Source organism: Elaeis guineensis, chromosome 2, assembly GCF_000442705.2.
Source record: "Elaeis guineensis isolate ETL-2024a chromosome 2, EG11, whole genome shotgun sequence".
NCBI lineage: Eukaryota > Viridiplantae > Streptophyta > Magnoliopsida > Arecales > Arecaceae > Elaeis > Elaeis guineensis.
The window spans coordinates 95,069,833-95,130,780 of NC_025994.2; the positions used below are offsets into that span (position 1 = coordinate 95,069,833).

Below are 60,948 nucleotides of genomic sequence, written 5' to 3' on the forward strand. Positions count from 1 at the left end.
AAAATCAAGTAAAGAGGATGAGGATGCCAAAAAGATAAGGATAACATAAAATTTAATAATGTCACTCTCCAAGTGAAGATGACTGCTGATCGACAGTCTCCAACAGCAGTGTTATCAAAGCAGACGTCATCAAAATTAATCATCACGTAATCCTAGTTGTTGCTTTCGCTGCAATTGGAGTTTATCCTGAAAGAATGTTGGTGGCTCTCACGAAGATAACTATCATAGTAACGTACCAAGTAGCAATAGGCATCTCGCTTTTGTTCCAGCTCAAACACCTTGACATTTCTCGCTTTATTGAAGTGACATTCATGACATAATTGAGAGTTTTTCACCACTAAGAAATGCTGACCAAACTTATGTATGTGATGAATTCAAGTCTTAAGTGAACCTGCAAATGTAGTCCTTCAACTTAATCCTTGTTTTAGAATCTGTTAGTCAATCTAATTATATTTTACATGCCTAGCAATTACAATAAATTTTTACTTTGGCTGCCTTAAAACTCTTTTCAATAAGATTATGGCATGAAGGAGATGGATGAAGTTGAAGCTAATACTAGCTAGATTTAAGATGGATAGAATATGGGTTTTATATGGGGATAATGTTTCATAACGTTTAAAAGCAATAGAAAACATCACCATATTTAATGTATGACCACTTGTTGATATCATTATGATGAAAAAACTTATGTTGAATATATTGTTTGTTCTATATTTGTTATTTATATATTTTTTATGGATTTACACAATGAGTACTTTTTATTGAAATCTTCATGGCCTAAAGTTCTCACCGTCATTAAATTTCTTTTTCTAGCATAGCTGCTTAACATTGTTGAGTTAACGATGATTAAAATTATCAGCTCAGCCCAAGTAATTGGAGGGTGTGACCACTAAGCAACTCTCTATTCATAATTATATTCATATATATTCTCATAATATTTATAGATATAAGTATAAGATTGATGTCCCATTGTTTTTTTCCTCCAAAAAGGACTGGTTGCGTTGTTAAACAATAATATTGCCGATATTTATGATAATACAAAATAATAACTTATTATCTTTGGTGATTAACTTAAAAACTAATATGCATTAGATGATATAATAAATTTTCTGTTGTTACATAAAGTTGAAGTTGGTGAATTATATATACAACTCTCTGTTTAGGTGTCTATTAAATATAAACCTTTTGCCAGCCAATCAATTTGAAGGACAGGAAATTTTTCCTGGGACCTGTCTTGCCAGTGATGCTTAACACCAAATACACGGAACCGTACTGCGGTGCTCCCAAATGCAACCCTGTTTTCAAAAAATAGTATTAATTAAAAGTTAATTAATAGCACAATTAACTAAAACCCCAATAAATAATAAAGGTCATCACGGGGGGGCGCGCACGGCACGTGAGCGGAGGAGCAAACCCGTGGGGGGCCGAAAGATTCCTTCCGAGAACCGCGTTCACACCCGTCCAACGACAACCCGACGCAAAAGATTCCCTTGCGAACCGCGTTCACACGACGTCGGCGCGCCAACCCGGCCGGGACCCGCGCGTCACCCTCCCTCGTTTCTGTGGTCTCCTCGAAACCGCACCCTTTCGGTGTGCGGAGACTCACGTCAGGGGGCCCAAAGGGTGGGGGGTGGTGCTGACTTGTTCTCCCTCTTGGACGCCACGTGGACGAAGCGTTTCATCTGACGTGGCATGAAGAGAGATCTGACCCTTTCTTTGCGTCTGGAGGGAGGGAGAGAGAGAGAGAAGGGAGCCCACCGCTCCTTCCTCGCACTTATCCGTCATCAAAAGTCTCCTAACGCGCTCCTTCCCCCTTTATATATGTATGCGGGTTGCCATCCCAGGGACTGGATCCTCTTATTATTATTCCCTTGCATTCTGACACAAAGGAAACCCAAGAAAAAGAAAGATAAAGGAAAGGAGAAAAGATCTTAGCTGCTGGGTTGTTCGATCTTTTTTTTCTGAGAAGAAATTAAGGAGAAGAGAGAGATGGGGAATTGCATCGACCGGCAGAAGGAGACGACGTGGGTGGACGACGATGACTGGGAGTCGGAAGAGAGACCCATGCAATATTGTCCAAGGAAGGAGCTGAAGGCTGGAGAAGCGGCAGATGAGAGGGAGAAGGGAGGGGTGGGTTCGACCACCGAGGTGAAGGTGAAAATTACCAAGAAGCAGCTAGAGGAGCTGCTGCAGAGAGTTGAGGGCAGAGGGTTGCCGATCCAACAAGTCCTGAAAGATCTATTGAGCATGGATGAAGTTTCTCTTCAAGAGCGTGCACGGCACTGGAGACCAGCCCTGCAAAGTATACCAGAGTTCCCTGAGTAGAGAAGATGGCCATGCATGATAGGCTAGCTACATGATGATGATGATGATGATGATGAATGGTTATTTTCTTTTGCTTTTTCTTATTCTTTTTCCTTTTTCTTTTTTGGGGGTTGTGGTGGCATCCATTTAACTCCATTTCTCCTTGAAGGGTTAGTTTGTAGATTTTAGGCCAGGTAATGTAAATTGTGGAGGAGGAATGGATCTAGCTAGAAGGATTAATTTCCATTTAGTTTTTTGGCCCTCTTGATTGTACACATATCAGTTGAGTACATATATTATGACATAATATTTATTAGGTCCTCTCTCTCTCTCTCTCTCTATCTCTATCTCTATCTCTATCGTGATGAAGCCAAACGAAAGACACCTATTGTTGCTAGGGTAGCAAAGAGAATGGTGGATAAGGGGCCGCTCCACTCTGGAGAGATAGGGTAGTGGACTGCCACCACTAAAGCCAATAGCAAGGTTATCAAATGGTGACATTATTACGGCCCGCACCTGGCATCAGCCACTGGTAACATTTGTTAGACCAGCAGCTCAACTCTCTGCAAAACGGGAAATATATATATTTTGATGGACAAATTAGAGTTCATGTTTCTTTGTTCAGAACAAAACAACAAATTTTTCTCTGAAGGCTTTTATTTTCCCAAGAAAAGAAGAAAAAAAGATCGAAGGCCAAATTTTGGGAGCATCTCTCTCCAAATAAAACCAATTCCAAACTGAGTTTTAATCTCAAGTTAGATTCTTTTATCAGATCTTGAAATAATATATATCATCAAAATATGAGCTCCGACCAGCTGCAGATCTACCTAATTGTTATATCTAATTATTTGAAGAGGTTATCAAGGGGCGCAGTTGGTGGTTCCCAGAATGCCCGAACCCTTCAATTCATCAAAGACATTCCCTTTCCGCGAAGGTCGGTTGGTCGCCAATGAGTTGCATGGGTGTGAACTTACCATTAATCAACAAATCAAAAGCTGCCACCTGTCTCTTTCCTATTTTGATCAGTTCCTAGGGATTGTGACGTAGAACAAGTGTAGCTTATTCCCCTACCAGAAAGTTGGTACATTTGTGCTTTATCAACTAATTGTTAATGTATTCCTCCACAGGTGAGGCTACTTACTCTCAAATAAATAAGGAGACAATAAACTGGTTATTTAACCTATCTTTTTGGAATGGATGGGTCTATGAATTAGATGCAATGGGACTATAGCTAATGACTGTTTTCTGTCTTCTTCTGGTAGGAGATTCCAGGTTCATAAACATTGCTCTTCCAGATATGTTTCTCCAAGAATTTGACATAATCTACTAGTTTTTTTTTGTTATGACTTGGCTCAAAATATACTTGTAAGTACGCCAAATATATATATACACACACACGTATCCGATATAGTGTCCATTAATTTAGTTTTTTTTTTTCTGAAAAGGACAGAGCACCGATACTGGTCCCAACTTAATTTATACGCCAACATGAAATGTATATTTAGTTAATATCTGTAAGTCTCCATATCATTTTCCATAATGTAAAGATCTCCAATGTGTAACAAAGGTAGCAAACTGCCAACTGCCTGAAATTAATGTGGGAATGGCTGCCTGCATGGCTTGTTGGGTACCGCCAACGCAGTCTTCTCTCTTTTAATACCTTCCACCTATAAAGAGCTATAAGACGTGGGGGCAATAAATTTGGTGGCCTCAACAGATAAGAAAGTGCATGGCTCCCTTTCTCTTGTAGAAAGAAATTGAATAATGACAAGGAAAAATTTATGGTGTTGCACCAACTCAGTCTGTTGGCCTCCTATGTAAACTAGGCCATATTAATTTGAAGAAAAGGATAAAGAACGAAGGAGAGGTTATGGTTCTTTTGTTATAGTATTTATAATACATGGAGGGAAAGATATCTGGATTTAAGAGGAGATTCTTTCGAGACAAGTATTGGCAACTTGCACATTTGGAAATTAAGTCGGCAAATATGGCCTTTGGCATCAAGAAGAGCCTAAACCCTGAAGAACTTTTTTTATTTTCTAAAGATGTTTAATACTTAGTTTGTTGTTTGGCTTCATTTGATGATCAATTCTTACACACCATATCCATTTTATGTTCAATATTTTATATATACAAGTAGGCGTGTTTCGATAAAGATATAGAACTAAACATAATCAAAAATGGTCATTCGAATCAATGATCGGAAGAGAAATAGCTGTTTATGTAATACTATAATGCACATTTAATAAAAGCTGGTGGAAGAATCAATGATCAATTCTTATATATTATATCCATTTTATGTTCAATATTTTATGTACAAGTTGGCATGTTCCGATAAAGAAATAGGACTAAATGGTCAAACATGGTCATTTGAATCAAGGTTTGGAAAAGAAATACTCATTTATTAGGGACTAAGCATAATTGATATTAAATCCACAGATGCGAGTCTAAATTTTTCTGTTCTCTTCTAATAAGTTCGATTGTAAAAAAGTGGGGAGGTCATCCATTGTGAAGAATTTTTTTGAGGAAAAAAAAAAAAAGAAGAAGAGGAAAGTGAAGTGCTTTCAGTCCGGAGTATATATGTATTACTCCAACAAGTTTTGAATGTAAGAAAACGATTTAAATGCATGCACAAAAATGGTACCCACCAGACTTGGTTAGATGAAACATGTTGGACCAATATGTGCAGTATGTAAGATGAGACTAATTAATTGAACTTTGTAAAATTACTGAACTTGTAATTTCATTTAAGAAGAAATTTTGAGTAAAAAAAAGATAAATGCCCCTAGTGTTTTTTTCTTTTTTTAAAAAAAAAAATTGGAGGAAAGGAAGGGAGACGGATCTAAAAAAATCATTTAGATCCAATACTTGGGGAAAAGCCTTTCTCAAGTATAAAACCCAGAACCGTCTCCATTTTGATCTAAAAATTCAACAATACTTAATTGCTTGTTAGGATGCTCTTGTGCCGAGAGGAGGTGATATGCTTTTAGCGCTGGAGAAATTAGGAAAAGTTGTTTTAGTTATCAAAGCACATCTAAATGATACATTGATTTTGTGTATGGATGGGTAGGATCTAGCTAGTATATTTATACCAAGGGAAGTCTCTTCCAACAATAATACACTTGTATGCCATTCTTACATTCAAGAAAACTACGAGGTACAAATTTGATAAAATTAAAAGTGTCAATGCACAATAACTAGGTGACTAGAAGAATAAAATGGGCATGCACTTGGAAAACCTATTTCAGACGGATGCCCGTTACAAGACCCAGAGAGAAGGTGTCTCTTGGTTGAATATTTGATCTTTTCGGAAAATGAAGGTAAAAAGGGAATCAATATATAAAAGCAGGCTCATTTAGATGTGGTGAGGCAGAGCTATGGATAATTATGATAAAGCTTATCTATGATATATCTGATTGCATCAAGGGAAAGGAATTCTGGTTTGTCCATGCATACATGGTCTATTTCTTAGATCATCACAGTTGATAGAATTCTGTGAAGACTTCTAGCTATAGGAATACTTGAAACATGGGCCACCTAGCTGTCAACCTACTATTTGAACTAAGAGAAAATATGAGTGCGTAATAGGTGCATGACCAACAGATTGTAGAAGCTGGTAGAGTCGTGATTATAATATCCTTATTATAAATCTATAATTATGTGGAACATATATATATATATATATATATATATATGACTGATGTGCTGATAAAGTCAACTTAAAAATATAGTTACTGTTGCAATCTTCAAATTTACTTGCATTATATTCTTCCATCATGCTCCGAAAAGAAATCTACTGCATGAAACTCGCAGGATTGACAAGGTCATGCATGAAAGTAAAGCCCATTCCTCGAATCAAATGCAGTGCATACCAAATCCCTTTTCTTAATCTTTTTGTGTTAGTTTCAGTAACAATCACGAGGACCAAATACAACGGCCATCAACTTGGTCGTGCATTGATTGGTCGTATAGAAGTCATGAAAGATATTGCGAACATCAACTAGGAAAATTTTATTATTAAAAAAAAAAAAAAAGCCTGGATATTTTTGCATATGGGATAGAACAGCAGTTTCATAGGTAATGTTCGGATGCTCTTCATATCCACAAGATGTCGTGTCTGAGTATAGAAGATAACCTTCCAAGTTCTATTGAAAGCATGAGTACCGTACTCTTAACGCCTTTTGAGTTGGAACCGGATACAGCAATCCATTGAAAAACAAAAATGTCAATATTCCAAAACTCTCCAAATCATAGACTTCAAAACTGTCTTTTGTCCATGTACAGAATGCGTTGTGGATGAGGTAGTTTTGTATTGAACACCCGTTTCCTAACTACCATAGGCAATTGCAACAGGCAATATAGCAGGTGATTTTATGACTAGAAGACGGGTTCGTAAAATAACAGCATATATATATAATAGAAAGTTTGACCTGAATACAGCACATTAATTAATTGAAGATTATAGGAAAGAATCATGCTACGCTAGCTGCTCCTACAAATTAAATAATCCTCTTGCCAGGTTGAGGGAAAATCAGTACAACGCATGGATTTGTTGTCAAACGTGGTAGATTGGTTGATTGGTGAAGTTGCTGAGTCAGTGATTGTGGGTTTAATAAACCTTTGCGAGCACCCCAAAGCATCTCCGTAAGAAATTTGGTCTACCAAGTAATGAGCTCACAACATATCCAAAGAAGATAACTATGAATCATTAGCTTATATTTCTAGGCCATGATGTAGTGAACATCGAACTCACATATTTCAAAGATCATTGCTTATGAAACTTGAAAAATGATGCGAACCTGATAGCAACCGGCCCAAAGTCCAATTGTTATCCCCCAGCTTAACCACACACGCAATATCAAATCAAATGTTAAACAACATACCACTTAGTCACGAGAGGAACAAGGCAGGTAATCGGAAACTCTGGACTCCATCAACATGGCAGGCTTCAATAGTTGGGTTGTTGATAAGAGGTCAGGCATGGCGCAACCTAGCCAGAAACCAAGTCCAGAATCCAGATTATAGGCCGAGAAAAATTGGCAATCTTATTTGTTAACCCAAAATCACTTTCACATGTAAAATGCCAATGTGGTGATCAAAAGCTACATGCATGGTTGAGCCTTGGGCAAGGACAACCTAAGCTTCATGATCGAACGGGCCGGAGAAAGACAAAGTTACAAGCTATCCTCTGTGAAGATTCCCAAAGCCTATGTAGAATGGAATCGTTCTCTCAGTCGTCAACCTGTTCAAAATTTTTGACTGCTCATTTTCAGCTGCCATTCCGTCCGACTACTTTTGTTCTTCCTGGGAAGACGTCATGGGGATTGAATTCACCTGATATGCAACATGGTTTCTAGAAAACAGATTTCCCCTTCAACTCAAATTCGTAAGAAACACTCGTGTACGTCCTTCTCAGCTTTCTAATTTACAAGTAACACATGAAAAACATGATCGAATTCCTGCAAAACCTAGCAAGAGTATTTCTTCCTATTTGTTATTATAAGATTATTAGAGAAACTAGCGAAAACCGCTTCGATTTGTAGCTTAATATGCGGCTATATAAATCTTCCTTTTTGAAGATAATTTACTATAGAAATGCAATTGCTCATCGCCACGTAGCATTTGACAAGTAGGATTTTATAATATTCCTTTACGCTAAGTTCCCTTCGTAAAGACTGTGGAACGTTGCGACTTCTAAGAAGCCGCACAAGGATATCAAACATTTGTTCAAAAAATAAATAAAACTACTTTATCTAACCTGTGAATCAAATACGCTTACTGATCACACAAAATATCCCTGTAAATAACAAAAATTTGAAAATAATATGAAAATATTAAAGAATTATATTAAAATAATAATGTTTGTTAGTTTCTTTTTTAGTTTTAGCTCTACTAGCAAAGTCTCTCAACATCAACCCAAAGAGCCCCCGGTCAACATTCTTCACGTGCAACCGATCCGTGAGCTTGGGCAAGGAACAGGCTATGATATTTATGAATTTTAGGCTTCCACCACAGCCATACAATCGGATTGGCATCCATGCAGACACTCCAACAGTAACTGGAGTACTCCACACCAACACCTCCCGCCCCCACCTCAAGAAAAAAAAAAAAAAAAAAAGGTGGACACCGAGAGATGAGATGATAGTATTGATTGACCTAAATTTACATTCAATTGCTGACAAAAGTTTCTTGGAAAAGTTTCTATGAAGGAGCTCCAAATGGGATTACAGATCTCAAAATATTTACATAGTTCCCCCCTCTGGATTTCCCCCTCCCTTTACAAGGCATTATTATATTGCTTGCAAGAATTATGGTTGCTAGAACTTCAATAAAAAACCTGTATCACAGAATGCTGTTACTGTGTTGGGAAAACCCTTTGGTTAAATCCTTTGTCAATGATGTGATGACCAATAAGATCATGCCTATCCATAATCATCAAGCCTTGTCCCAAACTATCTGGTAGCAGCATCCTATCAAATATAATAATGATTGAAACTGATGCCCACTGCAGGATCATGAAAGCATTTGAAGGACCACCAGCAAAGCAATGAGCAACGGAAGCTTCATGTCTTTTTCATTTTCAGCTGAAAGAAAAGAAACATAAGTAAAATAGAAAGTTAACTTCATCGAGAAATAAATAACCTAACATTTTAACTTCCCAAACAGCATTGGACAAAATTGCACCCAACAGAATAAGAAACTAGGAGTTTGATTGGCAAAATCAATATCCCAACAGTTCAAATATGTTAAAATTGTAACAACATAGGACTTTACTGGAAAAGGCTAGTCAGAAGATACCATATAGATTTCACGAACCTATATAAATATCTAGGATCTCTCTAATGCACAACCAATATGGGACTAAACATACATCCACACAGATCCTCATATTCTCCCCCTGTTTAAATCCTATAATCCTCATCGGAAGTCCAAATCCAATCATCCAATCACAAACACTACCATCCAGCCATGGTAGTCCTAAATGAGTCCATGCTATTGCATCCCCTACTCAAACAAAGGCCGTAGACCGAGTTAGCAATGTCATTGGTAACAATTTAGGACCACATCCAAAAAAACTAGCCAAAAGATATCCTTTGGGTTCTTTGGCTCTATATCGATACTCAACATATACGCAGCATATAAGCATTGTGTGACTTAACACACATCCCCGTACAGGTCCCCACAAAAACTGCACTCGCATAACATATTTATCCAAACTACACCAAATAAAACTTAAAATTGGCATCCTATAATTAGGGTTCCACGAAAACTGCACACACATAATATATTTATCCAAACTACACCAAATAAAACTTAAAATTGGCATCCAGTAATTAGGGTTCAGTCTAGGTCCAATGGTCATCAGACCACTTGACAGTCTAATGATGTGGACACCGTTGGAGATTTACTCGAACACAATGAGATCGATGTAATACGATAAAAAGAGAAACATTATCCAGTCCCCCTCCCTCTCTCAACCTACGTCCTAACCCCAATGATGAAGCTCATCATTTTCATCCGATCTGCCTCATCACTGAGGATGAGAAATGCTTCATTTCCAAAGGCCTCAACGTTGCATGAACCAATGTTATTAAAGATGCACCTCAGATGCAAAAGGCACTAGGTGCAAAGGTCGTCGCCTCTGTACCCCCTAGGCGAGGCGACAGCCTAGGTGCCTCAAGCGCACGCCTCTGCACTGTTCAGAGGCGCAATAAGCCGCCTCTTGGACGTCCACGGAGTGCAGGATTCCAGCAAGTATTAATTTTTAGTTTCTAAGAAATAGAAAAGATCAGTTATAGTATATAGAAAAGATCAATTATAGTAAATAGAGATTGAAAAGACATCATTGAAAGTCAAATAAGTTTTAAAAACCTACATGAAGCTCTTGGAATCGTCTAAAAGAATCAAAAGACAGAAGCAGAAGCGTCTCCATTAGACTCCATCTCATCTCACCACCCAAGAAGCACCTCTATCTCATTTCATCGCCTAACACCATCCCAAGTGCAACTTGTAGATGAATCAGAAGAGGAGACAGATGATAAGTATAAGAAAGATATTGAAGAAGAACAAGAAGAAAATAATGAAACTGATTTGCTTGATGATGAGGGGAAGAGGATTAGCCAATTAGGAATTTAGAAAGTACTTATTTGACTATTTTTGGATTAGAGCTAATTTTTACATGCTAGACTTCTTGTCTATAGCTAGATCTTTTTCTGTTTTTACTTTTTAATAACAGAATGCTAGTTTTTACTTGCTGAAATCTTTGTCTATAGCTAGTTCTTTGATTATTTTTGGGTTAATTAGAGCTAGTTTTTACATGCTAGACTTCTTGTCTATAGCTAGATCTTTTTCTGTTTTTACTTTTTAATAACAGGATGCTAGTTTTTACTTGTTGAAATTTTTGTCTATAACCAGTTCCCTATTTTTCTATTTTTGGTGCCTGACTTCTCTCAGATGCGCGCCTGCGCCTAGGCTCCTAGCACTTAGGTGCACCTAGGGTCTTTAACAACACTGGCATGAACCCAGCAATAGTGGCAATGGCAAAGGCGAAGAAGAGGATCATGGATTGAGTGCACAGTGGCACTGTCAAGATGGTAGAGTTGGCTGTGAGGACGAGCATGCAAGGAGAGGTGAGGAGCAGGAAGGAGTGCGGGCAAGATAGAAATCTGAGAAGATTAGAAAGAGGAGGAGATGGAATGAGGGTGAAAAGGAGAGACAGAATCAAAGTTGATCTGACTAATGGGCATTTTTCTGCCATTCACCATCCAAACAATCTCATCATATCTGAGTAATCCAATGGCATCTGCCATCCTTGGACCATCAAGTGGTCTGAGGACAGCCGGACCTAACCTGAACCTCTATAATGAAAGCATCAAGACAGGTAAAGTGCCATCATAACTGAAAGGTAAGAAGAGGATTGTCAAGGTGTTCCATATCAATTGATAGGGCCATCAGAGAGAATTCAAAAAGATTAACTGCTTCCACGAGGAACAGCATCGATGCATGACAAATCAGGAAACCATAACCATAGCAAACAAGCTTCATTCCATCTACAGGATACTCTGGGGATTTGTTCTCTTCCTACCAAGAGCTACAACATCCAGCAAGTGCCAAACTTTCTAGCATTTTCTCACCACAACACTACCTTCATCTAGTATTCTCCAAGGTCTTGTTTGATTACATCCATTCCACAACAAAATAAGCTCCTCTTGACTTCAGGAACTTTGTTCTGCACTAGGCAAGAAACATGTCAACCCACTCCATTCAATTACCCAATATATTAATTTCCAGCAATATCTTGTTTCTTGTACTAAATGTCAACCTTTCCACATTCACATTTATACAATGCTTATCAGCCTAGGACCACTTTATGACCACATTAACTAAATATACAACATCTCCAACTCCAAGAACCATAATTCTCCAAGTCTTACCAGAAATGATCACATACCACCGCAAAGGTACCTTTCAGTTTGAGTTGCTTTTTCACAAGTTCATTAAGTTTTATTCATCAATTAATTCACTCTTCGTAATAATCATTTCAAGATAACAAAAAGTAATCACAAGTGGCCCTCACTTTGCCACTAATCATCAGCCTCTTTCAGTTTAAACTTCATCCAAAGTTGCATTTAGTATTATCTATTTAATGTGGAGGTTCTTACACCCTGAAACTCAATTGGAAACTCATCCAACATGATTAGTCCTTGCACTTGCTCTCCTGCCTTGTTCATGACTTCCATAGGCTCAACCATATATCTCTGTCATGTTTATGCAGGGTCAATTTAAATGTGTAAATCTTTTCTTCTTCAAAATCTTCAAGCAATTGCAAAAGAAATCAATCACCTCAACAGTATGAAGCCAAATTGTTGACCAATTGAACCAGGTGACCTGCTATGGCATATTATCCAGTTGAAAGATTAGGAATGGAGCTTTTTTAAAGGTAGCATAATGATGATTAGTATCTGAGTAAGATTATACTAATGAATGACAATAATTGTGCAGAAAATTCTTCAATTTGATTCCAGATAGCTGGAAGGTGATTAAGTTTCAGATCTGTCACATGCCTTTTTTCCACCCCAAAGGTCTGAAGGAAAAACTGGATTTGATAACCAAAGGACAGAAGGGTGAAAGAATGCTGCTTAACATCTCACTGGCTTCAAAAAAGGAGTTGAGAACATCACACTACAAATGGTAGGTCGTCAACATCTCACCTATGCTATGAGATTTCCAACATCTTATCTGCTCCAAGAAGAAAAGTAACCATCAAATTTGTTAATTATATAAAAATATGACTTCAAGAAGAAAACATTACCAATCGCTGACCTTCCAAAACTTCCTGGCATAACAAAATATCTTCCCATACTCATAAGAAATTTGTCAGATAAGCAAGCTATATCTTATTATATGTTAAAATGGTTCAACATGCATAATTCCTCATCCTTAACCCCCTAGCTATCTCTCCTGTCCACTTCCTAGGTCCTCAATCCCAACCTCTCCTCTTTTTTTTTCTTTGGGCGGTGGGGGGGGGGTTACAAGTGGGTGCTCACACCAATCTAACCTGAGTACATCCTAAAAGATCAAAAAACAAAATATCTTGCAAGGCTCGTGGGCAAGTCTAATCCTGACATCAGTTCCAATCACCAGTGTGCTCAGCCACATAGGAGGTGACCTAATTAGCCACGTTGTTCGTCTCTCGAAAGACGTGCTAAGCAGACACCACAACGAAGTCACGAAGATAGATCCGGATATCATGAAGGAGCGGATAGGCCTCCAACTACCTCATATCATCCCGAATCCAACCTATCACGATGGCAGTCTCCCTCAATGATGATCCTCTCACCCGCAGCTCCTGTCGGGCACAGATAATATCATCCTAGACGGTGCGAAGCTCAGCTCCTAGGACGGAAGGCTTAAAGAGATGTGAACCCCCTGCCATCAGTAATTTGACATCCAGTCTCCGGATGACAAAGCCAGCACCACCATCTCTGACACTACCGTCAAAATTTCTCTTGACAAACCCCAAAAGAAGAGACCTCCAAGAAATGAAAATAACCTTCCGAGTCGCTGCAGGAGCAGCATAGGAGCCCCAGAAAATAGAGGTGTCAAGGAGAGGGCTGACAGCGTCCAAGTGGCTGTAGTCCATGACCAAGTAGAAGGCTCTCCAACACCCGATGAGCGGATACCACCTCTACTTCGAAGACCAAGCTACTCTTAGAGAACAAGATTTGGTAGGCAACATACACTATCCTTCCCCCTAGGCATAGGTCAACTCCTCAGTAGTACAACAGATCGCATCCAGAAAGAGATATAGCCAAGGACCACTACTCGTCTCCCACGACTGACCACCCGCCCTCCTCCAAATCAGCCTTGCTCTCGGACATCGCAGGAGAGCATGCTCCATCGACTCATCCTCCAATCCACAGACTGGATAGAAAACCATAAGCTCCATACCCCTATCCCTGAGTATCATATGCATCGAAAGTCGGTCCCAGGCAATCTTCTAGAAAAAAAATCTCATCCTGAGATAAGCAGCCACTCTCTAGATCCAGACAACCTCAATCCTGGTACTCACCGCAAACCTATATATCTCAGACAGATCTCTCGTGGGAGCTCTAGGGCAGAAATAATGACCCCACATCCTCAAGTCCTGGCTATGATGCATAGAGATCAAGATGGTGAGAATCCAATCAACGAATGGGCCATTGAAAAGATGGATGATGTCCTGTACTCTTCAACCCCTATCATCGATAGTGAGCAGGTCACAGACTCGAAGCTGGTCATCCACTTCCATGCTGACGTAGGTCGGCCACTAATCGAAAAGTCAACTAAAAATCCAAGCATCCTGGCTCACATACACCGACCTTCGATCCCCAATCAACCATCTAATCTGGGCCAAAGCTGCTGGGATGCGGGCACAAATCTCCTTCTAGATGAAAGAGCAGCTCCAACAATCTGGATCTTGGACCCCTAACTCCACGCCCCATATCGAGCCCTCATCATCCTGCTCCATTAACAATCCGACTGGATAAAAAATCTGATAGCATGTCTGGTGATCGAAACCTCCCTCATGACGAAAAAAGACAGAATCCTAAGGCCTCCATTCTCCACAAACTAGCAAACTACCTCCCAGGATAGCAAGTGGAGTTCATAACTATCGTTCCTTGAGCCCCATAGAAATTCTGAAATAGTTGCTCCAACCATCTGAGACAAAAGCTTGGCACAATCATGTTCGCCAAGAGATAGACTGGTATGGAGCTCAAGACCGATCGCATAAGCATTGTCTTGCCTTTCATGAAGAGGACGAACCTCTCTTTCCATCTATTATCTTTGGCATTACTTTGACTACAACAACACCAGCCATCATCAAAATGCCATAGGAATGCCGGTTTTCCTCGACTTTAATTGTCCCCCATCCTCCTTATTCTTAGTGAATCATTAGTCCTCATCCCCTCTTTTCCCTACCGATCCTTGCCACCCCTAGTCCTCAATCCTGCACCTTGGTCGCCCAATGACCCATCAGTCCTCAGGCTACACTCTCCCCTCTCCTTTCACAGCCAGTTGGGAAGCCACTCCAACCCCACCACTTCCTCTTGCCCCACCCAAGTCTAATTTTTGCCTGAATTATGCACTAGTTGTTATGTTTGTTAAATTGAAGATCTTATTTTTATTCAGAACCAAATATAGATCATGTTTCTTTCAAGCATGATCACATTTAGTAATGTTATAATGGTCACTGCAACTAATGACCCTCTGTTGGTAATATGTCATGCATGATTGTACCTAACTCAATAATCGATCATTTGTTTCTCTGTTGTTCTTTCTCTTTTTTAAAAGGTTGCTCTTCTTCATTATTCAACCAAGAGAAAGGTCACTGACTAAAACATAGTGGCTGAAAAAAAATATCAAGCAATGAATGCCATGGTTCAGTATTCATCCCCAAATTACTGAAAGCAGTAGAAAGAAATTGCATGTTGTTTTCATCATAACAACCTTAAAATATACCACTCTTTTAGGGTCATAGGGAGGCATGGTTGCAAGGGAAGAGCTCTAAAAGAAGCCCAGTCTTAAGATAGTTTGACACACTGCATTTCTTTGTTTCGCATGTTGATGTTATCAGCAGATCAGTCTCATTATTTATTAACTTGTCACATGAATATCTTATGTTCCCAACCGATTGTTAAATAGTTGATTATTAGATGAGTCTTGTAACAATGTTTGTTCAGTATAAGAGCATTAACTGGTAAATTACATTCGGCAAAAGTTTCACATTGACTATATGTTAGGTAAAACTTTCCCCCTTTTTTTAAAGAAAAGGTAAAACAATTTGATTCAATTGAAATTAAGTCTACTGACATTTATAAATTTTAAAAAAAATTGTCAAACAAATGTCATGGGAGTAACAATTTTAATATAAAGTTTCAATAAGTCATACACTCTCTTCCTCCCTTCAACCCTCTTCAATGGCATTATGATGTGTCAACACATTAAACTATCATTCAAAATTTCAGCTGCAGTTGACCCTCATTTAAAGGTACCAGTTCTTGTCACCAAACCCCTAGAACCCACTGAAAATCCCCTAAAAAAAGGGGCTGCACAAGTTTCCTCATTTCACTATTTTCATTTCTTTTAATTGTATTTCTAAGAAAGTTGCCAACCTCACTCTGAAGCTAAGATCATGACAGATTTGAGAGTTTAAGCATATTAAAGAAGATAAAAGTATGGTGCTCAGCACAACTATGGAAATTGGAGAAATACATTCTCAATTTATTGGGAAAGATATGTGTTTCTTTTTTTCCTTCAGTTTTTCAATACAACTCTTGGGAAAAAAGGATGTCAGTATAACACGGCACAATTTTCACCAATTAGGGTATTTCAGGGAAGCCTCAACATGCAGGAAAGGTTATCCTGATTTATTTAAAAATATACCATTGATTTTATTGCTTTTCTTTTAAAACTAAAAAATTTTGTTACAAAAAGGACATTCATGTTAAGATGCAGGTTGTTCATATAGGACTTGGTGTCCGATTATTCAGTTTTAAGTATCAAAATTAAAAGGACTTCTAAAACAAGAAAGTAAGGATTTTCATGAAATAAATCTAATACTCATGAATCAAAAATACACATAAATATGAAAATAATATTGTTCTTTCAATTCATACCTCATGGCTTGCAAAATTGCTTTTTGCAATTATACTTTTAAATAGTTCATTAAATTAGAATGAAGTTACAAAGATTTCTCGATAGTGAGAGCTCTTATTGATCTAGACATTTCTTAGTTAGATCCTAATGTGCGTGTGAGCTAGAGCATTTTCTTTTAGCTTTATAATTTGAATATAGTAAATTTATTGCAAGTGACTAATTGATTATTTTGCATTTTTTATTTTATTTCATCACAGGTCCATGATATCCAGTGCCAGCAACACCACATAGCAGCTAGCAGCACTGCAGGATGGTAGAGATGATGTTATTGCAGGGAGGGACTTCAAAGGTGTCTTATGACTGAAATTCCACTTAACATGCATTATTGCATCTGTAGCACCATGTCTGCAGGTGCGCTTTGCAAAAATGGGGGAAAACCACATCCTGACTCCTAAGAAAGGTGGGACCATCTTGACCTTCAAAAACTCAAAATGGAGATACTTTTGTAGTCATGCTATTTATTTTCAAATGTGCATCATCATTCAAATATGAAAATTCAAGCAAAGAAGAACCTCATGATAATCCCTTCGGAAATCAATGGAAGGGTAAGCTGTATGAAGGTGGGTGAAGAAAAGCATTTAGAATAGCAATCATGATACTAACCAATGTGTGCAGATGTTGCAGCTGGAAGTTCAGGCAAGTTGACAGCTGCACAAATCAAAGAACGTGCCAAAGATTAAACATCTAACACAAAATGGAAAGGAAAAGAAGATTTTTAAATCAAGAGTTTATCACCAATGCAATGAGTTGTATGCAAAAAAAGAAGTATTTGTGGCTTCAAGAACTCACTTATTCAACTAGTTTTATTAAATGTAAAGGATTGACTTAATATTAGAGCAAATTCTGCTGAACTAAATATCAATTCCTGAAAACATTACATGCATGTGCAAATATTGCAACATTATCTTCTATCATATGATTTACATTAGAAAAGGTACAAATCTGACAGCAATTAAAAGGGCAAAAAGAATAAAGAATCAAAGATCATATTCTTAAAATAGAAAACATACATAACTGTGAGATTTCACTTCTATGACAAAGCCAATCTTTACAGTTTCATTCCAAAAGCAATGTTTGACAGTTAGATCTAAATGATTCATTTTGTTTAACCTAACTGTGGAGATATTTCAAAAAAAAATAAAAAATAGTAACACATGGTTTTGGCATATCTTGCATAGACAAACAATCTATACATGTATTCAAGTGGAAGGGATTGCTAAAGATTACTGTCAAATTATTGCGATATGGTATGTAGAGAAGAAAGTTTCAAATAAAACTTAAACAAACAGTGCTCCAGCTGCAGATAGCAATGCATCACAGCGAGCACAAAAGGATGCTGGCCCTTTGCACTCACCAGTGAAAATTAATAAAGCTATTAAATAACAGATCTAGGTAAAATGTTAAGTTTTTATATTTACCTTTTTGGGTCTACAATAGAATAAAGCAACTTGACTTTTCATATGACACGTATATAACTCATATACATGTACAGATTATTGACCAAAAAAAAAATGTTTATCCACATATACATATATATGACCATGCCTTCTATCTTATCTAGTTTAGCAAAGTCATTGCTGGATCCCATATTTGTCGCCCATGTCAACCGCATCATAGCTCCATTCTTTAATTCAAGAAGATGCATGTTGAAATTTTTTTTTCCCATTACAGGTTCCAAGAATTTCATAAAATCATAGGGGTATCAGCAGTATTTTAGGAGCATATAGCATGGTCATTTAATATTTTAAAGTTGCATCTCATGTTGCTAAATAAACTCATGTCGCTTACTATCCCAAATGAAACTGAAACGGATAAATATGCCCGTGAAATCTTTTCCGGAATAAAACTGCATAATTTGGTGCACATTCACAACTCAAAGCAAAGATGGCAGGGAAAAGAAGAAGAAGCAAGTAGAACAGACATCTATGTGGATCATGGACATACACTTGTTGCAGGAAGATTTTGGATGTTCAGATGCTGAGTGCTGAAAATGTATGATACTTAAAGAAGACAACTTCATACAAAACTTAAACAAACAGTGCTCCAGCTACTATTAGCAAGGCATCACAGCGAGCACATAAGGATGCTGGCCCTATTGCGCTCACAAGTGAAAATTCATAAACCTATTAAAAAACATGATTTAGGTAAAAGATAAGTTTTTATATTTGTCTTTTCCATCTACAATAGAAAAACCAGCTTGACGTGTTATCTAACCCATAATTAACTAATATACACGTACAGATCACAGATTAAAAATTAAAAAAAAAAAAAAAAAGCATAGATGTATGTTCATATATATGACCAAGCTGGCTGTCATATCTAGATTTTAGGAATGTCATGTCGGATTCCCGTGTATGTGCAACCACGTGACAACCGACGTAAACTGCATCATAGTTCCACACTTTAATTCAATAAGATGTGCATTAAAAAAAAAAAAAATTATAAGTTACAGGTTGCAACTTGCAAGTAATTTATAAAATTACAGGGGTATTAGCAGTCTTTTAGGAGGTTATGGTATGGTCATTTGATATTTTAAAGTTGCCTCTCATGTTACTACCAAATAAACTCTTTACTTGCGACCCTAAATGGAACAAAATATAAGAACTTAAATATTTTCAGTATCAGAACTGCATATTTTTGGTGCATGTAGTTGCCTCTCATGTTACCAAATAAACTCTTTACTTACCACCCTAAATGGAACAAAATATAAGAACTTAAATCTTTTCAGTTTCCAAACTGCATAATTGGTGCACATTTCACAATCCAAAGCAAAGATAAATAAGGGAAAAGGAAGAAGAAAATCAGGCATTTATATGGATCATGGACATACATTTGTTGCAGAAAGATGTTGGAGCTCCAGATGCAGAGGGCCAAGGAGCTGCAATATTGTCATTCAGATCACATGTGAAGCTGATTCCAGAAGAAGGGTCAAACATTGCATCTGATGGCAAGCTTGGAAGGAGGCATCCAGACTCTAGAGCAAAAATTGGAAGAACAAAAGTAATTTATTTAGCAAGAAGTATCAACAGTTCTAATAACAATTATGTATATACAACTTCATGATAAAGAACTTTATATTTCAAGATGAAGTGTATCCAGGATATACCTAAAAGCTTTAGTTTATGCTATCTGCATAACTTGATGTGCTAAAAGCATTGTTTGAATGGATAGAAGATGACTGATACTATAATGTCTGGTTTGCCTCTAACGATGATAAGCTTTAAAGCAAAGTAACAACCTTATGCTGAACAGAAAGTTCAAGCTCAAAACTAAAATGTCAAATAACCACCAAAAGAAAATTAGTGCTTCTTCTATTCCAGTGGAAAGATCTACCGATGTTTATTAAACAATAAGTACATTTCTTGAAATAGGAAGGTAACCATTAAAATTAGTCCACATAACTACTCTAAACGGAGTATGAAAGAGTTCTTTAAGAACACTTCCTAAATATTAGTTTTTAAGGATGCTTTAATCAGTTATATTCACTGTGACTGTCTCAGAAGAATGAAAGTTGAAAGAAAAAGGGAACATATTGGTTTTCAGTCATAGTGGACAAGAGGTGGATGTGCAATAGTTCATATCATTAATATTTTTCTTAAAAAACAAGAAATAGAAAATGGTCATGACTGCAAATGAACCAACTGTTCATGTTAAAATATTTTTAGTTTTAGCTTTAGATACGCAGTTACAGTTGCAGACGAACTAACATGTTCATGAAAAGCTCAGGCCGGAATTGATAACAGGCTTAGGTGGAGCTTGTACAATTGTTAAACAACCCAAGCTGGAGCACTCAGCTATGTTAGGAGCCTAGTCTCAACACTCTAGGAAGCTCAGGCTCATTCAATGAAGAAAGAGTCGAGGTTAAACAATTGCTATTAAGCTCAACTCAAGTTTTAATACCCCTTTCATATAATGAGCTCAGCCTAGGCGGTTCAAAGGTCAGTTTATTTGCAGCAATAAACACAGTAATGCTACAAGTTTTCCGGTATCCCCCACATACAGACAGAAGAAAAGGTGTTCCCTCAGACAAAAGAGAAGGTGTTCCCCCAGTCTCTGCTTTACGATAGTTCAAAGACCATATGTACAGTGGTAAAGTGAAGTACTTCATCCAGCTTAACTGGGGGGGGGGGGAAGAGAGAGGAAGAGACAACAAAAGCAAGATATAAATTAATCTGGTTAAGCGGCACTAAGCACCATCCATGCCCTGAGTTAACAGCTGAATCATTTCATGCATAAGAGTTATGCTAAAATTGCTACCTAATATTAACTATGGCTAAGTTCATGACAAGCGAATCACTAGATCATGATTCATATTGGAGGTAAAAGAAAAAAAGCATAATTAGGGTTTAGCTATAAATACTACCTTGAGATCCAACTGGTTCACCATATGACCAAACGATCACCGGCCAAACAAAAACAACATAAATTTGCATTAGTATGTCAATTAAGTGAAGCAGAAAAATAATCCACATGTCCAACATTTAGCAGTTTCTTATATCACCACTTCTCATGTTGGATATGCTATAGCAAAATCAGCTTACAGCATAATAGCTGAAGGTTCCTTACAACTAACCTTGTAGAGAAAAATCTTTGAGAGTTATCTGACAGAAACTATAGATGTTTGTGGTAACATTCATTTTTTGCAACTTCAGACCAAGCAATGAAGCACAATCCAATGCTTGTAAATTGGTTATGAAACTTTGCTTTTGCAAGTGAGATACATAATTATCCATTGCACTGCAGCATGCAGTATTGTTCTTGATCCTGTTTCCACAATACTCTGTAACTTTAGTGGTATCTGGAAAAACTAAAGGACATGCTGCAGCAAGAAACACAATTATCGGTGAGATTATTGAAACCAAATAAATATATTCAATACTATATAAAGAAATGAGAAGAAAATAAACAAAGGTGAGATCCCATGATTTTTAAAATGCAATAGATAAACAGTTGGTGGAAAAATATGCGAAAACCAACAGAATAAGCAATGATCAAGATCGAAAATCATAATACAGTAAGCACCATATACAAGTATAAATTCAACTTAAAAAAGTAAAAGTTTAGCAGCACAATTAAGCATTCTACAGGTTCAAGTCCAGCATTACCTGAAATAGGTTTTATTAAATATGACAAAAGGAAGGCAGTACTGAAGGTACACATTCCACAAAACAAAGTTCCAATAATAGGCGGTCAGCCACACAAATATGAAAATAGAAATACAGGATACAAATTGCCATTCATACGATAACATAAAATAACTTGGGAGTGGCTAAAGAAGAATAACTGATCAACCATGATATTTAAATCACTGAGATAAGATTGCTTTTGTTCAACCTATTTAGAAAGGCTAAAATTGAGCACTCTAAATCTTGTATGAAGTGTGTGTGTGTGTGTATAGATATAGATATATATGTGCATATAGATATAGATAGATAGAGAGAGAGAGAGAGAGAGAGATAGATAGATAGATAGATAGATAGGTAGATAGATAGGTAAATACGTACGTACGTAGATATGTACATACATATACATATACTAATAGATAATATGTATCTATGGATGGATGGATGGTGGAGATGGATGGAGAGAGAGGGAGAGAGAGAGAGAGAGAGAGGTATCCAAACAAGCCTATGCTTACTCATTCATAAACTATTGTTTTCGTGTGTGACATAAGATACATAAATGTTGTATCAATGATCAGTCATTCAGCTTACAGCTGCTTTATCACCAAGTCACATGCCAACAAGTGTAAAGTGGCACTAAATGAAACCACTAACAGTGCCTTTTAGACCTTTCGTCTAACTTCTCCTTAAACTAAAAAAGAAAAAAGAAGAACCTTTAGTGACATGATCTAAGTCTAAAACAGGAGCAAGTTGATCAGGTTTTGACTTGTGCTTAATTATTCACAAAACTAAATTACAATAACCTAATAAGTTCATTAGTCTAAAAAAAATCATATAAATGAACTAAATATTAGTTCTCTCTACATGCGGGGTAAGGCTGCATACATTTGACTATCCCGAGACTCCACAATGGCAAGAGCTTCGAGAATTAGGCCGCCCTTTTTTTAACAAGCTTTGATATACCCTTCGTAGGAGCAGATAACAAATAAGGATTTATATAGCCAGTCGTGTTTGTATTATGAATTAATGAAACATTACTTGTATCAATTAGTAACACCCATCCAATTTATGAAGAAGATAGGCAATAGAATGGTTTAACAACAGTGAACTATGCTCTTTACTTAATTCTTCAAACAACTTCAGTCAACCATACAACCATCTTTACTACCTTTCAGGCAGTTGTCTTCATGTTCTCTAACTACAACTTTGGCAATTAATCTAAGGTCAATCTAGTTAATCCACTTGACCTCAACTGAGAAGACTAAAAAAAATATAAAAATGAAAAATTGAAAGAAATAGATGCATATCATGAAGCACATTATATGCAACTAGTACTGAGCTAATTAAAGATTTTTCAAGCACTATATTTTAGAATAGCACCATACATAAAGGTTTCTTTTCTAGATACCTTCGTTAACATTGCAGTTGGATATCCGTCTGAGTACATGCTTTGCAGATAATGGATCGAGTCTACTAGATAACCATCTGAGGACAATACTTCTGCAACCATCAATTCTAGAATAGTGCTCAGGCAAGTTATTACTAATATCCATACTTGTCAAGCCACCATCTCTCAAAGCAATCTTCGTGGCAGCTTCACGTATAGCATTTTGACATATTTGACTGCAACATTCGTTCACAGCATCAACTCTCTCACATGCAAGCAGCAGTTTAGAGGAGTCGATAGCACTCTCAAACTCGCTGATATCATTGACAGGGCAAGAACCTTCAGTGAGGTTCAATGGGTGGATTGAGCAAATTTGTTCAAGATTGCCACTGGCACCCCGACTTTCTAAGATCTGTTGATAATCTAATAGGCAATAGTTTGCTTGAGTAGAATCCAAGGCAAGCATTCCGGTGTTTTTACTTGATTGCCCTATTAGAATGACCAGCATGGCCTGAAACTGGGGGCAGCAGATTACGTTGGCCAATAAAGGAGCAAAGGAGGACAAGCAATCAACAGCAGTTGTGCTTATCAAGCTGTCAACAGCAGAGAAATTTAATGTACATCGTCCTACAAGAAAGAAGTACCATGGAATGCAGTTCATGCAGCTTCATCAATTATTTATTCAGCCTTTGCAAGATATAATATAATTTTAAGCTGCAAAACCTGATAGCTTTGGTGTGCTATTGCTGAAAAATGGTGTCATTGGGGAAGGTGCAAGAAGAGGAATGAATGGTTGAGGAGTACTGATCAGGGAAGTGTCAGGCACCAAAATGCTCTTTTCTTCTATCAGCCCAGAGTCTATCTGATGCAGTGGAAAGCCATGAACTATTACATCATCCACTTTGCAGCAAAATTCTAGCAAACCTGAATGGCAAGCAGACAGAGGGGTTATATAAGAAGGAAGAGAGAAAGCAAGAGAGAGAGAGAGAGGAGAGAAATATCGTGCAACATTAAACACAAAGCCTCGTTGGAGCATGTCAAGTAAATGTTAAAACAAAGTAAAATGAGGTGGACCAAGGGTTGTCTTTTAAGTCTTCCAAGTATAAAGATGGAAGAGGCAGCAAGAATCTGATTAAAAAAGCTCAAGTTAAAAACCAAAATACGTTAAAATAGAGTTCCAAAATTAAACGTCAAATATTGAAATTATGCCACCAAACTAAGAATACCTATTAGCAAACCTACATTTCATCAGTTAGATCAGATTAATATGGTATAACATCTATATTACATATACGCTTATCCATATTCCCTACAGATATGGTGCAAAACAGGGTTTCTGGCATGATCCTGCCAATCTAATGTTCAATGTTTTCATGAAACAGATTGGTTATGCAGAACCAGTCAAAAACCAGCAAATTTGTTTGTCTGATCCTTTTATAAAAGGGGCTAAATGTGAACTGCATTGTTTCTGCCCCTGTACTCCATTATTTTCTCTCTGTTCATAGGTTTAGCACTTCAAAGACCTGATCTGTTGAATCCTTGCTCAAACTTCAACAGATTTTAGTAGATTCAAATGCTTGAGGAAATTAACTGTTGGAATAGACTCAAAACAGCTGGAAAAAAAAAAAAGACTATATAATTACCTGATAAATTACCCCGATTCCAGTTTATACCACATTCACTATGGGTAGGGATCTAACGTTGCAATTCAAGTTTATATCTAGGTGCAGACCCTAGAGACAGTTTAGAGTTTGTTACGGCTAGAGCATGACTCAAACTGTATCTGACCCACGTCTACCCATATTGACAAGTTATTTTCCTGAAGATCACCAGATTCAACAATGTCCTTAAGTTTACCTCCGTATGACTGGAAACTTTGGTTTAAATCACAAAAATGTTGGGCATTGTAATGGGACCCTAGACATGAATAGTTACAGTCAATTTTAAACAGTGGACATAAAGTTGTGCCGAAAGCAATACTGTCAATTTACTTGCATTTGTTGTCATGATGTCATGATGTCTTGAGGACAAGATTACATTATGCTCCTGGAAAAAAGAAAAACTGTAATCCAAAATTCTAAATCCAGGAAAACATCGCTTAAAAACCAATGAAAATCTTGTAAAAGTTCCTACAGTAGCATGTGGGCTTATTGCGAATCAACACTAGAGCAGAAATTCAGACATTGCCACGCACCTTATCCCGAACAAATATACTGAATCGGTGAATCAGCTACCAAGTTCATCCAGAAAGCCAAGAGACCACTCGTAGTATAAAAATAGGAAATTCAAACATTCTATCACATCACAGTCTATAATCAAGATAGCTAGATAAAAAGAAAACACCACGACACATCATCTAAAACGAGGAACAAGGTTACAATAAGTACGGTCAGAAGATCCTTACGCAAAGAACCAATTCCTCGAAAATAGCAATACAAACCACAGAAAACATCAAGAAAGTCAATTAACCACTTCCTGCACTTTAATTAATTAGTCTTAATATAAAAAAAAAAAAAAAACAGGGAAAGGAAAGAATTACCCAAATCCTAAACCTAGTTTCAAGAACGTTCGCAAAAGCGAGAACTCTGCGCGAGAACCGAATTTGAACATCACCAATTTAGAGGGGGGGAAGAACAATCCAAAGCCTAAACCTGGCTTCAAGAAAGTACGCAAAAACAAGACCTCTTCACAAGAACCAATTTGTCCACCACAATTTGCGAAAGAAATTCCAACCTCCATCAGAAATTCACGACAAATCCGTGAAAGAACAAACTAAAAACCCTTTTTGAAATCAAAAACCAAGAAAGGTTAACGCTACACCGCAACCCAGATCTCAAATTACGAGCTTAAATTCAGAATTCTGTAAAAAGGTTCCAACTCCCACCTTGCTAAACCAAGAAATCAACAAGAAAACAAAGAACAAGAAGAACTGAGGTTTCTTGGCGGCTGGAGCGAGGACAACAAGAGAGATTAAGAGGAAAAAAGAAGCGAGGAGAAGGGAAAGATGTTGAGGACGAGGAAAGGGTTGGGGGGAGGACTCACAGAGGAAGAGGAGAAGGGCGGCGAATGGGGATGAGGTGGGATGGAGCAGCTCGTGGCCTCCCATTGTCGCGACCTCGGCCTCTGATGAGGGGAGAGTAGTGGTGGTGGGGAATTCAGTTATTACCACCGCAGTGTGTCCGCTACTCCACCCGTGAACGGAGCACCAGAAAGAGAGTGAGCATTTTATGATAACGATTTGCCATTTTTCATGACACTTGAAACGCGAAGGAGCGGACGGGGGCGAGACGAGACCTGCGAAAATAAGCTTGCATAGGGAGGGGGGTTTTACGTCAAAACTGTTATATGGAATTTGCAGCAATATCGGCACATCAGATCCAGAAAATATACATTTTGACATATAACCCCTGTCCATGTTAGTATTATTAGATACCGTGTGCAGGCTAGTTTCGCGCAGCAACGTTTTATACGAGTACTGATGTGAAGAAATCCCGGTGATCCAGTTGCCGACTCCAATCAGTGATATTTATTCAAAGAACCCCTTCAACGTTGACTCCGGTGCTGTGCAAGAGTACTGATGTGAAGAAATCCCGGTGAACCACTTGCCGACTCCAATCAATGATATTTACAAAGAACCCCTTCAACGTAGACTCGTGTGCTGTGCAAGATCATGTTCTCTCTCTCTCTCTCTCTCGGTAATAAGAAGATCATGTTCTCTTTACTGTCAAATACGGATCAATTTTCCTTAGGACGTCCAAGCTTGATAAAACCTGAGTCTGATCGAGTTCCGCCTAAAACTAATTCTAGTCTAGAATTTGAGATAGAACTTGGCTTGTTTACTATTCTATCCAGTTTAACCGAGCCTAATTTCAACGTAGCAAATCATCAAAATCTAATAGATTTATATTAATGGTTTCAAACATTTTATGTGAGGATTTTTTCTCAATTGATTTCTAAAAGATAGCAAACTACCTAAGGCAATTCCTCTCTTAAAGGTGTTTCTACTTTATTTACCTCATATATCTTGATTCTTGATAAACATAAATTGAAACTGATCATGGGTCAAATTTGGACATAAAAAATATTAAATTTTAAATAAACCTAGCATAAAGTCCAACTAAAAATTAATATAGTTTAGGCTCAAGACATACCCCATTATCAGTTCTAACCTAAAAAAGGATAAATTGCGGCCTACAAATTTGAATCCAAATAAGACGAAGATAAAGAAAATAGCAAATATGCTCTCTAATCATATTTTTTTTTTTTGTTTGGGTAAAATAATCATGCATTTGGTATATAGGCTAATCATTAGATATGCCTTGCTATCGCTACATCTAATATAGCATGCACCTGCAGGTGGCAAACTTGACCTAAATAGGCCAACATTTAGATTGGCCCTCATTTAGTTTAGGTTGAAAATGGGTCATCTCAAAATCAACCCATTTATTAGTGAGATGGTACATTTCGGACTTTTTTCATCCAAACCCACTTCAACCTAACCCAAATTTGACAAATTGCCATCCCTACTTGATCTGGGCCCACCAACTTGTACGAACCCCCTCAAAACAAAATCTTTCAAGATTTTTAAGTTTGGATTGAAGATGGGACTCGAACCTATGATTTCAACCCAAGTTGAACCTGACCTAACCTTCAGCCCCATATTGCTGTCCTAAATGTGGTTTTGACACCTTGTGCATCTCTTCCGAATGGTAACATACAGTGTCATCTCATCTCATGCAGCTCATCCACACTATTGTGTGGAAATGATTGTGACCTATGTATGATGTATAATGTATTGCTGGATTTCATCTCATTTTGAGAAACCAAAACTTGCCATGATCATGGGCATTAACATGCTGAAGAACTAGGAATTTATTCAATTCACATAGATGATCTCCTGGAGGACTTGGTGCCCCACATGGCATATATCCAGATGTCTATCATGAATGGCAACATCTATACAAGGTCACAAAAATGTGATTCCCTTTCGATCGTCTGCTCTAAGATGCCTGTCTGTCGCTTAGAAGTCTTCGATCTTTTTCTGCATGTCGCAGGCTTATCGAAGGAGGCCATGCCATGAAATCACTCATGAGGTTTCTTGTTGAAGCCCAAAACCATCCATATCATGAGAAATTCTTTGTACACCACATGTGGTGTAGAAAATCCGATGTGGAGTGCATCGCTTCCTCCAATAGGATCACGTAGCCACCACTTCTCGATGCACATTTAATGCCTGTAGATTGGTATTTTCATTTAAAAATTTTGTATGACGAAAATACCCTTCATGACTTCCTGATACCTTGTATGACTTCTTGTTATATGACTTCTTGTGAATATATATGATTTTCTGTGAATATATATGACTTCGAGTCATATGTCTTTGTGTGAATATATATGACTTTCTGACATATGACTTTCTGTGAACATATATGACTTCTTGTGAACATATATATATATATATATATATATATATATATATATATATATATATATATATATATATATATATATATATATATATTCACAGGAAGTTATATATATTCACAAAAAATTATATATATTCACAGAAAATCATATATATTTATAGAAAGTTATATATATTCACGAGAAGTCATATACATTCACAAAAAGTCATATATATCCACAGAAAGTTATATAGGTTTATAAGAAGTCATATATATTCATAGAAAGTCATATATATTCACAGAAAGTCACTCACAATAAGTCATACAAAGTATCAAGAAGTCATAAAGAATCTTTTGTGAAGGGATGTTATAATTTTGGATAGGGATATTTTCATCATATAAAATTTTTAAACGAAAATATCAACCTACAAGCATGAAATGTGCATCGAAAAGTGATGGCTACGTGGTCCAATCGGAGAAAATGATGCACTCTACATCAGATTTTCTATATTGCAGGCAGTGCAAAAAAAATTACTCCCATATCATAACCCTGCAGTAGTGGTTCAAACAAGAGCCCACTACAACAAGAGCCCACTACTGGCCCAAACCCAACAAATATTGGGCCTTCTTGAAAGTTGAAAGCATTTTAGTTGATGGCAAATGATAAACATTGTAGGATGATATCAGATGGTAATTATTATTGGGATTTGAGATAAGCTTTACCCGCATATCGCTATTGGTTTTTTTCTCACATGCTCTGGTGTGAGATGGTTGACCAACCGTAGGCAACGATTGATTGGGTCCTGAGTTCCCATAGATAAGAGATGATGATAAGACTCGACCTTCCATCTTCCTGAAGACTTGATTTGTCAGAATGATCTTATTTTTGTGTTGATCATATGTTGGCTTTGTTGATTATTTTCAAAATAATATATATATATATATATATATATATATATATATATATATATATATATATATATATATATATATATATATAGCCAACCATTTTGATGATTGGTTGGCTTGTGCTTTTACAAAAAGAAAAAAAAATCTTAATAGCAAATTATTGTGTCTATTCATTTTAATAAAAAAAATTCAATACTAAGAGTTTATTGTATCCTAAATACTGAATCATATTTTAATATAAAATATGATTAAATATTGGATTTCATTGTATCCTAAAAGTTTATCACTTTTTTTTTTTTACATATCTAATTGACAGGAACGAATAAAATCTTAAAGAAAGTAAGGATGTTTTGAAGCCATCTACTGTCAATTTTTAAAAAAAATTTCTTCCTTTTTATTTCAACAGATATTATTATATTTAAGATCAACCTAAGGTAGAATTCTCATTATAACCGAGCCGCCTTTATTGAACGCAACCTGAAACTGAGTGGATCGTTGAGCTTATCAGTGTACATTTATCAAGAAATTAGTGGGACGTCACTGTTAGAAACATGTGGTCTAGCTATGATAGGATAGGATTCTACTTTCTTCCATTGGCCGACTACCCTTGGCTAAAGAAATTGGACCCATCACACCATCGCTGGTTGTAAAGCATGACGTCCAACGAGCACGTCGCATGCAATTCCCTTTAGTACGATAGAGTATAGTCGATAGTGCCATGGCTTTGCCAAAAGCAAAAAATCTAAAGCTAGGTCTCTGAATCGATTCTTGGCTTGGTTATTGACCACGTCATCTGCAACGTATGCCTCCATTTGTTGACACGGCTCTCCTGCCTCGTCACATCGCCTAGATTTACCAAAACAAACTACAAACTACTTCAATTGTACCCCTCGCATTCAAGCACATGCTACAAAGAAATAAAAAGAAAATTGGCCTTTTAATTTCATAAAATATATAGGTACATATCACTTATCCAATCACCGTTCAGCTCATCAGCCATATATGCTGCAGTCGAATTAGTATGAATCATATGCGGTGCATGTACAATACCGTAAAGTATAATGCAACCATAGATGACTGCCATCCATAGATAGACGGTCATCAAAGGAGTCCATAAGTATAGACCATGTAATTAGGACCGACAAAATATGATTCGATCCATCAATTAGGTCTATATTCGATCCATCATAAGTATGTTTGGATTTAGACTAAATGGATTTAGATTATAAACAGATCGATCTATTTAATCCGTTTAATATTTGAGTTGGATTTGGATTTCAAATATTTGATGCATTTAATATTCAGATCAGATTGAGTCAGATCATTTGTTTAATCCATTTAATTTATTTAAGGTCTGTTTAATCTATTTAAAACATATTTAACTATTTCTGATACATTTATCAATCTATTTGATCCATTTAACCTAATTTGATCTATTTAATAAACTAATCAAGTAGATTAGATCGGATTATCTGTTTAATAAACAGATCAGATTCAGATATGAATTTTTGACCGATTTAATGAATAGATCAAATTTAAATTAAAAATTTTCTAATCTAATCTGTATTGATCCAATTCATATCCGATCCGACCGATCTAATTATCATCCCTATACGTAATACACAATGCATGTTCTGTGATATCCGTCTATCCTCTAATGGCAATCATTCACCATTGTACCATATTACAGGGACCCTGATTGTAGTCAAATTAAGATTGGTACAATACATAATAAATATACAGTGTCAAGTGAGATCCATTCTCTAATGACGATCATCTACGGTTGTGCTGTATTGTAGAACTAAATTAAGGCTAGTACGGTACATAAGAAATATGTAGCATGGAGCCCGATTTTATGGGCTGTTTTTCCGGTCAATGAACTACCACATGGAATCAACGAATTGAACAATGACAAGATGGTAGACAGTTACCAATTTTGTACTCTCAACTACCCATTTTGCATACTTTTTACGGGGACAAACTAGCTTGGGCCTTTCAGGCAATTGGGAGAGCCAAATAATTGCAAACTGAATCAGTATTAGATCCGGTCCTCATTTCGGGCATTCTGTAGTAACGCATTGGACGGATGCGTGTGTTCTTTTGTCTAGAAGGAAGTGGGGCCCACTTTACATTATTGGAGGAAAGTACGCGTCCTATTGTCGGGGCCTTTAAGATTTTGTCCAGGCTTGGCGTCCGACCGCATAGGGGAATCTGACCGACGGAGGCCTAGATTTGATGTTCTGTTCTATCTAAAAATTTAAATATTTAAATAAATAATTATAATAAAATATAAACATACAATAATTATTAATAATATTTTAAAAGATCACTATAAACCCGTCGTAAATATCTTTATCAATATTTTTATAATATTTTTTTATAATAATAATTAATTATTAATATTTTTATAAAAATATTAATAAAAAATTTTATTTTAATTATATATGTAAATATTTTTAAAATTTTAATATTAATATTTTTTAATATGTCGATAAAAATTATGGTAAGCACAGAGCATCAGGATTATGAGTAGAGGAGATCCCACAGCGATTGTCAAATGGCTAGCTTCTGTATCATTAGCTGCAAATCCTCATCCTCCATTTTACAAGACAGATGGGGTGCTCCTAGAAAATTCATCTATTTTTATGTGTCCCGTAATTACCCTCCTCGCCAACCAACAAAAAAAAAAGTAATAAGAATAAAAATAATAGAAAGAAAAGGGAAGGACTGGTGAAGCAAGCGGCCGGGTTCTCTACTAGTCAAAACGGCACGGCCATCAGCAAAAATGTCCAACAAAATATTATTTTCTTTCATTTTCTTTTGAGGTTAACTAGTTGGCTGGTTGGCTGCCAACGGTGGAAGACTTATTTACCTTGTAGATGTGTGCTGCGCACCACAGAATTTTTTTTTTTTAAAAAAAGTGAAAAGAGAAAGAAAGAAAATGAGTGAAGCGTGTACAACTTTGAAGAAGAGCCATTATAAAAAGAAAGAAAAAAAGAGCCTTGTGCATGATTGTGAAAGGCTTTCTGAAAGTGATCTAACATCGATCGTTTTCTAGTAATTAGTTGAATACTGCCGTCTGCATATATTACAAATCTCATGCTTGAAGCAATAAAAAAATAACCTGCCATTTTCTAATGTTGCATGGTTGGGTCTTACCGTACCACCAATAACTTAAGAACTTTAATTCATCATTGCAGGATTTGCATATATGGTAATTATATGTTACTTGTATGCCTGGTGTGTTGGAGTGTCAGTCTATGCTTTTAGTTGAAGGAAGCTCAATCATTTTTTCGCACAAAAGGTACAGCTAGGCTTCTCTTCTTCCATCTTTGTTTTTATTTTTTATTTTTCCTTCTCCTTTCTTCTCCTACAAAGCTTCATTTCTTGAATTTACATTCAAAAAAAAAAAAAAACATACATACCAATAGAAGCAACAATTTGATGCCAAAAATTTCACAGATAACACGCATAAGAAGATGATTATAAATGCACTAAACTAGAATTTGATGTATAATTTGTATTGCATCTTTGCATTCATCATATTGCATGCATGTTTGGCACTCAGAAGAAATTCAGTTATATTGAAAAACGTGAAGTTGGTGTGTGTGTGTATGTGAATGCATGCTATGATCTCACTGTTCATCACAACAGGACACAACCAATAAAAGTAATGGGGTCATGAGAGAGAATAGAACGATAATGTAGGAATAAAATAGCATGAAGAAGGGCAGTCCAGTGCTCCCACATGCTTTGAAATTTGCTTTTAATGGTAGATATAAGTGGTAGAGAGGAAGTGATCGCTTTCTTCGTTATCTAGTCGTCCAACTTTGTTGGCTACGGTAACATGATCTGACGTAATTTTGTTCTCCTATGGGTACATAATATATTTTATGTCATGATTTATTGTCAGGTCTCTCTGCATTTAAGCCTTATGGTCGAAATTATGTCCAAAATGGTTTAGACATTGCTATTAGCAGCATTTATATCAACTTTTTCTTATAAATACTTATTAATATCGATATGATATTCTATTTGATATATACCCCACATAAATTATATGCAAGTCATATTAGTATTATCTATATGCCATCATAATTTATATGGTTATGTATTAGATATTTATAGCTGGCACATTTGTGTTGATGTTTAAATAAATGAGGATATAATTATTATATTTGTAACTTTTATATTTTCTTTTGCACATATTAGTGGTATAAGTCAGCTATTCATAGCCTCCTACACTAGGAAAGACTAGCGTGGATTAAGCAAGGAGTAGCTGCTATTAAGTAAACGATTCGAATATTACATTTTAGGATGCATTTAGTTGGCAACTAAAATCAGTATTTGGAAACATATTGGAATAGAAATCGAAATATTCATATCTTTCAAAGCATTTAATTTATGATTAGATTTGAAATAGAATTTGATTATTGAAAGAGAATAGGATTAATTTTTGCAGGATTGAAATATTTTTATTCATTTCTATAATCGAAATGAGAATGAGACTCTCACCAACCAAATGGTTGGAATGAGAGTCACTTATTTATTTTTTCATTCCAGAATTCAACTTCTTCCAATCAAACATTCCTGCAGTTTGAAATCTTATGATAATTAAAAAATTAATGTTTCATAAATTATTGTATTGAAAAAATGTATTGGAAAAACTAATCTATCAAATAATCATATAAATACAATTAGAAATATATGCACCATCATAAAGAACACTATCCTTCTTTTTTTTTTTTTAAGGTAAAAATAAAGAGCACTTTCTTATTGCTACGATTTACCATCTATTCTTCTGCTTAAAAGTCAGTGTAATCAAGATCTCTTTACCTATACCTCAAATTCCGAATAAATATAATTTCAAAAAAAGTATCTTCTAGCTATTTGCGAATCAGTATATGGATGTACAAACATCCATGTGTGGCCAATTGAGGTGCCATTTGGGTTAAATCTGGGTTGGAGGATTTTGACGGCTTGTTTTGAGGTCAAAACGACAGCAATGCTGATGGCAGCGGTGACGGTAATCGGCGGTAGTATCAGTTTTTGGTTCATCTGATTCTTACCAATTTCCCTGGCTCAAATTAATATACAATTAATCCAGAAGTCCCCGAGGCCTGCCTCGTCACCCATGCCTAGATCCTGTCACCCTCCCGTCAGCTCACCAATCATCTCTGCTCACCTACTACCGACTTGGTTCTCTTTCCACGTGCCAATCCGACCATTTTTTTTATTTTTTTCCTGGACCACCCAAACCGTTAAAGTTCCCCCATCGTCTGGACATTATTCAATATATTTATTTAAAAAATATATATATTTATTATATATATAATATTTTATTTTATGTAGAATGATATTTTATTTATCTATAGATAATTTTTTGTGTATAAAAAATATGAGCAAAAAATCCCATTCACTATTGGAACAGAGAGATGAAGATTAAATCTGTAATTAATAGAAACTAACACTCTTGACATTTAAAAAAATTTGTATAGAAATATTTTTTAAATTTTATTCCATCAAATTCAGTAAAATAAATAAATAAATAAATATATAAATATATAATGTTCAAATAGATTAAGATTTTTTGAAATTTTTAAAAATTAAATAAGATATTTTATTTTTTTAATTTTTATTAGATTAGAATTAGGTACTCGTCTTTTTTTTTTTTTTACTTAATTAATGGGAAAAAGATCTGCTCAATATTTAAATATTTTAATTAAAATTCAAATAAAACAAATCCGCTGAAGAAAAGTCTTTCGACAGCTCATTAATGAGCGGACGACGATCGGAGCTCAATCACCGGGCGGTAACTGTAACCCTCGCCGAACGTATGGGATGATACAAGCGGCGCTGGAAATGCAGTCGTACCAAAAACACGCCAAAATGCGGGGGTGAAACCTTATCTACAACTCCTGTTGTAATTCCGAACTTGAAATTCCACACAAAAATAACATTATGCCCCTGGTAGTACAATAAACTTCTACTATTTGCAAAGTTGTCCATCTCTAAGCGGCATTTGATGGTCATCTCATACAGCTAAGGATTGCAGGATTGTTTGAACAAATTGCTATGATGAGTCTCAAAAGACAAATTTCATAGCCCACGAAACCATCAATGCAAAGAATAACCAAACGACAAACTTCCAAAGGCCTGTTCCTCCTTCCTATCTCACCCCTCACATCTAGACTCTAGACCTCGGCTCCTTCTATATATATATCTTAATTATCCCCTAGAGGCCTCCATCTCTCCTCTTCTAGTTTTTATGGCCCTCTAAAACCCCTCCTCTCCTCCCCATCTGTCATTTAGCAGCCAGCCCATCCCCCAACCTCATGGTGGGCTCTGCTGCGTCCCCGCAAAAACTCTCCACCCCACTCCTTGCGCCCGCCGACGATGAACACCCCCTCCCGCCATCATCGCCAATCACTGCCGACGTCGATGACCCCCACGGATCGGGCGGCCGCCTCGAGAGCATCCTCACCGAGACCTCCGTCCCATGGGCCCGCCGCCTCCGGCTCGCCACCGTCATCGAGATGAAGCTGCTCATCCACCTCGCCGCCCCCGCCGTGATCGTCTACATGGTCAACTACCTCATGTCCATGTCCACCCAGATCTTCTCCGGGCATCTCGGCAACCTCGAGCTCGCCGCCGCCTCCCTCGGCAACACCGGCATCCAAGTCTTCGCCTACGGACTCATGGTATGTAATTCGTATGACCATCAAATTAATCTAAGTTATTTTCTTGGCTTTACTCACGAGTCGTTCAAAAAAGAAACCCTCACGGTGAACATGTGGCCCAACTGACCAAAAAAAGGGCGCTCGTGACCGTGATCCATAGCCACTCCCATTTCGTAGCCGCACTGCTGACAAAATGTCCGCGTATACCATGACAGCTGGGCATGGGGAGCGCCGTGGAGACGCTGTGCGGGCAGGCGTACGGCGCCCATAAGTACGAGATGCTCGGAGTATACCTTCAAAGGTCGACGATACTCTTAATGGCGACCGGCGTGCCGCTGGCGGTGATCTACGGCTTCTCCCGCCCGATATTGGTGCTCTTGGGAGAGTCGCCGGAGATCGCCAAAGCCGCATCGATCTTCGTCTACGGGCTAATTCCGCAGATATTTGCATATGCTGCGAACTTTCCGATCCAGAAGTTCCTGCAGGCGCAGAGTATTGTGGCGCCCAGCGCCTACATATCGACGGCGACGGTGGCGGTGCACCTGCTGCTGAGCTGGTTGGCGGTCTACAAGCTGGGGTTGGGCCTCCTGGGGGCATCCTTGGTGCTCAGCTTGAGCTGGTGGATCGTGGTGATCGCTCAGTTCGTGTACATAGTTACGAGCCAGAAGTGCCGGTTCACTTGGACCGGGTTCAGCTGGCAGGCCTTCTCCGGCCTGCCGGAGTTCCTGAAGCTGTCCACCGCGTCGGCGGTGATGCTATGCCTGGAGACGTGGTACTTCCAGATCCTGGTGCTGATCGCCGGCCTGCTGGATCACCCACAGCTGGCCCTTGACTCACTGTCGGTATGGTAAGAGCCGTCTGATCTTTACATTTTGTGCTGGCCCCAACCAAATGTTTTTGATTCTGTCACACCAGAAAAGTTACACACAGCCGTCGTCTTAACTTTTTCATTGGGGACTTCACCGACACACACTGCACCCATCATGGTACAGCCGTGGCGATCGGCGAGCCAAAAAAAAAAAAGGTTACGGTTGTAACTTTTTCCGGGTGATTTTTGCGCGTTGGGAATTCTAGAACCATCCCTCACTCTTGAGATGGTGACCGTCAGCAGGCTACAGAATAGCTGGATGTTTAAGTTTGGCTACTAATTGACTGATTCATGTGAATTACATGAGCCATTGTTTTTCCCATATTGAAAGGAACCACATCAAATCGTGAAATAGATCGGTTTGGTGCCCAACAGCAAGAAATGGGATTATGAAGGAACTGGGATTCTAAAGGAAAAAGTGATAGCACCCGATTCTGAGGAGTATAGATCCTCCATGGTGCGTGCGCGGTATCATCAAAAGACCTGCATTTAGTGCGGGTCATGCTCGTGTGCGCATTGATTGATAGCTATGTGCATGTGGCACCGTACAGAATCAGTGCTCGCAGTGAAAAAAAGCTGGACGGGACCCATGTAGCTGATTTCTACCGGACCCAAAAAAAAAAAAAAAAAAAAAACATTTTTTTTTGGCTTGTTTTTGAACTCGCCTGGCAACCTCATGGTACCCCCTCCGCAATTCTCTCCGGTGCCATCTCTTTCTTCTCTAGGCTCGCTTTCCCAACTGGTCCCACGAGATTTCTCCCAAACAGGGCCTAACCAGTTACACTCTCCCATTGGAGTATTGGACCAACCGATTGGAAGCATGTAATTGATACAATACTCGCTGCCAGTGAACTGATATATATATATATATATATATATATATATATATATATATATATATATATTTGGTTTTCTTGTTTCTACCACAAAAAAAAAAAAAATGATATTGTTTTTTTTATTAAAAAGAAAGGTTGATACTTGTGTAACTTCTTTATGTGAGATTTCTGTCCTACACTGCCAATGTTTAGATGCCCCAAGGTCGGAATTAGGTGCGTACCTAACCTGTTACTGCGGTTTTAAATCCCATATACATAAAACGGCGAGAAATTTAACCAACCACCTCACCATTTTGGCCGAGCAGAAGCATGTCTGGCACTTGTTAGGGGTGATTTGGTCTTCTTCTGTGCATGTGGAAAAAAAGGAAGTGCATCTTGTCCATAATGTTAGCAGTATCAGATGATTAGATATTTTATTTATTTATTTATGGGGCCAGTATGCTACAACGTAGACTATTTCTTTATGATTTTCTTGTAGCAATGCCTGGGTCCCTCGCATGAGCAAGGTTGGGGTCCGAGGATCCAAGGCTCTTGTGAGGACAACAGGGCCCAATGAACCAACCATGTTGCAGTCCAAGGCTTTGCAATAAAATAGGACTCACATCTTAATAGTATATATAATAACCGATGTTACTTAATTCTAGACGAATGTCATTTGTAGGTGTTATATTATAAATGAACTCCGTTTTGAAATCTATGCTTGTTCGTGGATGCAGCATGACGATCTCTGGGTGGGTGTTCATGATCTCAGTTGGGTTCAATGCCGCCGCCAGGTCCGTCCTCTCCTCTTTCTCTCTTTTTCTATTGAACAAGGAAATGTTATTGGGACCCAAGAAGGTGACTTTTGGGGTCTGATTGGTAGCACTTGGCAGCTTCTTTTCTTGTCCATTAGGTATTTATTATTTTTAAGCAGCATAATTAATGTGGCTGCAACTAACACGTGTCGCACCAGACAATAAAAAACGACCACTAGGTGGCAACTTTAAGCGTTACGGCAATCATACCAACTATTGTTTAATCCTTTTTTTTTGTCTCATGCTGGTCCGCATATGAGGAAGAATTCAAGTGCCTTAAGACAATCATACCAGCATAGGATCTTAATCCATTGATAATTGACAAGAAAACAAATTACTAGTCTTAGCTTCGTGATGCAGTGATTTTTTTTTTTTTTTTTTTTTTAGTAGACAGGGGAGCTGCCGCGCTAAATTATAAGAAAGCAGTGTATGACAAGCTCGGTAGGTCACAACATATGTTACAAAACGTGAACCAAAAAGATAAAATATGAATACAAAATAAGACTACACAACCCGGAACAAAACTGAAGCATGGAGCATTGTAACCGAGCCCCCCAGCTGACGAGTTTGAAAGATAAGGACACGTCTGTAAACTAGCGTCGTGATCCAGTGATTATAACAACTGCTTCCATATATACGTCTGTTCTCACATGACTCAATTTTCTAACGTTCCCCAAGAATCAGATACTGGATTGAAGACTTACTATAGAACACTTCAAATTCACAAACATAAATTATTCATGAAACAATGACAAACCGATTGTAAAGTAGCTCAAACATATACACCAAGGTCTCAAAAATGTTTTAGTACTTTCATCTACTGTTAATAGCCATTCTATTTTACGTCTCCTTCCGTTATGATATTATCCTTATTTTATTATTCATAACCCTCATTTTTTGACAATGTTTCTGCATTATCTTCCGAGTTTAAAAAAAGTTTGTCCAAATCGAAATCAAATTATTGCTAACTGTGAACCCATTGATGCTGCCTTTTTTTTTTTTTTTTTTTTGGGTAAAGGCATTGATGCTGCCTTTGATAGCACCTCTTACCTTGGTAATTGAAAACACTGTATCACTAACATTTAAAAAAAAAGGACGTTATCATAAAGAATCAGATTTTAAATTATTTTATGGGTATATAGCTGATTTAGTTTAGAAGTCATACAGTGTGCGCGTGAGCAATGAGCTTGGAGCTGGCAATCCAAAGTCGGCGGCATTCTCGGTGGTGGTGGTGACGGCATTGTCTTTTATAATATCAGTGATAATAGGGGTGGTCATTCTCTGCCTTCGTGACTACCTCAGCTATATCTTCACAGAAGGAGAGACGGTGGCCCATGCTGTTTCTGAACTTACCCCTTTGCTTGCCATTACCCTTATCCTCAATGGCATCCAACCCGTCTTATCTGGTGAGTACCATTATCCTATAGTATCAAGCAATCAAAACAAAGCTAAATTATAACATACATGAAGTCTTTCTAGAGACAAACTTTTGAATACAGCATCACTAAGGTAGCATGGTTGTATTCCCACAAAATGCAATTAGGTACAAGCTCTCTGGGGTTCAATCAACATAATGCCACAGTTTTCACAAGTATAATACCAAATTCAATATCTTTCCTACAAAAGAGAGCAGTCATTTTCTTTGCATTAGGTAGTTTAAGATCACAAGGATGAAGAATTATAGGTTGGCGGGGGACTTCCAGGTTACAGCAGATTCTATATACGTGTGATTTTGAGACATCAATCTAGGGACCAACAATGAGATGACAGTTCAAATTTTATTTTTTAAAATGAGATTATTAAGAAGAGTTAATTACACAAACAGTTTAACAATTAAGAAGTGGAATCTATACCCTCTAACTTGCTTATCTATAGTCCGAACAATGTACATTTAGAAGCAAAGGATTTAACAGATTGTTGTTTTAAAACAGAATATGAGAGTCGATATATGTAATATTAATATGATACCAGTTCTCAAACCAATAATGTAAGAACCATTTGCTCTTTCTTTAAACATAGCCTTCATTTCCATGATAAAGGAAATAGTAGCTGATCTGCAAGAAGTACCTAATATACAAAAATGTGAAATCCGATATAGAAGACTGGAGATGACAACCGGACTGGACTGGCATAAGATTGGAAGCATCCTAACCTACTTCAGTGATCATTATTTCTTAGGAGACAAACAAACAATCTGCATCAATCCAAAAAATCTCTAATCTGCATGAAAAGAGATCAGAGAGAAGTAAAATGATTTGACCAGACATAATAACGGCACAAGATTGCAGCATCCCAACCTACTTTAACAGTCCCTAAACTTTGCAAGGAGACAAACAAATAATCTGTGCACGACCAACAAATTTCTGTTTTCTTTTCCTTCCTTGATTATAAGTGCTAACCAGACTGGACTTCATGTTTTAAAAAGGTGTTGCTGTTGGCTGTGGATGGCAAGCATTTGTCGCTTATGTTAATGTTGGTTGCTATTATATTGTTGGCATCCCCCTTGGCGTTCTCCTCGGTTTCAAGTTTAACTTGGGAGCAAAGGTAAAAGCTGTAGCAATCTCACTATCAATATTGATATCAACTCAACTGCAAAACCTGTAACATAATATTTTCTTTTTAAGTGATCGCCTAATAAACCAAGTTCTTTGACAGTATAGTTATATGACATGCTTAATGGCCTACATCATCAACCAAACAAAAATCTCATTGTATGAATATGTATGAGTGCAGGGAATATGGTCTGGTATGATTGGGGGAACATTCATACAGACTCTCATCCTGATATGGGTCACTTTCAGGACTGACTGGAACAAAGAGGTATCATAACTTGCCTTTATGTTTTTGCCTTAGTTGATTGCTGTCCTTCCAATCAAAATCATCACTAATCCATTAATGCTGGTTTGACAAGATAACATGACCAAAATGCCTTATCCCGACCATATCTAAACACCACTAAATTGAGTCAGATGATTACATAGGCCTTTTCTGGTCTTGACAATGTTGATGTCAACTGGCGTCAACCCTCAAATCTTTCGTCATTTCAGCATAGTTCTGACATCAGTGGCATGTTAAGCTAAGATTTATTATGTACTCATCCTTGTACGATTTTACAACTTTTTTCAGTGTATTTCTACTTTCCACCTTTTCATCCTGCTGTTTAGACTGAAAGTACTATGGCATTGCTGTGTTACAAAAACACTAGGAAAGAAAGTCTATACATCTTTTCCATCTTAAGATTCATCCATTACATTCTCTCAAGAGAAAAGATCAATCCACCGCAAGGAAGCTTGGACTAAATCCAACTTTGTCAGACATCTTAAAAAGAAACTTTGACCACCAAGCATTGTTGCATTACAAACATGGACAATTCAAAGGCAGCATGGCAAGAAAAGTTTTTGGACTATTTCATCATGCACCTTTCCATAAATCATTTTAATACTGAGTAGATAAAAGCATATTTCATTGTTGTCATCATCAGTAACTTAACTTTCGTGTCAAAGGCATGTGATCATCCTAAGCTTTTGCTTTATTTCTCTTCACGATATTACCAGTCAGTGTATTGCAATGGTAGGCATCCAAATCCATGGTCAAGCCTCTCTAGTTTTTACTTAATATATTAAGATATCCTGCAGAAATGTAGGATCCCAAAACAGTAAAACATATATGAATATATTACTTCCCAACTCCCATGTACAACCACATATGATTCCAAAATACCATAAGATATTGGTAATATCAAACACATAATTGCTAGCTAAGTAATTTGTTTCTCTAAATTTCTTTTATCAATCTTATGCAGGTGGATGAAGCCATAAAAAGATTGAATAAGTGGGAAGACAATAAGAAAGCCCTTCTAGCTGATCAGGAGTAGCAAACAGATGCTAGAGACTTAATTCAGTATAGCTCTTAAGCTATACAACATCACCATGTCCTGGCCTTATCTTTATGCTGATCACATGATGTAGGATGCCGGTGATCTTCAATATTTACATGTGAGCAAGTATGGAGGGAGGATGGGAGAGCATATGGGAAGGTCCATGTAATGCAGCCGCAAAGACAGTTGCACAATTTTTATTTGTAATTTTTAATGTTAATTTGCTTTATCCAATCTAGTGTGACAAAAGCTTTTGATGTTTCCCAGAAAGTGGATAGATGTGATTGAAAGAGATGCAATAATCATGAGAAAGCCCTAGAGGAAAAGGCAAAAATGATAACTCATAGATCTTGTCAAATCCATGTGTTTTTAGTAGGTTCGAATCTAATCTTGAAGTGGCTATTGCATACAGCAACAAGTGAGACTGCAAACTCAAAATAATGCCCAGGAAGATGTGAGGGAAAGAAAAGGATTATTCCACGAGCCTTTGTCACCTCTATATTGTGAATTTCAGTATATTAAAAAATTATTAGTCATATATGAGTTTGATTGGAGAGGACATGTGGATCCACTTTGATCATCATAGGTTGCAGTGTAAATTAGGGGACCAGCATAGCATGGCAACTGCTTACTGGTAAGTTGGCAAACTTTAGAGTTTACATAGTAAGCAAAGATTTAGATCCCGATGGGATGTTCTGTAGGACACTAGGATGGGATACCATCCTATATGTCGGGACGTGATTGTCTCGCTACAGTCCCAGAATCCCGATCGGAATGTTTTGGGACATCCCATCCCAAATGTCAGGAGGAGACGGGATAGCAGCACGTCTCATTTCATGAGAAAATCAAAACAGTCCCATCCCACAAGATTTAAAACCTTAGTAGCAAGGGCATCCTCCAAAGTTATTCAATAACTTGTAATATGTCTCCAAGCCAGTAATCATTGAAAGAACAAATTATTTCCCTATACCTTTGAAAGCGAGAATGACCATGGCAAAGGCCAAAATTTTAATGCTATTAGGACCCCAGTCAACAGAATTATTTCTATTTAGAAGATTAAAACATAGGGATCCAAAATCTCCTAAACCATTCATTTTGGGAGGAACACTTGTCTATTTCATTTGAGAAAAATATGGTCAGTGTTCGCTCAAGATGTACTTTTTACTTGAGCATTTAACACATCCTGACAGCTCTCTTATCTTTACCAATGTCTCTATTGAAGCAATTTATACGGTTAAGGTTATTGGAGGACATTGGAGTATGTCATGCCAATTGCTGAACATTACAAATATGCAGATGATTTCTCTACAGAGCTCTATCATTGATTGGTTGTATCTTTGTAGAGATTTGGGCATTCAAAGACTGAAATATCTAGGAAAACCTTAAACCTGTGCTCTGGAAGGAGACAAACGACTTCAAATATGTGATAATCCGGCTCAATTGGGTCCAAAACCAGCTCACAAAGCCCACCAGAAAAAAAAAAAAAAAAAAAACAGAGCAGGGAGGAAGACTCCCGATCGGAGTCTTCCTCTTCCTCGTCTCCGATCAAAAATAGGAGTCCTAGGGCCATTAAAAGACCCTAGGACGAGCTCTATAAGAACCCCCTCTTCTCCTCTAAGTGTAGATCCTTCGGTCACCGACGATCGCCGGAGTTTTTCTCCGATTTTCTCGTTTGAAGCCGCGGCCCCTCGACCTGTGCTCGCCGCGATTTCTCACCGGAAACCTCACCGAAGTCGAAGGTAAGCCCCGGCCCTCCTTCCTCTCTTCCTTCCCCTCCTTCCCATGGCTTCGTGCACCCTCGTCGGCCGTCGGGATCGTTGGAAAAATTGATGAAAAAGCGAGATCCTGTTCTGCCCTGTTCGGTCGAGCCATTTCCTCCTCTTTTCGGGCCACCGGCACCACCGCCCGTGGTGCCACACCCCTGTAGCATGACCCCCACCTCCCTACCTTCTTTCTCCGAGGGTTATGGCCGTCGGTGATAGGTCAATGACCGGAAAAATTCAAGAAAAGGGATCGGGTTCCCTGTTTTTCGATTTTTTTTATAAAACTCCTGCCGGCCGAGCCTCACTATTGGCGATCTCTTGCTCCCGCCGTCGGCTGCCACTGTTGGACCTCCAGCCATACCGCAGTACCTTGCCAGAGCACGAGCCACCAAGTTTTCCCCCGCCTCGTGTCCCTCCTCTGTTTCGGCCCAATGAAAGCCTGGGAAGAAGAAGAAGAAAAGAAAAGAAAAGAAAAAAAAAAGGAAAAAGAAAAAGAAAAGAAAAAAAGAAAAAGAAAAAGAAAAGAAAAGAAAATGCAAAATAATAAAATAAAATAAATAAATAAATAATAAGAAAAGATAAAATTTTCCTCTCTCCCCTCTTTTTCCCTCTTTCTCTCTCTTTCTCTCTCTCTATTATCTCTCTCTAAAAAGAAAAAGAAAAAGAAAAAGAAAAAAAAATATATATATATATAATAAAAAATATATATATATGAGAGAAAGTTTTTCTCATCTCTCTCTTAAGTCTTTCTCTCTCTAGAATTAGACTTTCTCTCTCTACCTTCTCTCTACATTTCTCTCTCTAAATTTTCTTCCTATTTTCTCTCTCTAGACCTTTCTCTCTCATTATGGATTTCGTCTCTCTAGGGTCATTCTCTCTCTCTGATTACATCACAGACCCTAGGATAAACTTGAGATGAAAATATGATGATCTGGAACTGCTCCAAAATTCGTGCAGTAGATCGGATCCCGATCCGATTCTTTTTCGAAATTGATAATATCGATCATGATAAATCCATATTAAGTCATCATGATATAACCTCTGACGATCTCAATCATGATTGCCACTTTTAAAGGATACGAAGATTCTCTCTCCACTTTCTCTCTCTACTTTCTCTCTCATGACCGACTTTCTCTCTCTAAAAAAAAGATCTATGAATCCTGTATCGAGTCATGCCTTCATCTTTTAGAAGCTTATATTGACTCTATCAAGATGATCTGAAGTTGCTTTGATATTCGTGCTGTATGTCAACCTCATCTGATCGTATCAAAGATCTTTCAAATTTATTATTAAAGAACCCTATTGATTGATCTTGACTTTAATTCGATCTGTGCCTCACGATTTCTTGATCAAGTCACTTGAATCTGACTCTCAGATAAAAGATCCTAAATTATCCTGGTATCTGGATGGACCGACACCTCCGGACAACAATCCTCTTTTCTTATGATTTAATCTTATTATATTTATGGAGTAGAAATTGATAATGATTTGATGTTTTAAATAGGATTAGCTGATTCTTCTAACAAAGCTTGAAGATCTTAGATGAAAGAGGTAAGTAGATCCTATGCTTCTTATTTATTTTTAAATGATCATGTTTTTATACAAAGAATTGCTATTGATGAAATCATAATTTTTCATAAAATAAGGATCGGCATATGTGATATAAAAAAGCATGTTTTATTATGAGCATTGATTTCATGAATATGTCTTAAGAAAATAGCATGATTATGAAACATGAATTTCATTGTTTTTCCATCTATGTATATGTATGCTTTAAGAAAAAGATATAATGATTTCAAAGGCTCTCAGATGGCTATGAATGAACCCCTACGGGAAGGTCGACATCTGGAGCTAGCATCCACATGAAACATGACCCTGCCAGCGGGTATAAAGTTGGCACAAGAATTAAGAACTCTGTCAATTAAGAAACATGACCCTGTCACGGGTATAATAGTGACCTTAGCACGAATATCTGTGAGCAATGTTTGAAACATGACATGAATACATGATGAAAATGATTTACGATTCATAATTATGAAATATACATGATTTATGCATGCATGATGAGCTTATAACTTGTTTTATTATATGCTCTATGAAATATTTATTTTTGCAATAATTGTTATTTGCTAAATGATGCATTATCATAGAAAACTTATGCTTGATCCGGTAAGGAAGCGGAAGTCTACTTACTGAGCTAGCGTAGCTCATATTCTTTTTGTTTTCTTTTTGTTTGAACAGAAAAATAAGGTTAGGTTCGGCAAAAGGAATCCAAACTTGAAGATCGGCATAGCAAGCTGAAAAAAATTTGACAGCAGAAGTTTAATTTATTTTATAATCATGGATCTGTAGTTATTTAAGAATGTTGAGATTCGGGTTAGTACTTGCTTTTGGATGTAGATGCTCTGAACTATTATTGGTTCGATTATTTGATGAATAATAGAATTGAATCTTTTTATTTGACAGATATTAGGTGATTATGATAGGATTGGCTTCGTGTTATCGTGGGCTCCATCCTTCGGTAGCATGACCGTGTTATGTCCCGGATTTTGGGCGTGACAAAATATCTGCTGCAAGAATCAAAGTTGACAAGAAACAACAATGATTGTCAACTGATGTAGGTAGGAGAAGTCTCTCACCCATTCTCCTGTTCATTTACTGGTCCAAAAAATGTTTCAAGAGAAACCACGAAGAATTTAAGCCTTCTTGCTGCATAGAGGAGACAAATAATTCAGCATAAAAAAGATATGGTGGTCTGGAACATGAATAGATCCTTGTACCATTGATTATTTAGCAGCATGCTTGTTGTAAGGTGAAGAGAATGTTACCGTAAAATAATGATGGCTATATATGGGAGAAAAAAAAAAGTGGGATTAAAACTTGATCACGTGCAAAGATCTGTGTCAACAAGGATTGAAGTGCGTTTTTGTGTCATATTATCTATGATATGTACTTTTCCATTAGGTAATTGGACAGTACAGGAGTGCATACAATGGTACTTCTCAGGGCAGCCCAATTTGCAGCAAATTGAAGAGATCTATACTGCTACACATCAGTACATAGCAGTGGGCTTATCAAATGTTCTATCGTTTTAAACTTGTGCTCCATCAGCACCACCTTCCTGAATAGCCTTATTATTTTTAAGCAATCCTCCCCTCCCTCCATTTTTTAGGTATTCAAAGTTGCTTGGTATATAGATGGTAGAGTAGATAAAATAAAACGAAAAAGTTCATGGTTCTACGTCTGTCGAAATGTTAAAAAAAAATCAAGAAAATCCATGATTCTTCTCAATTTGAAAGTACAGGTATAACATGTTATATATGGCATTACCATGTAAACGTAAATATATGCTTATGGTTTCAATTACGATTCTAAGAGCATATCTGTTACCAATTAAAATGCGTAGTTGTAAAGTTACTGTTGCAGAACAAAGTATTTGAAATTATGATATGCATAGCAATCAGCACAGATCATGATCTATAATCCAAGAGCAACTCAGGTTCAAAGAAGGGACTAGAAATTGAAAACAAGGCACCAACCAAGCTAGGTAAAAGGCTGGAGATCCCAGGAAGGATGGTTGCAACGGTCAGCTCCCTCGCCATATTGTTCTTGTCTTCTTGGAGAGGAGGAGAGATGGGGGGTGAGAGTTTCAAGCGGCATAGGATGCAATTATACATATGCACTTCAAGGATCACTGTTGATTTTGACCATGTGGAGTGCTCTTATCTGTTCGAGAAGGACATTGTAACGGAGAAACTCGATGCCATGGGCAGACTTTTGAACATCGTCGACATGTCTGCTTCTCCATGAAGTCGGCAACCTTTTGCTGACTTAATGTGGGTCTGTAGAACCTCATATGCATGCATATCAAAGAGAAAAAACTCATAAAGAGGACACAGGTTGCATCTTTTGCACGGAAGAACGATTCCCCTTCACATGAATCCACCGTTGGATTACTCACTGCACAGATCTCAAAGCATTCTGAACTCCATTCAACTTAAACTTACACAATGAAGTCGGTGGTTTATGCTGACTTCGCATCGAACTTTCATGCCTGTTATGAACTTGCCAAAACGAAACTGATTTAACTTCTTGACAAATGAAGCATGGACATAATTTGGCAGGTATCACTTGGACAACCTTTATATACAACTGATCTGACTTTAACAGCATTACAAACATATAGGTGAAGGCATGATGCAAAGAGTCATGACCAAAAAATGCATATCTTGTTACCTTATGCGTCTCATCAATTGACTTCATATTAAGGGCCTGTTTGGAAAGGATAGGATTGGCCTAAATCCTATAGGATTTGACAATCCCAAGGATAAAAGTCTTATTTTATATCCTAACTACTGTTTGGCTAGATTAATCATGGGATTAAAAACCTATTGGAAGCGGCTAATCCCATTGGAAAAAAATAATCACCCCCATGATTTTTTTTTCCTAAGATCGTCAGGCTCCCATCCTCGTTCCTCTCACGTTCTCTTCCAAACATCATGTTCTCTTCTCCTTTTCCGTCATTCCTCTCACGCGCACCCTCTCCCTCCTCTTCCCACTCCTCCGACCTCTCGCTGCCTCCTCCCATGCTGCCCTCCTCCTCGCCATCACCGCCGCCGCCGCCTCCATGCTCTCCTATTGTGCCTACCTTTAGTGGCCCTTCTGACCCCATCGCCGCCGCAGCAACTCCAGCCGACACAATCCCCTAAAGGCCGATGATTCGATATCCCATTTCAGACCGAGGCCCTCCACTCTCTTCTATGTTAGATTTCCTATAAACTTTGCTCATCAACTGTTTGATCTTTAGCTAAAGTGAAGATGATAAACATTAACTATAATGGTTCCTATGATAAAGATTCTGATGGGATTCGCACCAGCAACTATAATGGTATAATTTCTGACTTTTCTATGAGTGATGGGGTTCGCATCAGCAACTATAATGATTTAATTTCTGACTTTTCTATGGGTGATTTGGTTTATACTCACCATCTGGCAGAACTGAATTTTTTCTTTTGGAGATTAGCCTTTTGCCATGGTTGTATAGCTGCATCATCTATTCCACAACCCATCACAATCTGCTGCTTAGTTGTCCTGCTGATCCTTTCTAAATTTCTATGGTGTGCCTATGAATGCATTATACTACTGGCTGTATTCCTGAGCCCCTACACTCTTAAGATGTTTCAGGTGTCTTGTGCTTTGGGCTTTAAGTTGCCAAGAAATTCATGCTATTGTCTCTTGAAGATAGTATATCCTTGTCGCTACTTTTCCATTGGCCCATATGATGATTCAATTTTAACATGAACTGATGGACAGAGACTCAACAAGAGCAATGGCTCTTTACCTATAGCCAAAGAATTCATTAGCTTGAGTTTATTTAATATGTTGTTGCTTAGTTTAAAGTTTTCAGATGATGTTTCAAGCTTTAAAGATTCTGATGGGAAATGCTCCATGGTATTAAACAGCCCATGTCGGCCTATAATTCCAAATTGGAGCTTGGTTCCACTGATTATCTTGCTCTATTATTGTGATGTCTCATCTTTTATAGGGAACCATGCTTATATGATATGCTTATAATTGTTGCTTGCATTATGAGAAAGTAAACTATTCTCAATGCTTCCATACATACATCTTACCTGTAATTTTTGTATTGTTCTTTGTCTAGCTTCAACAACATCCTGAATACAGGCTTCTGATATGCACTGAAGAGGTTTACTATCATGTTAGTTTTTTTTCTGTTTACTATCATGGTATCTCTTTTTTTAAAGGAATTGAGAAGAGGAAGGAGAAAAAGATCATAATTTATCATCCAAACATAGGATAGGATTATTTACATGAGTTTTTTTTTTTTCAATAGGATTTTTTGTATAATGCTATATGATTAAATCCTATATCATATCATGATTTTTATCTTAGGTTTAAAAATCCTAGATATCCAAATATGCCCTAATTGATAAATATCTAAATGCATGGACTTTGCATCACATGATCAACATGCATCTACTAGCAGAATCTGATCTTAATCGGGCCATCGAGCTTGCATCAATACCCTTTAACGCCCTCCCATTGATAACATGGTAGAATATACACAAATAGACCTACTTCTCAGTTCTTAGCCTGCTCAACTAAAGATGCTAATAAAGGCCAAGGGACCTCCCCAAGGTCTTACATGTTGACAGTATATAATAGTGAAGACATCTTAGAATGCTGATTTAGGACTCTATATATAATTCTATACTCTTCTTGCCTTTGGCACTTAGCCGACAGAAGATTTGTGACTCCCTAACTCTAGACATAGTTTCTTAGCCTCATCTATAAAAGGAGATAAATGAACAGCATTTGGTAAGGTCTCTTGAGAGCTGAAACTCTGTCATTTTAAATTTTTATCTGCTGTTCACCACTCTCCATTGACTTAAGTATCGGAGGGTCTCTGTCGGATGTAATTTTAATCAGTGTAGACTTCATTATGCAGATGCTCTTCACCGGCAATAGATGCAACAGGGATTGGCCGCAATACCAATAAATCTCTATACTTGCCGTTTGTTTGATTAGAGAGGCCAAATAGACTTTAATATGAAAAGAGACCACAGGAGTAAATAAATTGCTTCGACATAATATCGGCAATAGATTTGTAGCATCCATCCTACTTCAACAATTCGTGAACTTTGCAAGGAGACAAACAACTGGACCAACGAAACTCTATTTTCTTTTCCTTCTTTTGTGTAGAAATGCTAACCAGAGTGGACTTCATGTTATAAAAAAGTGTTGCGGTTGGCTGTGGATGTTAAGCGTTTGTCGCTTATGTTAATGTTGCCTGCTATTATATGGTTGGCATCCCCCTTGGCGCTCTTCTTTGTTTCAAGTTTAATTTGGGAGCAAAGGTAAAAGCAATAGCAGTCTCACCATAAAAATTGATCTCAACTGCAAAACATGTAACATAATATATTTTCTTTTTGATTGTCCACCTGTAATGTTCTAATAAACCAAGTACTTTGACAGTATAGTTATATGACATGCTTAATTGCCTATATCATCGACCAAACAAAAATCAAATTGTATGAATATATGTGTGTGCCGGAAATATGGTGTGGTATGATTGGGGGAACATTGATGCAGACTGTCATCCTGATATGGGTAACTTTCAGGACTGACCGGAACAAAGAGGTATCCTAATTTGCCATTCTGTTTTTGCCTTTGTTGATTGCAATCCTTCCATTCAAAATAATCACCGATCCATTAATGCTGGTTTGACAAGATAACACGACCAACAAGCCTTATCCCAATCCAATCTAAACAATGCTAAACTGAATTAGATGATTACATAGGCCTTTCCTGGTCTTAACAATGTTGATGTCAACTGATGCAAACCCTCAAATCTTTCTTCATCTTAGCATAGTTCTGTCATCAGCAGCATGTTAAGCTAAGATTTATTATATATACACTCATCCTTTTACGTTTTTTCAACTATTTGCAGTGTACTTCTACTTTCCACCATTCATCCTGGTTTTTAGATTGAAAGTACTTCCCATAAAAGTTTTTGGACTGCTTCATCAGGGACCTTTCCATAAATCATCTTAATAACGAGTAGATAAAAGCCTAGTTCATTGTCGTCATCATCATTAACTTTGGCATCAAAGGCATGTGATCATCCTAAATTAATATATCACCTTTTGCTTTATTTATCTTCACGATATTACCGGTCCATGCATTGCATTGGTAGGCATCCAATTCCATGGCTAAGCATCTCTGGTTTTAACTTAGTATATTAAGATACCCGACAGGAATCTAGAATCCCAAAATAATAAAACATGTCTGAAGATATTACTTCTCAACTTCCCATGTACAACCACACACGATTCCAAAATATCATAAGATATTGGTAACATCAAACACACAATTGCTAGCTAAGTAATTTGTTTCTCTAAATTTTTTTTATCAATCTTATGCAGGTGGATGAAGCCCTAAAAGGATAGAACAAGTGGGAAGACAAGAAGCAGCCCCTTCTAGCTGATCCGGAGTAGCAAATGGATGCTAGGGATTTAATTTAGTATAGCTCTTAAGCTATACGTCATCGCCATATTCTGGCATTATCTTTCTCCTGATCACATGATCTAGGATGCCGGTGATCTTCAATATTTGCATGTGAGGGAGTATGGAGGGACGATGGTATAGTAGGTGGGAAGGTCCATGTGATGCAGCTGCAAAGATAGTTGCATAATTTTATCTATAATTTTTAATGTTAATTTGTTTTATCGAATCTAGTGTGACAAAAGCTTCTGATGGTCCTCAGAAAGGGGATAGATATATAAGATAAAAAGGGATGCAATAATCGTGAGAAAGTCTTAGGGGAAAAAGTTAAACCGGTAACTCACAAATCTTGCCCCAAACAACTGAGACTGCAAAATCGAAATAGTGCAAAGAAAGATGTGAGGGGAAGAAAAAATTTATTCCACAAGCCTTTGTCGCCTCCATATTGTGGAATTTCAGTCCATTAAAAAATTATTAGTCGTATATGAGGTTCATTGGAGAGGACATAGGGACGCACTTTGATTACCATATATAGTCTGCAGTGTAAATTAGGGGACCTACGTGGGGACAGCTTATTGGTAAAACTTCAGGGTTTAGATGGTAAGGGCGTCCCCCAAAGTTATTTCATTACTGGTAACTTATCTCCAAGTCAGTGATCATTGAAAGAAACAAATTATTTCCCTATATCTTTGAAAGTGAGAATGGCAATGGCAATGGCAAAGGCCAAAACTTTCATGGTATTAGTACCCCAGTTAGCAGATTAATTTTTGTTTAGAAGATTAAAACATAGGGAGACGGAAACAATTCAGCACCAAAAATATATGGTGGTCTGGAATATGAATAGATTCTAACATTGTTGATTATGTTAGCAGCATGCTTGTTATAAGGTAAAGAGAACGTTACCGTAAATAATGATGGCTATGTATGGGGGGAAAAATATGGGATTAAAACTTGATCATGTGCAAAGATCTGTGTCCACGAGGATTGAAGCGCCTTTTTGTGTAAATAATGATGAGTCTCAAAAGACAATTTGATAGCCCACGAGCCCATTAATGTATGAGGAGCCTAACAAGAAGCTTCCAAAGACCAGCCCTCCTTACCGTCTCACCCTTCATGAGCACGGCTCCTTCTATATATATATCTTAATTATCCCCAAGAGGCCTCCATCTCTCCTTCTTGAGGTCATCTTAAATCCCCTTGACTTCCCCCATCTATCCTTTAGCAGCCAGCCCGTCCCATTCGTCGATCCCCAACCTCATGGGCTCCGCTGCCTCCACACAAAAACTATCCACCCCACTCCTTGCGCCCTCCGACGACGAACACCCCCTCCCGCCGTCATCACCAGTCACTGGCGACATCGATGACCCCCACGGATCGAGCGGCCGCCTCGAGAGCATCCTCACCGACACCTCCATCCCATGGGCCCGCCGCCTCCGGCTCGCCACCATCATCGAGATGAAGCTGCTCCTCCACCTCGCCGTTCCTTCCGTGACCGTCTACATGCTCAACTACGTCATGTCCATGTCCACCACGATCATCTCCGGCCACCTCGGCAACCTCGAGCTCGCAGCCGCCTCCCTCGGCAACGCCGGCATCCAAGTCTTCGCCTACGGGCTCATGGTATACAGTTCATGCGACCATCAAACTGATCCAACTTACTTTCTTGGCTTTACTCACCAGTCATTCGAAAAAAGAAACCCGCACGATGAACATGGGCATCAAACTTTTACGGTCGGATCGGTCATGAAAAAAATTATAATCAAACCATCGTCATCTGCCATATCTCCCCGAAGTATACTGCACGTACTTATACATATATATTAAAATACTAAAAAAATAAAAATAAATAAATTCTAGAGGGTTACGTGATGTTTACCAAAATTATTTAAATATTTTTAAAATTTATCGGTTCTTATTTTCTTAATATTCTAACGTGCGTGTTTATTTCGGAGACATAATAGGTGAGGACGATCCGGCCATAATTTTTTTTTATGGTCGGTTCGATCATAGGGAAGTTTTACCCGAACAGGGGACCAACTTGCAAAAAGTTGCCAATCCCATCTCGTAACTGCACTGCTGACAAAATGTCCGTATATATATGCCGTGACAGCTGGGCATGGGAAGCGCCGTGGAGACGCTGTGCGGGCAGGCGTATGGCGCCCACAAGTACGAGATGCTCGGCATATACCTTCAAAGGTCGACGATACTCTTAATGGCGACCGCCGTGCCGCTCGCGGTGATCTACGCCTTCTCCCGGCCGATATTATTGTTCTTGGGACAGTCGTCAGAGATCGCCAAAGCCGCATCCGTATTCGTTTATGGGCTAATTCCGCAGTTATTTGCATATGCTGTGAACTTCCCTATCCAGAAGTTCTTGCAGGCGCAGAGCATCGTGACGCCGAGCGCCTACATATCGGCGACGGCGTTGGCGGTGCACCTCCTGCTGAGCTGGTTGGTGGTCTTCAAGCTGGGGTTGGGCCTCTTGGGAGCATCCTTGGTGATCAGCTTGGGCTGGTGGATCATGGTGATCGCTCAATTTGTGTACATAGTCACGAGCCAGAAGTGCCGGTTCACTTGGACTGGGTTCAGCTGGCAGGCCTTCTCCGGCCTGCCCGAGTTCCTGAAGCTGTCCACCGCGTCGGCGGTGATGCTCTGCCTGGAGGCGTGGTACTACCAGATCCTGGTGCTCATCGCCGGCCTGCTGGATCACCCCCAGCTGGCCCTTGATGCTCTCTCGGTGTGGTAAGAGCCGTCCGACCTTTACAATTTATGCTCGCCCAAACCAAGTGCTTCTGATTATGTCACAACCAGAAAAGCTACACACAGCTGCTGTCCGACTTTTCTTTCCATTGGGTGTTTCACTCACACACACTGCACCGATCACGGTACAGACGTGGCGAGCCATAAAAACGTTACAGTTGTAACTTTTCCTGGTGGTTTCTCCATGTTCGGGATCCCCGATCCATCCCACTCATGAGATGGTGATCGTCACCAGGCTACAGAATAACCGGGAGTTCCAGCTTGGCTGCTAATTAATTGACTGATTTATAAATTCCATGGGACATCGGTTCTCCCATACTGAAAGGAACCAAATCAAATAAATCGGTTTGGTGCCCAAAAACACGCGAGTTAACGAGGAAAATGCCTTTTAGCAACAGTTGGTTGGGAAATGGTATTCCAAGTATGAATATAGATGGTCATCATTAACAGACGATCATCAAATAATATATATGGTATAGTTTTTTTTTCAAAAAAAAAAAATGAAACAGTTTATGCTCATATATATATATATATATATATATATATATATTAATAGATGAATGACCATTAAATTATATATATATATATATATAATTTAATGGTCATTCATCTATTAATAGTGGTCATTTATAGTTGCATCATATTATGTGGTGTGCATGTAGCACCCCAAAGAAAAGTTGGACGGAATTCTTGTATCCGGTTCCTACAAGACAAGAAAAAACTCTATGTTCGATACCATTCCCCTTCCCCACCGATACCATAAGATTTCTCCTAAACAGGACCTAACCAGTTGCACTATCCTATTGGCCCAACCGATTGGAAGCATGTACTTAATTGATATTGATCAAAAAATAGTTAAATGATAGCTGTGTAACTTCTTTGTACGAGATCTATGTGCTGCGCTACCGGTGCTCAAATAAACATGTGCTACCATAAGATCGGACTTAGGTGCAAAGTGTGGGGCCGGTGGGGTGGGTGGGTGGTGGGGGTTGGTGTGCGGGTGTTGGGGGAGGGGGGGGACCACCAGTTCACCTTGGGCATAATGTTAGCAGTGCCAGATGATTGGAGATTTTCATTTTTATTTGTTTATAGGGCTAATATACTAGGAACCAACCAGTTCACCTTGGGCATAATGTGAGCAGTGCCAGATGATTGGAGATTTTCATTTTTTTTTTGTTTATAGGGCTAATATACTAGGAACCAACCAGTTCACCTTGGGCATAATGTTAGCAGTACCAGATGATTGGAGATTTTCCTTTTTTCTTTGTTTATAGGGCTAGTATACTACAACCAAGACTATTTCTTTACGATTTTCCTGTAGCAATGTCCGTGCCCCTCACATGAGCAAGTTTTGGGGGCTCTTGTGAGGACGAGAGGGCCCACATGAAACAATCATGTGGCAGTTCAAGGCTTTGCAATAAAATAAGACTCACATTTTAGTAGTATATAATAACGGATATTACTTAATTCTTGACTATTGTCATTTCTAGCCGTTATATTATAATGGAACTCCGTTTTAAAATATTTGTTTGTTTGTGGGTGCAGCATGACAATCTCTGGGTGGGTGTTCATGGTCGCAGTTGGGTTCAATGCTGCCGCCAGGTCAGCCCTCTCTCTCTCTCTCTCTCTATCTATATATATGTTTTCAACAAAGAAATGCTATTGGGACCAAGAAGGTGACTTTTGGGTCCGATTACTAGCCCTTGTTTCTATTAGGTATTTATTTTTTTAAGCAGTATAATTAACATGGCTACAACTAACACGTCACATAAGACAATAAAATACGGCCACTAGCTCTCAACTTTACGCTTAGCGATAGTCATACCAACTATTGTTTGTCTTTTTCTGTCTTATGTTTGTCCTCATATGAGAAAGAATTCAAGTGTCTTAACATAATCATACGGCCAGCATCGTATCATGATCCAGCGATTTTTCCTTTTTCTTTTTTTTTTGGTAGACAGAGGACCTGCAGCTAAATTATAAAAAAAAGGGTACATGACAAACTCGGTAGGTTACAACATACGTTACAAAACCTGAAAAAAGATAAAATATGAATACAAAATAAGACTACACAACTCGGACCCCCAGCTAATGAGCTTGAAAGATCAGGATCCAGTGATTATAACAACTGCTTCCATACGTCTGTTGTTACATGGCCCAATTTTCTGATGTTCCCCAAGAATCAGATAGTAGATCGAGGACTTACAATAGAACACTTCATATTCACAAACATAAATTGTTCAATACTTCATGAGTTATTCATGAAACAATCACAAACTGATTGTAAAATTAATTGCTCAAACATACACATCAAGGTCTCAAAAATGTTTTGGTACCTTCATCTACTGTAAATAACAGTTCCATTTTACATCTCGAGTTATGCTATTATCCTTGTTTTTTATTATTCGTCACCTTCATTTTTTTGGCAATATTTCTGCATTATCTTCAGAAGTTTAAAAAAAGTTTTGTCCAAATTGAAATCAAAATTATTGCTGACTGTGAACGTACTGATGCTGCCTTTGATAGCACCTCTTACCTTGATAATTGGAAACACTGTATCATTAGAGAGTAGACTAACGTTATAAAAAAGGAGATTATCATAAAGAATCAGATTTTAAATTATCTTTTGGGTAAATAACTGATTTAGTTTAGAACTCATACAGTGTGCGTGTGAGCAATGAACTCGGAGCTGGCAATCCAAAGTCGGCGGCATTCTCGGTGGTGGTGGTGACGACATTGTCTTTTATAATATCAGTGGTAACAGCGGTGATCATCCTCTGCCTTCGAGACTACCTAAGCTATACCTTCACCGAAGGAGAGACGGTGGCCCATGCTGTTTCTGAACTGACCCCTCTGCTTGCCATCACCCTAATCCTCAATGGCATCCAACCTGTTTTATCTGGTGAGTACCATCATCCCTATAGTATCAAACAATCAAAACGAAGCTAAATTATGACAGACATAAAATTTTTTTGAGGACAGAAACTTTTGAATGAAGCATCACTAAGAAAAGTTACCATGGTTGGATTCCCACAAAATGCAATTACATACAAGCTCTCTAAGGGTCAATCAACATGATGCCACAATTTTCACAAGTACAATACCAAATTCAGTCTCTTTCCTACGACAGAGAGCAGTCATTTTCTTAGCATTAGGTAGTTCCAGATCGCAAGGATGAAGAATTATAGGTTGGCGGGGTACGTTACAGCAGATTCTATATATATGTGTGATTTTGAGACGTCAAACTGGGTAAGTAATGCATGCAACTTTGACTCGGAGGCTTTAATCTAAACAATGATACCGACAAATGAAATGGAGCAGCCACACAGGTCTCAGTCAATACCAAGATTCATTAGAGATTTTCTAGGTACCAACAACGAGATGACAGTTTGATTTTTCTTTTTTATTATTAAGAAGAGTTGATTAAATAGACAGTTTAAGCTATTGAGAAGTGGAATATATGATCTCCAAGTTATTTATCCATAGTTTTAATTGTTGTTTTAAAACAGAATATGCGACTAGACTTGTGTAATATTAATATGACACTACTTCTCAAACCAATAATCTAAAAACCATTTGCTCTTTCTTTAAACATAGCCTTCATTGCCATAATAAAGGAAGTAGTTGCTGATCTGCAAGAAGTGCCTAATAGACAAAAATGTGAAATCCAATATAAGAGACTGGAGATAACAATCGGACTGGACAAAATACTGGCACTGGATTGGGAGCATCCTAACCTACCTCAGTGGTCACTATGTCTTAGGAGACAAACAAAGAATCTGCATGAATCCAACAAATCTCTAATCTTTCCCCTCGTTTGATTAGAAAGCCTAAATAGACTCTAACATCAAAAGAGACCATAGAGAAGTAAAATGATTTGACTAGACATAATAGTGGCATAAAATTTGCAGCATCCCCACCTACTTTAACAGTCCCTAAACTTTGCAAGGAGACCAACAAATAGTCTGCGCAAGACCAACAAGCTTCTGTTTTCTTTTCCTTCCTCTGATTATAAATGCTAACCAGACTGGACTTCATGTTTTAAAAAGGTGTTGCTGTTGGCTGTGGATGGCAAGCATTCGTCGCTTATGTTAATGTCGGTTGCTATTATATTGTTGGCATCCCCCTTGGCGTTCTCCTCGGTTTCAAGTTTAACTTGGGAGCAAAGGTAAAAGCTATATATAGCAGTCCCACTATTAAAATTGATATCAACTCAACTGCAAAACTTGTACCATAATATTTTATTTTAGAATGATTTTCTAATAAACCATGTACTTTGACAGTATAGTTATAGGACATGCTTAATGGCCTACATCATTGACCAAACGAAAATCTCATTGTATGAATATATATGTGTGCAGGGAATATGGTCTGGAATGATTGGGGGAACATTCATGCAGACTCTCATCCTGATATGGGTCACTTTCAGGACTGACTGGAACAAAGAGGTATCCTAACTTGCCTTTGTTTTTGCCTTAGTTGATTGCGATCCTACTAAAATCATCACTAACCCATTAATACTGGTTTGACAAGATAACATGACCAACAAGCCTTATCCCAACCATATCTAAACACCACTAAACTGAGTCAGATGATTACATAGGCTTTTTCTGGTCTCGACAATATTGATGTCAACTGGTGCCGACCCTCAAATCTTTCATCATTTCGGCATAGTTCTGACATTAGTGGCATGTCAAGCTAAGATATATTATGTGCTCATCCTTTTACGATTTTATAACTATTTTCAGTGTATTTCTACTTCCTACCTTTTCATCCTAGTTTTCAGACTGAAAGTACTATGGCATTGCCGGATTACATAAACACTGGGAAAGAAAGTCTATACATCTTTTTCATCATAAGATTCATCCACTACATTCTCTCAAGAGAAAAGATCAATCCACCACAAGGAAGGTTGGACTAACATAATACAAATTTTTTAGACATCGTAAAAAAGAACTATGACCACCAAGCCTTGTTGCGTTACAAACATGGACAATTCAAAGGCAGCATGGTAAGAAAAGTTTTTGGACTATTTCATCATGCACCTTTCCATAAATCATTTTAAAAATGTACATAAAAGCCTATTTCATCATCATCATCATTAACATTTGCATCAAAGGCATGTAATCATCCTAAATCAATATATGACCTTTTGCTTTGTTTCTCTTCATGATATTACCAGTCAGTGTATTGTGATGGTAGGCATCCAAATCCATGGTCAAGCATCACTAGATTTTACTTAATATATTAAGTCATCCTGCAGAAATCTAGAACCCCAAAATAATAAAACATATATGAGTATATTACTTCTCAACTTCCCATGTACAACCACATGTGATTCCAAAATGCCATAAGATATTGGTAATATCAAACAAAATTGCTTGCTAAGTAATTTGTTTCTTTAAAGTTCTTTTATCAATCTTATGCAGGTGGATGAAGCCATAAAAAGGTTGAATAAGTGGGAAGACAAGAAGCAGCCCCTTCTAGCTGATTAGGAGTAGCAAATAATTGCTAGAGACTTCACTTAGTATAGCTCCTAAGCTATGCAACATCACTATGTTCTGGCATTATCTTTATCCTGTTCACATGATCTAGGATGCCAGTGATCTCTAATATTTACTTGTGAGGGAGTATGGAGGGACGATGGGACAGCATATGGGAAGGTCCATGTAATGCTGCTGCAAAGATAGTTGCGCAATTTTTATCTGTGATTTTTAATGTTAATTAATTGCTTTATCCAATCTAGCGTGACAAAGGCTTCTGACGTTCCTCAGAAAGGGGATAGATGTGACAAAGGGAGATGCAATAATTGTGAGAAAGTCCTAGGGGAAAAACAAAAACTGATAACTTATAGATCTTGCCAAATCAATCTTTTTTTTTTTAATAGGTTGGATTCTAATACAGCAGTTGCTATCACATATAAAAACTAGTGAGGCTGCAACCCAAAATAATTCCAGGAAAGATGTGAGGGGAAGAAAAGGATAATTCACAAGCATTTGTCACATTTATATTGTGGAA

The 60,948-nt window shown here is 37.8% G+C and overlaps 4 protein-coding genes across 9 annotated transcripts; 3 read left to right on the forward strand and 1 right to left on the reverse strand.

Moving 5' to 3' along the window:
- Positions 1-1,830: 1,830 nt before the first annotated feature.
- LOC105051341 (uncharacterized) lies at positions 1,831-2,620 on the forward strand. Its single transcript, XM_010931716.3, has one exon. The coding sequence runs from the start codon at positions 1,990-1,992 to the stop codon at positions 2,323-2,325; it is 336 nt and encodes a 111-aa protein (XP_010930018.1). The 5' UTR covers positions 1,831-1,989; the 3' UTR covers positions 2,326-2,620.
- Positions 2,621-8,438: 5,818 nt separating this feature from the next.
- LOC105051347 (uncharacterized GPI-anchored protein At1g61900) lies at positions 8,439-26,343 on the reverse strand. Of its 6 annotated transcripts, XR_012138787.1 has the most exons (10): positions 26,056-26,343; positions 23,737-23,937; positions 23,035-23,640; positions 21,077-21,322; positions 20,867-20,878; positions 19,334-19,477; positions 18,089-18,127; positions 17,107-17,151; positions 12,369-12,543; positions 8,439-8,888 (listed from the first exon to the last, which is right to left on the reverse strand). XR_012138787.1 is itself a non-coding variant. In XM_010931728.4 (8 exons), the coding sequence occupies exons 1-8, from the start codon at positions 26,117-26,119 to the stop codon at positions 8,818-8,820; spliced, it is 1,389 nt and encodes a 462-aa protein (XP_010930030.1). In that variant the 5' UTR covers positions 26,120-26,294; the 3' UTR covers positions 8,439-8,817. The 6 variants fall into 6 exon arrangements, 3 of the variants coding, with proteins under 3 accessions (XP_010930030.1, XP_029122952.1, XP_010930038.1); XR_012138785.1 differs by lacking the exon at positions 18,089-18,127 and having other exon boundaries at positions 26,056-26,298; XR_012138786.1 differs by lacking the exon at positions 12,369-12,543 and having other exon boundaries at positions 8,833-8,888.
- A 9,224-nt stretch (positions 26,344-35,567) lies between these two features.
- LOC105051369 (protein DETOXIFICATION 40) lies at positions 35,568-42,616 on the forward strand. Its single transcript, XM_010931767.4, has 7 exons — positions 35,568-36,028; positions 36,223-36,854; positions 38,428-38,484; positions 39,673-39,911; positions 40,931-41,049; positions 41,239-41,325; positions 42,308-42,616. Exons 1-7 carry the CDS (start codon positions 35,663-35,665, stop codon positions 42,377-42,379), a joined length of 1,572 nt encoding a protein of 523 aa, XP_010930069.1. The 5' UTR covers positions 35,568-35,662; the 3' UTR covers positions 42,380-42,616.
- Positions 42,617-53,341: 10,725 nt separating this feature from the next.
- On the forward strand, positions 53,342-60,655 carry LOC140850775 (protein DETOXIFICATION 40-like). The gene is made up of 7 exons (XM_010931788.3): positions 53,342-53,790; positions 54,281-54,912; positions 56,476-56,532; positions 57,594-57,832; positions 58,980-59,098; positions 59,292-59,378; positions 60,360-60,655. Exons 1-7 carry the CDS (start codon positions 53,428-53,430, stop codon positions 60,423-60,425), a joined length of 1,563 nt encoding a protein of 520 aa, XP_010930090.1. The 5' UTR covers positions 53,342-53,427; the 3' UTR covers positions 60,426-60,655.
- Positions 60,656-60,948: the final 293 nt, after the last annotated feature.

Bases quoted from the DNA above. Each gene is read 5' to 3' on its own strand.
- LOC105051341 (XM_010931716.3), top strand. From the start codon at position 1,990: ATGGGGAATTGCATCGACCGGCAGAAGGAGACGACGTGGGTGGACGAC.
- LOC105051347 (XM_010931728.4), bottom strand. From the start codon at position 26,119: ATGGGAGGCCACGAGCTGCTCCATCCCACCTCATCCCCATTCGCCGCC. The intron at 23,938-26,055 runs GTGAGTCCTCCC...CTTGCCATTCAG, and splicing joins CGCCCTTCTCCTCTTCCTCT to GTTTGCTAGAATTTTGCTGC. The intron at 23,641-23,736 runs GTTTTGCAGCTT...TCTTTCTTGTAG, and splicing joins TAGCACACCAAAGCTATCAG to GACGATGTACATTAAATTTC.
- LOC105051369 (XM_010931767.4), top strand. From the start codon at position 35,663: ATGGTGGGCTCTGCTGCGTCCCCGCAAAAACTCTCCACCCCACTCCTT. The intron at 38,485-39,672 runs GTCCGTCCTCTC...GAAGTCATACAG, and splicing joins GGGTTCAATGCCGCCGCCAG to TGTGCGCGTGAGCAATGAGC. The intron at 41,326-42,307 runs GTATCATAACTT...AATCTTATGCAG, and splicing joins GGACTGACTGGAACAAAGAG to GTGGATGAAGCCATAAAAAG.
- LOC140850775 (XM_010931788.3), top strand. From the start codon at position 53,428: ATGGGCTCCGCTGCCTCCACACAAAAACTATCCACCCCACTCCTTGCG. The intron at 56,533-57,593 runs GTCAGCCCTCTC...GAACTCATACAG, and splicing joins GGGTTCAATGCTGCCGCCAG to TGTGCGTGTGAGCAATGAAC. The intron at 59,099-59,291 runs GTAAAAGCTATA...ATATGTGTGCAG, and splicing joins AGTTTAACTTGGGAGCAAAG to GGAATATGGTCTGGAATGAT.